This window comes from Gavia stellata, chromosome 6, assembly GCF_030936135.1.
Source record: "Gavia stellata isolate bGavSte3 chromosome 6, bGavSte3.hap2, whole genome shotgun sequence".
NCBI classification, from domain to species: Eukaryota; Metazoa; Chordata; class Aves; order Gaviiformes; family Gaviidae; genus Gavia; species Gavia stellata.
The window spans coordinates 57,676,521-57,747,907 of record NC_082599.1 but is presented as its reverse complement, the minus strand read 5'-3'; the positions used below and the strand labels follow the sequence as shown (position 1 = coordinate 57,747,907).

At 42.4% G+C, this 71,387-nt stretch overlaps 3 protein-coding genes across 3 annotated transcripts; 2 read left to right on the top strand and 1 right to left on the bottom strand.

Annotated features, from left to right (window-relative positions):
* Positions 1 to 32,275: 32,275 nt before the first annotated feature.
* MRPL32 (mitochondrial ribosomal protein L32) lies at positions 32,276 to 34,190 on the bottom strand. The gene is made up of 3 exons (XM_059818800.1): positions 34,067 to 34,190; positions 33,618 to 33,799; positions 32,276 to 33,014 (listed from the first exon to the last, which is right to left on the bottom strand). Exons 1-3 carry the CDS (start codon positions 34,188 to 34,190, stop codon positions 32,760 to 32,762), a joined length of 561 nt encoding a protein of 186 aa, XP_059674783.1. The 3' UTR covers positions 32,276 to 32,759.
* A 403-nt stretch (positions 34,191 to 34,593) lies between these two features.
* On the top strand, positions 34,594 to 42,001 carry PSMA2 (proteasome 20S subunit alpha 2). The gene is made up of 8 exons (XM_059818809.1): positions 34,594 to 34,643; positions 36,978 to 37,054; positions 37,557 to 37,689; positions 38,099 to 38,221; positions 38,610 to 38,691; positions 39,800 to 39,873; positions 40,325 to 40,382; positions 40,465 to 42,001. The coding sequence occupies exons 1-8, from the start codon at positions 34,603 to 34,605 to the stop codon at positions 40,579 to 40,581; spliced, it is 705 nt and encodes a 234-aa protein (XP_059674792.1). The 5' UTR covers positions 34,594 to 34,602; the 3' UTR covers positions 40,582 to 42,001.
* A 2,661-nt stretch (positions 42,002 to 44,662) lies between these two features.
* C6H7orf25 (chromosome 6 C7orf25 homolog) lies at positions 44,663 to 48,676 on the top strand. The gene is made up of 2 exons (XM_059818930.1): positions 44,663 to 44,710; positions 47,101 to 48,676. The coding sequence occupies exon 2, from the start codon at positions 47,117 to 47,119 to the stop codon at positions 48,383 to 48,385; it is 1,269 nt and encodes a 422-aa protein (XP_059674913.1). The 5' UTR covers positions 44,663 to 44,710; positions 47,101 to 47,116; the 3' UTR covers positions 48,386 to 48,676.
* Positions 48,677 to 71,387: the final 22,711 nt, after the last annotated feature.

Below are 71,387 nucleotides of genomic sequence, written 5' to 3'. Positions count from 1 at the left end.
TAGCCCAACAGTTGTGGGAGGAGCAAAAATCAGGCAAACTTCCGAACACCGAAGTCCATGGCCAAGGCCGCCCCGTCAGAGTCCCCAGGGCTGTGAAAATCATGCAGCAGCTCAGGGCTGTGACACACAGACTGCAGTTTTATGGCAATAACAGCAAAATCTAGGAGAGATGGTCCGGAGTGTTGATTTGCATGACCAAGGATCCAGTCATTTCTCTAAAAGCAGTTATAAGTAAAGGACACAGCCTAAGTTGATGGAAGACTTTTGCTTTGGGTACAAGAGCAACAGCCTCTGTAACACCAAATGTTGCATTGGGGGACGGGGGGGAGGCTCTGTTGAAGCAAATAAGGACTTTGCAATGAGTTTAGCAGCTGTGCATAAAACCGATCTACTGAAATGCATCACCTCTCATTAGATTCTCAGACTCTCGCATATGTATTCTATGAAAGCCTCCATCATTTTAATTACTAAGGGTCACATGTCAGAGGACGATTCAGGTGAGAAGAGTATTTCAGGCAGGTGAAAGATGAATTCTCGCAGTTGGGGCTAGGAAGGTGGGCTTAAATACCGCTATGGTTGAAAAAAATGTTAATAAATTGAAAGGTATAAGGTGCCAATTGCCTGCTCCTCTTGCAAGGCTTCATATAAAATGAAGGGAGGAGGAAATGAAATAACATAAACCCACCACGCACCATTAAGGACTGTGCTGCGAACATGGGAAGTGTTACTAACCTGCTAACCAAACATGCGGGCTTTCAAACAAGTGTCTAAGCAGAGGGAAGAAAGTAATTTATCTAATTAAAACCTGAAACTTGACAACTTTTTCCTTTCTTGAAAGTCATGAGCACTCACAGCACTTCATACTCAGTTTCAGTAGCTAAATTGCCTCAGGAAATAAAAAGCTTTTTAAAAGCCACAGGCAGGATAGCTTTGAAATTTCAAGCTGCCCCTGTAAAGTAAGAACAAAGCAGATACAAAGCATCACGGCTTTGCAGCTTTTAATTTATTTTTTCTGTTCAACTGGCCTAACGTTCATCTCTCCTTCTTTGTGCAATCCCCTAAAATCCTGAACTGTATGACATGGAAATTTATGTTTCTTCAGGCCTGTTCTTTTACAAAAAGCTTCTAGCATCGCCCAGTGAGGTTGAGTGACACTTTGCATTATAGGACACAGTTGCTTCTGGCTTTGCCAAACGTTATCCATTTGGAGTAATACCGCCTCTGCTGAATGTTTGCCTCAGGCTGATTATCTTTAATAAAAAATAAAAAAAACAGTCAAAATGGTTTAACTGTTTCTAAATAAAATACTAGAAAAAATACTGGTTTGGACACTAGAGGAATATTATTTTTTTTTCTTTAAAATGCTAAGGTGACTTGCTGTTTTGAAAGAGAAAATTGAAGTTTGGCAGACATGGCTTCTGAGCCAGGCAAAGAAGAGAACGTGGCCAGATCTCAGACATAAAGAAACTAACATTTCAGAAATTCAGACTGCTAAAAATTACACTCCTGACTGAGCACACAGTGCCCCAGCGTACAGCCCAGCTGCCTGAGTGCCATCCTCCCGGCGGATTACCAGGGCAAAGCTGGTCTTTCCCTTAAGCCCACATGGGTGCGGAGGCAAACGGTGGAGCAGAGCCCGGGCACGCCGCCTCTCTCGGGAGCGGGTGGCCGGCGTCCCAGGAGCTGGGAGGAGGGAGCCATCTGCTCCAAATGCGGTTAACAAACCGGCTCAGGTGGGAAGTGGAGGAGTGCACTGAAATAAGGAGTGAAGTGAGGGCTGGGAAAGACAAACCATGGTTCAAAGCACCAGGGAAAACTAGACTGCACAGGCGTAGGCTAGAAAGCGCAGCAGATCCGCGTGGCTGCAGTCGTTTGGCGGAGGGAGGGGAAGGAGGTTGGACCAGAAACGGCACTGAGACTAATGGCTAATGGTAACCAGAATGAGAGATCAGGACTCAAACAAGTTGCTAGGTTTCTGTTGCTCGTAATGTAACTGAGTTTGGATGGATTTTCAGGGACGGTGAAGGATGTGCCACCTCCTGACAAATCTCACTTCCCTGCTCCAGAAGTCAGGTTCGCTGCAGCTGGCCAAAATGCCTGCAGCATCCTCAGAGAGTACGGTTTGGGTTTGGGTTTGCTACATTATCAGCAGGTTTATTGTGACCCTAAAAGAGAACGCTTTGAAAGAACATGAAGACTCTGCAGCTATGTTCCTCCGTTTTCAAGGTCTACCAACCATTTTCTGGTTTATGTTCATGCGGTAAATTACAAGAGGCAAGGGCTGACTTAGATTTTCTGTTGAGAGCTAAATATGAAAAGTCCCACCTTTTGATTTCTAGGTGCTACAGTAATAAAAACTCTTAGGAATGCACCTATTTTTCTTGTCATACTGCTGATTTTAAGGTAAAGGAGTGGCAACAGGGCCACAATGCCAGCTCCTGCTGAACACTGGTTACCATAAAGATATATTGCATCATGAATTGTAGCTCACTTTTTCCACCTTCCAGCACCACTTTCAGGCATGATATGCCCAATATGTGCACTTAGAGATTCCAAATGCCACTTGTATTTTAGTTTGCTTTGCCTTTTTAAGAAGTTTTTCCACCCTGCACTTTAACAGCACAACCACCCACAAAACTTGCATTGCAGAGGTCAATGAATCACTTTTCCCACCCCATATCAACTGTTCTGTAATTACACTTCTCACTCCACAAAACCTTTCTAAATGTTACTTCTTCAACAGACAAATGGTTCATTCACGCATGAGGTCAGCTGAATGCTCTTGATATGATGGTGGAGAAATGTGATTATTTTTGAAACTGTTTCTGCGAACTCCTTCATTTGAGCCACAGCACAAAGTTTTCCTGAAGTCTGGTCAAGCTATTTATTGCAATGACAAGCCCAGCCCATTAAAACTGTTGTTCCTCCATCTCTGAGAATGAGGACCCTTTAATGTTACATTTTTATACGACAGTTTCGCCCCAGCTAATCCACTATATAGCAACTCCATAATTTTTGCAGTGAAAAGAATTCCCCTTCAAGTTATGATGACTACTGAAAAAAAGAGCCAGACAACTCAGTTTTAAAAAACCAAATGTGTGGTCATGCCCACAATCTAAAGTCATATGGTCAATATACATGATTTCTGCCAGGAGCAGCATGTTTTACTGTAGCTTGGTTTCAAGTGCCTTTGATTTCTTCATCCCTAAAAACTCTGATATTTTCATGGGGGAAAAAGCAAAAATCTTATGTTACCTTTAGACACGTTAGAAACCCTGCGAGCACCTAACTTGCAGCTTATTTTGTTCCAAGTCCATTCATACTATGAATTTTTGACACTATTTTGTACTCTCTTTGAACAACTTTACATAATACGACCTTCCTGTCACTGTTTGTTCCCTTCAGAGCATTTGAGGTTTTAATAAAGACATACTTCAACAAAATGCATCAGATAGAAGCTTCAGGGTAGAAATGTTTTAAGGACAGAACAGATTAAAACAAAAACCTCACACTCCATGACTAGTATAGATAGAAATAGGAGTAATATTTCAAATTTTCAGAAAACAGAGCTCGATAGCACAATTCCCAAATATCTTTGGGCAATTTCTCAACTTGAAGAAGACGCTGCTCCCCAACCAAACACTTCCAGGAAGCTAAAATAAAAGAGGCTACTGATTTATTTTTCTACAAGGGCTCATGTAGAATAAATACGATTATGCTCCAATCCGCACAAAGAAGCAGGTGGGCTCAGAGGTCCATCCCTGTGGTTCTCGGCACCATGTGTTACAATGCTCTGCCAAATTTAACACCTTCCACATCCCCATCAGAGAAAGATTATCTTCTAGGTGACAGTCAACAGCCGGCAGGCACCCAGGTTGTGCTGTCAGTATCCATCCTTCATTAACAGCCTCTGAACTGTTGGCCCAGAGGAATATGTATTTCCAAGGCAATTAAATTATTTTTAAAAAAATGTATGAAAAAAGATCAGCATCAGGATAAAGCTGAAAAACCAAAATGAGTGACCTGCTGAAGAGAAAGTACAGCGTGTGCCTGTCCTTCACTCCCGGGGAAGCGAGCGCGGGGCACGGGGGCAACACAGAGGGTACAGATGTCCCCTGGCTCCTGGTGGGGCACAGGGGACAGGGCGGCGTTACTGGGATGGGAGGAGAGGAAAGAGAGAACTTGAAGAGGAAGGCACAGGACTGAAATCCACAGGAATTTGGGCTGCGTGAACTCCACAGCTGGCAGAACTCCTTGTTTTTCAATACAGGCCAATGAAACTTGTCTCTGTGTCTTCCCAAGCAAGTGTAAAATATACCTGGCCTGCAATGAGGTATTCTTGGAAAGATGCGCACCGTACATGAATGTGTGGCTTACAGAGGCACAATCTGTTAGAAATCTCTCTGAGGATCAGAAAACACTTGCTCTGGCTTTGGTACTTGCCTCTCATTAGCAACATTGCGCTAAAAGAACCAGTAGCTTGCCTAAATCCTCATCAATATCTCAAACTAATCTGAAGTAAGAAAAGTCAATCCTTTCAAATCCTCCCGATGCCATTCATAACCAAGAATTCAAGTCCTGAGGAGGGATGCTGTACAAGATAGCCAAAGTCATTTAATAAGATTATCCTGGTGCCTCTTTTATGAACTCCTGTCTTTCGATAGCTTCATTAATATTGTCCTGACTTGTCTCCCTTGTAGACAAGCTATTTTTCAGTAATAAAAGCAGTGGATTATTTATCAACTGGTCTCCAACTTTATTTTTGCCTTTCACTTGTTTTTAAAAGCAGCGCTCCAGCATGTTAATGCAAAGAAAAAAAAAGTATCTCCCTCCCTCCCTCCTTGCCCCATCAAACGTGACCACAACTTTTGGATCTTCTTAGGTCCTTTCTAAAGTCAGGCAATGATGAACTCCAGTCACCAGCTAGGAGAGATGACACAAGCTCCCCAGCCGGGCGCAAGGCTTTCCTTCAGTCGGTTTTACTCTGTAAGAAAAGGTCCACCAGACAGTCACTCCCAACCCCATAAAAATGTCTTAACTGAGCTTTACCTCCTCCTGGCCAAGCACCTGGGTAATTCACACCATCACGATACATAGTCTCCGGTGAAACAAACACTTCTCATTACAAAGATTTTGTTAGGATTTTCTTAAACTGTTTAGAGGTTTTGGTTATAAATATGTACAAGCAGATCAAAGTGACAGTTTGCCAGACCCATGAGTGAGACCACGCATTAGCTCTTTTATTCCTGTGCTACAGTCATCTGGTATAAGGTTTTCAAGAGGGATGTTATTAACTACTACTACCCAAAACCCAAATATTTTGTGGTACTGCAGTGTACATTTATGTTAGGGGCACATACTGTATTTTCATTACGCATAGCTAAATGTGTTATTTGAAACAACCAACTCTCTGCATTACAACCTTCCCCACTGCTGAATAACATGTCAGCAAGGGTAACAACACAGGAGATGTTTGCTTTTGTCTCTCTTAATGCTCTCTGCTTTTCATCACAGTCAAAACATCTCCATTCCCTTATCTATATGGGATTAACCAGAGCATGAGTTATTCCTGCTAAAGCATGGGCGTTTAATCCCACTGATCACCTACCTCCACCTAGCAGTTGTCATTTATTTCTACATAAAACCTGTAAAACAAAATAAATTTCACTGCACATGACATTGTTCCGTTCCATCCACGAGAAAATATTTAGGAGTCCCAAGACAAGTGCACACGGTTTACCCACTTACATAGTCTGTTGAAAATGAAGATATGTAAGTCCAGTAATATCCGTTACATCCTCCTTACCCTTTGGTCCATAGGGGACCAAAGACAGGAGGTAATCATTAAGAGGAAAATTTTCTCTACTTTAGAAACATCAAAGAACGCTACTCCTTTTTTATAATTTTCAGATCATTCCACAAAACCTCTACGACTTTGCAATTGGCACTAACCCAGTAAGTTCATCAACCAATTATCTTAAATCACCAATGATTTTTTTTAATCTTTAATTTTTTTGGCTGACCTTGAATTTCACAGAGTCTTACTCAAATCTGATTGCTACTATGGTGGGACCAATTCAAGTTAGTGATTTAGAAAAAGGAGCACCTCCTCTGCAAAGGCCACCCAGTTCCTGCATTATTTCACATATAGCTTAGTTCCTCTTGCATTATAATTAGTGCATGAGTTGCGGTACAGCGATGAAGGGAGTGAATCAGTTCTCCATGTCTGCAATTCTTCTTTAGAAGATCTTACCTAGACACGACTTTTTGAAAAATCTCTGACCCAATCTCTGTCTACCCGCAGTGCAGACCTACAATGTTAGCAACTCTAGGACCCACCAGTGTAAAACAGTCTCCAGGTTCTGTACCATCCAGTCAGTTATTAAGGACACTGGTTACCAACCATTTTGATTCAATGCCTCCTAAAAATTTTCCAGTGCAAAGAATGACCCTCTGCCGTGAGCTTAAGCAGACTGAGACAGTAGGGTTAAAAAACAGTGAATTACCTTCTGCCAATTCTTTTAACAGTATTCCAGGGGCACGGATTTATTAGCATTGACTTATACCTACTCCAGCCATGATCAGGTAACATGATGATATAGAGTGTTAATGCCAGTGATGCTTCAGCTGCAGAGGGAAATTTATAGAGATGACAAGTGCAAACACATATCGGGAATTACCCTTCTGGATTAGAATAAGATTTTGAAACTTCCATAACTTGACTATTCATGGAGATACTGTGTTTAAATGGGACAACATTTAAATACTGTATTTAAACTGGAAATATGTAAGTCACACTGTATTGTGATCAAGTCAGCTGCAGGAGGCAATTAAAAAGGTAGCAGTGCTGGAAGTAACACCTAGATCACTTTGCTTAAAAAAGCAGTGGGACCAAGGTCTCCTCCTGCTCGGAGCAGAAGTCCTTCTCGCAGCCGGCAAGCTGCAGGCACGCTTTCTGTGAACAGACCATGAATCCTACGGTAGGGAAGATGTACCCAAGTGTGTGAGCTCAGACACGGATGCCAGGCCTTCACGGTATTCATGTCTGTAAATAAAGGGAACATCGCCAGGACAAATACAGCATCGGTAGCGCTGCAACCACACCTCATCCAACAGATGCAAAATGTCACTGCTGGCAGCCACGCGTGTGCAAATTTTACGCTGGCTTGTGTAGATGGTGGTCCATTTCTGGCATCCAAGGAAATGTCCAAATCCCATCTCCATTCCAAAGGGGTCAGTGGGGAAGAGCATTAATTCTGCGTCAGAAAGGGAACGGTTGTGTTAGCTTTGCTGCTGCAGAAAGGAGGGGAACTGCATGATTGCTTCGGCTGTGCTGGGCACGGGCCAGGACCGTGGCTCTTGGCCAGCGTTAGTGCGATCCTGAAAGCGAACACAACATTAGGAAAGCTTCTTTTGGCTCTTGCTGTTCAAACAGGTCGTGCATTCGAGGAGGTCTGTGTCCTGGCAGAGGAAGGGATAGGCCGGCAGCAGAGAAGCAGGGGACCTCCTCCCCACTCCAGGCTAACACACCTCCCTCCTCCAGAGCTGAGGAGAGAACTGCAGGGCCACAAGTGCTTGTGGCATAAATTCAGCTAAAGCACTTAATTCCTTCCCCTTTCCTTCCTCTCCCCTTTCTTCCCCAAATGCTTTAACAGCTATAATTAGGGGAGTGCCAGTGGGAAGTGGAAGGCTTATCCTCTTAATATCATCTTAACATAGGCCAAGTGCTATTACTTTGGTGCCACGAACACATGAAAGAATAGCAGCCCAGGGTTAAAAGAGAGTCACAAGATTAAGTAAACTCTCTAAAACACTGTTCTACAAACTATATAGAATAGCCTAATACTCGCGGAGTTTACACTTCTCTCTTCTCTGGCACAGCCCTGCCATATCAGCTGACTACATCCCTATATCCTTTTAGAGTACGGGCCAGCTGAATTAAAGATATTTTTCAGAAGCACTGATTTACTAGTGTCTCCACTTTTCCAGTGTTCACCTCTCATGCAGCAAGATTTGTGTCATATCTTTTTTAATTATCATTTTGATCATTAAGGTTCCTGAAGGAAAAGTGAAGACAGACATTCATGAAGAGCAGGTTCACAGTAATGTAGTTTATGGAAAAAATTATAACTTTCTTTAACAATACTACTTTCTCCTTCAGCTTTTAATACATATAACTACTTAAAGTAACTAATGAAGTATATAGTATAAAATATAAGTAAAGAATATAAAGTATATAATAAAGTATATAATGAGTATGCACTAAATGCATACCAATGTTAATATTACTGTCTCTGAAATAGAACGTCTGTACTGACTTCTTGTATCTACATCTTCACATGATTTTTCCCCCCTTCTGTTGCTTCCTCCTGGACACCCTGTGATTCCCTGTCCTAGCAGGAATGTAGGGATTGACCTGATACCGCCTCTCCTTCCCCCCCATGCTGGCAGCACCACCCTCTCCCTCAAGCTTGAAATTTTTTAACCCTCTTTCCCTCGTCTCACACAAAAAGGGTCACAATGAGGCAATATAATCCATTTGGCTTTCTTTTCCAGTCACAGAATGACAGAATCACAGAATCACTAAGGTTGGAAAAGCCCTGTAAGATCATCAAGTCCAACCACCAACCCAACCCCACCATGGCCATTAAACCATGTCCCACAGTGCCACGTCCACATGTTCCTTGAACACCTCCAGGGATGGTGACTCCACCACCTCCCTGGGCAGCCTCTTCCAGTGCTTCACCACTCTCTCAGGAAAGACATTTTTCCTAATATCCAGCCTGAACCTCCCCTGGTGCAACTTGAGGCCATTTCCTCTTGTCCTGTCACTCGTCACTTGGGAGAAGAGACCAACACCCACCTCACCACAACCCCCTTTCAGGTAATTGTAGAGAGTCCTGGAACCTAAAGCTTAGTCTAGAAAGCATGTTGTCTATCGTCCACTCAGCATTTGGCCACTGAGCGGACTGAAAACACTGCTATTGTGAGGATCTTCAAAAGCATAGAGTTCACGTGCATCTCCAGAGATGCAGATGGATGAGTTGATTCTTCTGCTCTTATTTTACATATAAATTTGCCCATTTGTAAAAGAGCTGATCGGAGAGCCTCTGGTTCAAACCAGGCCCATTTGCTGAGGGCCAGGAGCATAACTGTGACATCCCCAGATGCCCCGAGGACTGCAGGACACAGATGCTGCCGATCGTTTTCGCAATTTGTCCAAGGAACTCTGTCAGTCACAGCTGAAAAAGCCCATCTCTGCTGTTTGCCGTGCCGAGCGCACAATGGCTGGCCAGCACTGCACGCAACGCAGCGTTTCATTAACGCAGCCAAAAATGAGGTTTGGATTACAGCTTGTGGAGGAGTAGTTTTAACCTTAGTGCCTGACCCTTTTCTTTAGCCACAACAAAATGAACAGAGCTCCCTTAGAAAGAGGATAGAAAATATATCTGTAAGCATAATCATCAGCTCATCCCCCCGCTTCTCCCCCCAGTCCTGCAAACACAGCCTGACTGTGAAGCCTGTCGTGAAATCCGCATGTGCTGCATTCTGGGAAGGGAGTGACAGGAGAACATCCTTTTCATTTCCTAAATTAAAAGCAGCGATTGAATTAGCCCCCCTCGGCATCACCGCTGCCCCGCGTAGCGTGTGACCGAGCTGGGTGCATCTAAACAATAGGCCCATACAGATGATGCACAATAATTCTCTGGCTGAGTTGGGATCTGTCTTCTCGGCACCTGCTGCAGCTGAACCCCCATCTGTGCTCCCCGGAGAGCTACGGCATGTCAGTACTTAATGTGCTTGGTGTCACTGTGCTTCCTGAGCTCTCGTTTTATACGAATGAAAGAGAATTTGGGGAGGAGAGCGTTGGAGGGGGAAGAGGCTCACAAAAGCGTGTGCACACGAAGAGTGTGAGTTTTAATTAGAAAACAGGTCGGGGGGCACCGACACTGTGGGCAAACACTTAGTGCAGTGCAGAAGTAATTAGGTGCACAAATCTCTGCTGTTAACAGACTCTTCAACACCTATTATCCCGAGCACAAAAAATGCAGACCCCCTGCGTGAAAAGGGCTGGAAAGCTCCATTTTCACTTCTCTCTATTCAGGTGGATCGGTGACAAGGAGGGAAGGAGAACCGTGAGGATGCAACTCTGGGCAACCAGAGCATGGGTCCCCCTCCACCCTCCCCGCCCCAACTCCCTCTCTCCACTTACCACACCATCCTCCATTCCAAGTACATTCATCTGCTTCTCCCAAACTATGAGCTTATTTTGTTACAGTCTGTCACATGTTTGGTTCTGTTTTTTTCCCCCACTGCTTTCACTTTACTATTACAAGTTTCATCATTCTCATTTATTACTGCAACTGTATCCCCAGGCTTTGCTGACAGGTAGAAGGATGAAGCTTACGTCTTTATTTAATTTCTCTATATATTCAGCTTACTTGCAAATCTGGCCCAAATGTGAGGTGACCACTATGCACTGGATATGTAAAACAACAGTAAGAATCCCAGAATCAACTCTTCAGCACCTATTATTTCCTGTCACTGTTAAAAAAACTTTCCTAATATTTCCATCTCAGGGACTCTTAACTTCTTTACAAAAGCAGCTGTGAGGGTCATTCTTGTTACATCAAAACTTGCAATTGAGGGTAGCTATGAATATAAAGTATGTGCATTTTAAAACTGCCATGGCACTGAGAAATGGTATAGTGCAAATTAAGTTATCAATTACCAGATGTCACATTCTGTCCCCCTTATTCACACTGAGTAAGCCAAACCGCCAAATTAGGACCTTTCATATACTCTGATGATTCTGCTCTTTATGTTCTGCCAGAATAAATCAGAAGCAAGTCCCCTGAAGATACGAGAGAGTACCAGTTTCCATGAGATAAAACATAGAAGCAAGTCGCATTCTGGATTCACATAATTAAATTCCACATCTCCCCCAGTACTTTAGATAATTTTTCTTTTTTACTAAAAAGTATATAAAATCTCAAAGATTTTTTTCCTTGGATTTAGCTAATGGAAGTTAAGTACCTGCATCTGCAGGTAGGCACAAAAATGAGTGTCCTGCTTTCTGTCTTCAGCTTGCACTTCAGAAATAATGATAAAAAAATCTGACTACTCATCCAAGATCTGCTCCGCCGCCCACTGAAACACGCGGGAACTGTTTCTTTCATATCAGTAAGCCCTGACTCAGCTCCTCTTGGACCTAACTTCAGGTACACAGGTTTGGAAATAATAAGGGGTCCCTAAAAGCCACAGAAATTGTCACTGGACGAGTCAGGAAAAAGATTGTCACTGGACGAGTCAGGAAAAAGACTGAACAGTCTGGTCTTCCAGTTCTTTGTCTCACCGTCGCAGAGCAATAGCTTGGTGTGCATAAGTGTGTGAAACCTCCCATTTACATTGTTCTGCTCTTTGGTTTTAAGTTATTTATTTATTTTGTAAGCAAATTCTCTTTCCTAGGCTAAGAGTGGGGGTCCCATAAAAGAGGTAAGATACCACCTATGTAAGAACTGACAGTAAAAAATGTTTCTCAAACTGTAGAGGTGCTCGCATTGTTGCCGAGGTGAGTTCATATGCAATTGCACAATATGGTACGTTAAGGTATGTAAGTGTTAGACACAATGAGCTTTGCATGGTGATGACCCTGAACACCGCTGTGATAGCCCTGTCCCTTGGTCACATATCGCAATCCTAACACCTGTGCTCACCATCTTCAAACGCAAGCGTGGAAGCCAATAACTCCTGTACACTGCTGGGCTGAGAACTGCTCATGAATACCCTTCCCAACACGGCAAATAGCACAACTAGGATTGAAAGTTTTCACAGAGACTGTTACAATGGGCTGCAGCGGTTGCTTAATGCTGCCCGGGGAGTGCTACACTGCGGTCCGTGGGCTCCTTTGCCTTGTGTGGGGGGTGTTTTCCCAGCAGGAAATATTCCTCCCTGATTCACTTGCAGACTATATTATTTCAGTACTAGAAAAGCTGAGTTCATGCTATCAATTACATTTTCAAAGCCACTTTATGTTATTTGAGAGAAGTGCTAAGCACATAATGCAAAACCACAAAAGTGCTTTTTTGGCATTCTTTAACTTAGGAAGAAATGGCTATACTAATTTAAGGTTGTTGTAACCGTCCTCAGACTGAATTTCATCCCAGGGTAAAGTTATTGTTATGTTCCTTTTGGAAAAAAAAAAAAAAAAAGGGCTTATTTTAAGAAGCTAAGATGACCTTCATCAGAAGTAATAGTCACTGTAACACCATCATTCTACAAATGGCACACACAGAAGGGAGGTGCTTAGGACTAGAAAATAGAAATAGGAAATCTGGACAATTCAGTCAGTTCTTTGCTCTGCTGTTGACTTATTATTTGGCCTCAGTCAAGTCCAGGGAAGTTAGTGGAAGAATTTTCTTTGACTCCGTTGTCTTTGGGTGAGACTCAAACACCCTCTATGCGTGGCCGGTTGACCCCTCTGTAAAACTGAGATACTGAATACTCCCAGAAAGTAATTGATTAATCTTTGCAAAACACTTTCTAATCCTTTGCCAAGACTACTTGACAATTATTGCACACATTAAGTGATATATATGGATATACAGATATCGATATCTATATATAGAGACAGGCATTCTTCTCTCTGAAATATTTCCAGATGAATTATTGATGTTGTTTTTTAATGGCGTATATGCTTTTATTAATAAAAAGGCAAACATTTAAGCATACTTTTATCTACAGGACCACTTTTAAGCTACATGGCGACAACGTAAAAGACGACCATATCATCTCTCAGTGGGTCAGTTCCGTATCCACTTTAAACTGGCTTAATGCAGGCTGCCACCACCAAAAAAAGTAGTTTCATCCTCTCCCCTACATGTTTTCCTGCACACACCCTTGTACCGGCAGTAATGCCTGCGCACTTAGAAATCTCTTTTTGTTTTTTTCCCCTCCCCTGCATGTTTTTTGGCCAGACCTGCTTCTCTGCGTGGTTGCATGGCTGCATGGCAGCAGGAGTGCTTGAAAGGTAAGGCTCCGTGTTGACCCTAAGGCACCCTCTATCGCAGATGGTGGCTTCGGGACTTGCAGACAGGTTGTGACCCAGAGCACAGGGGATCTGGAGTCACCAAAATAACACACCAACCATTTCCTAACCCTCCTCTGCTCACTACCTTCTGAGCAGCACCAGGTCTGCCTGCCAGCTCAGTAGCAGCCCCGTCCGCGTTTCTCTATGGTGCGTGGGAGCTTTCAGCATTACTGTGTGAAATCCGTCTCTGAGTACAAATACCACATGGAGGAACAGCAACATAAGACTAGTGTAAAAGCTGTCTGTGCTGAGAGCCCAAATACACACACAAACCTTAATAATACAGATTTTAAAAGTAAAATAAAAAATGGCTCATTTTGCCAGACAAATGAAGAAGAACAGTTATCCTGGCAGCATGTGTTTTATTTATAGTAACAGGTAATATCTCTGAGGACTGCCAAATACTAAGCAAAACGCAACCGAGAGCAGTGCCACTATTAATAATAAATTTTAACTCTTAGTTGGTCACTTCACTCAGATTCCTTTGCTTCTCCTGTCAAAGCAGCAGAGCAAAGCATGCTGACAGCTTCCATAAATAGCACAGATTTAAATAATTCATCAGCAGGCAAACGGGATGCACATTTATACAGAATGTGAGCATCTCCCTTGCTAGCTCTTAGAGCCCAAGTTAGCTGAACGTATTTCCTTGTAGGCATCAGTCAGCTCCAACATAAAAGAGCAATACAAGAGCACAGAATCAAAGGGAGGAGTTTTGTCTGCAGTTTTACACAAGGGACCAAAACTTTCCTGATTCTTAAAGCTGACTTTGGCAATCACTAAACTTCTTGCTTAAACAGTGCAAATAACTGTATTTCTCACTTGAAGAGCTCTCCTGCATATTGAAAGAATGAATGAAAGGTGTTTAGAAGCAGGAAAACTGGCTTTGGATGCTTAGATACACTGCTGAGATGTCACCAACATTCACAAAGCCACCCCTCAAAGTGACAACTAACCCTGTAGGTGTGTAATGGTATGCTATAGTAATGCCATATGCTATTTATAATGGCTATCTGTAAGTAAGGTAGGCTTGGAAATGGAAGATGCACTGCAAAGCGTGGGGACTCCCAGGCCAATATATGATGCTTCTCCAGAAGGCCAAAAAGAAGCAGAGTGAAATGCCACAGTAACATGTCTAGGCTGCTTCCAAGACCAAGTTAAAGTATTCAGCAATGGCTTGGCTGTCTTCACGTAACACCACTGCTCAAGTCTTTGCACCACAGCATCAGGTCAGTAGGTATCTAGTACATGTCTAGGCCCCATCATGAGCTGCAAAATACTGTGAATCTGCCGATTTCATCTGCCAGGCTCAAACCAGGGGGTGTGCTCTCCATGCACCGATCCCCCTGCGCTGCTAAGAAAGTGTGCAGAGGACACCACCGCTTCCTTCTGCTCAGTGACTTAGGACGTTCACCTGGAAGGCTCCAGGAATTCATGCAGTGTCTTGGGCTTTGGGAGATATAGGTCAAGCTTTTTACACAGAGGAAGGTTTTGAACTGAGGTCTCCTGTATAGGTGAACGCACTAGCGAACAGCCTGTTGGCTACAAGGAGAAGATGCAATGCTGCTTCCTCCTCTGGCCAGCTATTGGGGTGAAGCTTACTCAGAGAGCAGACTCCTGACTTATGCTCAAGTGGAGCTAGTTGTTTACAGTGAACAGAAGAAAACAGATGCTGCAATCCTAGTTTGTACAAGGACCGAAATTTCCTCTCTAATACACAGTCAAGCAGAACTGGCTCCACATAAAAAAACACTTCCAAAAATAAAAAAAGGTCCCTCTTAAGTTAGCGAGCCTAATGTGCAAGGATCCAGCATAGCCCTTGAACATATAAATATCTGTAAGGATCGATGTGGCTTTGCTTGCGCTTAACATTACACAAATGCTTCTCAGGATCAGGGACGAAATTTTCCTCATGCAAACAAATAACACCATGGTAATTAATAGAAACCAAAAAGAAATGTAGGCTACAAGATTGGTCATTTCAACAAAATAACCCTACTATCTGAAAGCGAATGCCTGAATATTCAAGAAAAATGAGTTGAGCTGAATGTGCAATTGCATCGGGAAAATCTATTACTTATTCAGTAGCAAATACATTAAGGATATCATCACAAGCAGTAGCACTGCCAAGTACTATTAAGAAGCTGTGCATTGAGTCAGGCTGTTCCTCATAATTTATTAAATGAATGCCTCTTTCTTCATTCCAGCAAAGACTGGCTTCCGAGATTGTGTTGTTAAGAATGATTGGGTAAATTGTTTTCTGCAGGACAGTTTTCCAAACAGCGATAATTTCTATTTGCTTCGTGCACTGTGGAAACCAGTGCCTGATGTTGATGCAGTCTCCATGGGCCTGGCTGCTGCTCGGCCGGGTGGCCCCAGGCTCCAGCTAGGAGCTGGGGGCATTTGTTCTGTGTTGGGTGCTGCAGGAGCTGTAACCTCCTCCTGAAAAGCCAGCTGACGTGCCGGCGGTCCCCTCACCTGCACTGCTAGAGAGCTGAAGGCTGGGGACTCCCAGGGAGCATCACAGCAAAGCCAGGACTGTTCAGGAGCGCGGCAGAGCCCTAGATCCCCACGCCAAGCCTAGAGAATGTAACAGTGTCTCTCCCAAGCTCACTGCTCGTTTTTTCTGAGTTTTTTCAGGCTATTTGGAACATATGCCATCCAGCAACCCGGCACAGTGCTGGCACAGGAGTCGCTACAGCTGCTGTAACATATACTATAGGAGGATTCCCCTCAGCTGGAGGAGTCCTTAGGCAGCTGCAACCCACCAAATTTACATTTCAGGGAGCCTGTGCAAAACAGCGCCTGGGGATCAGAGAACAGGACCTTCCAAAGATGACTTCCGATTGTTTCCAGTAAGCATGTACATTTTCACAAGTTCTGTTATTCATCTGCACGGGAAAATGCCCCCGGGTCCCCACGGGAGAGGGAGCAAAATCTCAGAACCACAGAATGGTTTGGGTTGGCAGGGACTTTTAAAGAATATCTAGTTCAACCCCCCTGCCATGGGCAGGGACATCTTTCACTAGATCAGGTTGCTGAAAGCCCCGTCCAACCTGACCTTGAACAATTCCAGGAAGGGGGTATCCACAGCTCCTCTGGGCAACCTGTCCCAGTGTCTCACCACCCTCACTGTAAAAAATTTCTTCCTTATGTCCAATCTGCATCTACCCTCTCTCCGTTTAAAACCATTGCCCCTTGTCCTGTCACTACAGGCCTTGGTAAAAAGTCTCCGTCTTTCTTATAAGCCTTTCTTATATATTGAAAGGCCCCAATAAAGTCTCACTGGAGCCTTCTCTTCTCCAGGCTGAGCAATCCCAAATGCAAAGCCCTATGTCGGCAGCTCCCCCTGCCTCTCCCAGCTAACTACAGACTAACCGCTTGGGTTGAATCCTCTGCCGTTCTAGGCCAATCCTTTAAAAAAATGCAAGACCAAGACAAAAATCAGGAGCACTCTGCAAAAATGTGCAAATCTGGAAGCAGGTAACACAGGTCAATTGAGACCTTTTTAGGAGAGCCACGCTTAATAATGCCCTGCTGCTTACGCCCTTTTACAAGACTGTTTTCAGGCAACAGTGAATGCTTCTGGGTCTCAGGAATCACCTGCACTTTTATTACAAATAATGCTATTACAGGAATCTGAAATTATACATGTCCTGGGAAGCCATTCTGTTTAGCCTCAACACAAGTAAACACATCATCTTCAAAACTTTAACATACATAGCTAATTAATTTGGGGTGTTTCGAGTTTGAAGTCTGGCTATAAAAATCCCTTTGAAAAAAAGGTAAGCCCTCTGGATTTCCCATCTAGACTGCCACACCCAGTTTTTGAGCAGTTGTAGAAATTCTATAGGAACTCAAATCTGGGATTTCACCATTTTGGCTTAACCTGGCCCCCTTCCTGTGCAGCAGTCTTGATAAGTAGGTCACTTCTTCGATAAATCTTAATGCTTTGGCTGTTCTATAAACAAACACAAGGCTGTCCTCTTGATGGACACACACAGCTTCCCGAGTTCAGAATGGGATTTCCCTCCATTGCGGCAGCACGCACGCTGCCATCGATCTGTTCGCCTCCCTTGGAACCTACCACAAATGCATCCAGCTGTTTCGGCAAGAAGTCAATCTCTTGAAGGGGGGTAAGGTGCAAAGAAGCAGGGGTCTCCGTTTATTGCCAAGCAGATCTGCTGTTATAACCCAAATTATGCTACCTAGTGCTTCTACTGGCTGCCTCAGTGCAGAGGCTACTGCCTGTGTGGCCTTGAAGATGATCTTCCTTCTCACCCCTCGAGGCACTGCCTCAAACCCAAGTTGAGGACTGTTACCCAGACCGTGAGGGACAAGCCTGCACCACCGCTATATACTTTCCTGGGATACATGGGAAATGGCAGTACTGACAACCTCGTATAAATCCCATAATTAGCAGATATGTACGCATTATTCTGTTTTTCCTTCTAGAAAAATTTTTGCTTTCCCAACACAAAACACAGCACAATAAATTATTAAACCAGAGACTCAGACAACCACATTATTTCCATGTCTTTGCACATCTGAAAATCTGACAACAAAACTTTCTAAGAGCAAAGATGTCTTTTTCTTTTTTTGTCCCCCAGCTTCTCCCCCCCAACCCCTTCATCCTTCTTCCAAAGAAGGTCAATTTTTCATGCAAGTTGTACAAGTAACTGGCTCAGTTGTTTTGGTTTTGCGTTTCTGAGTTTTCATGATGCTGGCACCTGTGGGAAAAGTTCACTGAATCTGGATAAGAGATAAGAGATCTACCTTGGTGTATTGAAGAGGGCTGGCTGGAAGCTACATTTTGTTTTTCCTTTTTTCCATTTTTTTAAAAATAGAACGAAGCCTCAGTGGAGACGTAAGACTTGAAAATATTACTGCAAGAATGGGGGGAGCAGAGATGAAGGGATATGTTCTATATTCTCTCTCATCATACATCTTCATTGGGCAGGGTAAGAGAAGAGGGAGAAGAGGCAAATGTTTTCTTTGGGATTATTTCCTCTAGGAAAATAAAGCTTGGGTTTAAATGAATATTTTTGGAAGCACACACAAAATGGACGCAGCAGAATGACAACCCTGGATATCTGAAATCAAATGAAAAGAGTCTGCTTTCTTTCCTCATTCAAAGAGAGAATAATTTTAAAGTAGATGTTATTATCTTTGTCATGAGCAACTGGTTTCTAGTAGGTGTGAAAGTCACACTGGCTGTGGGATCTGTTTGTGTTTCTTTTTTTCCCCTGGGGGAGTGAGAGAGTATCCCCAAACTCTCAGACATTAGTTTGTAGCTTCAAGTTAAAAGTACCCGCTTATCTAAACACGCTTTCTTGTTTGTTTTCTAATAGGATGGACCTCTCTCAAGACTGTGGGGGCCAGTCAAGGGACTTCTCTTGCATCTGAGGCGGTCATCCACGCCACATCTTACACGCTCCATGGTCTGCAGAATGCAAAAGCAGCACTGAGGAGACACTGGGAGAGGTGGAGACAAAAGCTGGCATCAAGCAGTATAACCTACAAAATCACATACAGTTATTATTACCTTTTTCTACCCAAAGGACAATTGGGCTAAAAGACTAAGGACAACCAAAGCTGAAAACCTAGCAAGTGTCTGCATAAGTGTCTGCAAGAAGAGAAGGCAGCTGGAGGCCTGCTGGCAGACTTTGCGATAGACAGAGCTCTCCATCTTAGAGGCACAGCACAAGAGATCAGAAGAGGTGCAATGTGATCTGGAGCTGTGACTGTGGGATTGTTGCAACCTGGATAAAAGGAAAAAGTTCTGAAGCTTTTCTCGTTACAGCTGGCAACGGTTTCATCAACGGTTCAGCAACTGGGAAGCCTGGTGTGCCAGACCGTATCTTTCCATCCCAAATTAGCATGCTGACAAAAGCTCAGTGGGAGACGTGCTGCTGGTGTGATGATGGGCCTCTGTGGAGAACAGCACCTCTCCCTTCTGCCGAGTTCGACTCTCAGTGGGAGCTGCTGCTTCTTGTAATATCTCCCTCAAAATGCTGCAGGTCTCCTGCGAAATCTGCCAGTGCGCAGTTTGGCAACCATGCTTGAGGTGCCTGCATCCCAGCCTCGACGACAGTAGAAGGGAACCTTCCCAGCCTTCACCGTCACACACCAGGAAGGCTGCTGGATGTGAGTTCGGCTCAGTGGCAAGAGACTTGGGTCTATCGGTATCTGCCTTCAGGTCCTCTGTGTTCATTCTCCCCGTTTCGTTCAGCATCCTTTTTTGGCTTACCCATTCTTCATGATTCAACACAGTTTTCTTATTCCCAGTGCTTGCTTTCCTCACAAGTCTGGCAGCCTTTGTGACCTGCAATATATTTGGCAGCTGGTTCAGAACAGACTCATATAGGATTTTACTGAAGAAGTTTAGTCTAATCTAGTTTTAAGGGGAAGGTCAGCAGCACAGTAACTAGCTGAAATAGAACAAAGTACAGTGCCCTGTGTAAATGCAGCTTGCCTCTGCTTTGTCTCAAGCTGGAGAGGTAAAGACCATCAGCTCATCACAAAAGATGCAGGGAGGAGACTTTTGGAAGAGAGAGAGTTGAGGAAATCATATAGTTTATTTGGGAAACCTCTATAATTGCCTGAAGCACTGAGAGTATTTGCTTTCAAGACTTCTGTGGGTCAGATTTCCTCTGCAGAGGCAATTTTAGCTCCACCAATTGCTCAGAAATGACCTAAGGAATCTCATATGAGTTTAACTTTTCCACTTTATTCTCTGTTTAAAGAAGTTCCCAGAACCCTTGCTAGCATAGACAATATGAAGTTTGTCTTTATATACCTTGGGTGGGGGGGAAGCTTATGTCACCTGTCCCATTCCCTACCAACTCACACAATCACAAAATAAAATAAATATTTCACCTGCCTTTTAACTGTCTCTGGCAACACTTGTTTTTTCGTTATCAAACTGTATTACTGACATATCTCAGGCCATAGGATAATTGCTCAATAAATTAACTTCACCACTTTCCCAAGAGGATCTGGACTAGACATAAACAATCTGTTGGATGCTCAGTAAACTGTTCACAAAAGTTAAGTCAGAACAAACAAAAAACCAAAATAGGCAACTGGAGATTATAAGTGAAATTTTCAAAGCAGCCTATGCCTATGAAGATACATTCCTGTTTATTTTAATGTGCTTAGACTGTATTTTTTAAAAAATTCCAAAGTATTTTATTTCATTAAGTTCTCTCATCTTCTCCACACCTTTTCACTTCTCCCTTCCTCCCATGACTACAGGTTTCCCCAGGAGTTCTGCCCAACATAGGGGTTTCTTTGGCTATTAAATAAAACTAGGAGATAGACTGTGACTTGGACCAGCCACACTATGATACCGGATCAAATGCTACTTGGACTCTGCTTCAATCACACTGGCAGAGAGAAGGCTGCTTCTGTACTGGAGCAAGGGGAGGCAGAACCAATGGTCCTCGTTCTGCTTCTCTGACCCAATGTTTTGGGAAGGGAAGGTTATGCCAACAGTACCTTATTAATACAATCTTTCTGCCTCTCCAGAGGAAAAAAGATGGCAAAACCAAAAAGATCCAACAAAAACCAGATAAGCAGCAAAATATGATGTAGGGGGAAAAAAAAATAGTAATTCCCTGGGAAATGCCATCTCCTGTTAACTATAGTCATAAATTCAAATTTAAGGAGGCAAAGCACGAAAAGATGCATTTTTTACTTTAAGGTTTTGTCCCATAGGAACCGGAATAACTTGAACGACAGAGACACTCATCACAAGGTCGTCACAACATAGCTCTCAGCTGTGGAATGATTAAACCCCAGAATTAAAGCAAGCATTTGCAAGACTAAATAAAATCCTGTCAAACCTGATTTCCACAGCTGGATTATGCCTTCTTAGGCTACAGCAATACAGTCAACATTAGCCAAAGTCTTTCAAAAAGGAAGCCCACCTAAAATAACCTTTGCTTCGTTATCAGGTCTAATCTTACCAAGCTGAATTATATCTTTGTCACAACTAAAGTCACAACCCTGAAGAGCTCTGCTACACATACGACAAAATTGTGAGCTCCTTATCTCTACCTTAGAGGAACTCCAGGCAGCCAGGAAGCAGTTTCACTGTCTATATTAATCTTTTCAGTACAGAGGCTGCTAAATTTTTGCATACAATAGCTCAATATTTACCCAGAGCTGTATGTGGGGGCATGACCTTGCCTTTAAACAGGAGCTCACCACTGCTACTACAGAAGATAAAGTGGAAGAGGAGAGCTTTTTTTTCCCCTGTAGTGTCAGAAGTTGTTCACCTTCCAAACAGCTGGGTGGTTTTGCTGAAGACTCACTACCCATATTCACAACTACTGCGCTGGTGCATCAGCTATTTAACGGAGGGAGTGGGAGCAGGTTCTAGGTAGTAACTGAATTTGGCTGTGACATTTCATTTCAGAGTGAAACAGATATTTTTTTTTTTGCTAAGAAAATGCTCACATGCTCCCCTCAACTCTTGCCAGTTTAATTACACCTTCAATAATACAGTCAGTAGTTGCTCAATCTTCCTAGTTAAATTATTAAGTAGAAGAGTGCAAAAACCTGCAACCGAGCATGTGAGACAGAGCACTCTAGGAATGCAGCTAGGATTGGGCACACGCAACATCTGGGAAAGTGAGTCCTGGAGCGATTCTCCATCGGAGCCTAATCTCACATCTCTGAACACACAGGATTTCCCTGCTTCCCTCCCTCTCCGCCTTCGTGTTTTTACTTCTTATCAACACTTCCCATCACCTTTCCTGAACAAAGCTTTTGGGTGTCCTTTTTGGCTTCCCCGGTAAACTGACTGTCTTTTTACATGCTGAATGGAAATGTCAGGTCCCAAACACACTTCAAGGAGAGACCTCAGAACAAGGAAAGGTTTGTTTTCGGGAGCTAGGGAAGAGCATAGGTATCTTGAACTTCAGGGGGGGTAAAGATAAGGGCTTTGTACAATAGATAAAGATGAAAAAGAGAAATCCTTAGAAGAAAATATAGGAAGAAGGAATATCTAACAGATGGGTCAGAGATGTGGGAATAGTGAAACAAAGCTGATAGCTTCACTGAGACAAAGGAACGTGGAAAGCAAGAGGGAGAATGGATTTGGGATCATACATGAAATGGCAGAAAGAAATTAAAATGGCACTTTTTAACAATATCACTAACTATCCTTACTGAAGCTTTCTTTCAGCTGCTAAATTTGCATATATGCTTCCCACATTGATCCACATTTCTGGTTATTAACTTGCAACAAGGTCATCCACTTGAAAAGAACTTCTGAACAAGGCAATGAAGTAATTAATTTCGCTGTTAGAGAACTTGTTTAGCCAATAACAGTTCTTAATATTTTAAGACAATTTTCCCCTACTTAGAAGAATATATGGAATATGTGTGAATAAGCAGTAGAAAAAAACCTTACCCCTCAAGGAAAGTAGTGAGCTAATTAAAGCACTTCTCGTATGCTGACACAATATTAAAAAACTAATTAATTACAAAATGTGGCTTTCTGCTGGCTTTGAGAAAACCAGTGCATAAATTAATTGAAGGTATTGCAGCCAGATAAATGGCAAGCGAATCAAAAGCATGCTGGTGATTATGGGATATAAAATCCACAACTGATGGTGGTCCACAACTAACAATCCATGTTCTCTTTGCACGACCCTATGAGATCAACACGCTTACGACGAGATCTCGGCACTTACGATGAGATCTCTGCTTTCCCTATAGAGTACCAGCACTGAGTACTCTCCAGCTGTTCATTCCCCTTCCCCCTCCATACACATTTCCATACTGCTGCTTTTCTGATAATCCCCCATGGCCTCGGGACTTCCTCGGTAGCTAAAATAAGATATAAAGCCATATTAGTCTCAGCATAATGAGCGATGCATCAGACCTCTACTTCTGTATGCTGCCACTGTCTTTCTAGCTGATCAGAAACAGAAAAAATTGGATACACGTATCTCTGGGTGAGCAAATGGAGGATCCTCCTCAGCACGAGCTCTTCATTGTTATTAGTGTTACGTATTGCTGCCGCTGGAGCTGTGCAGACACAAAGCATTCTTTTGTAGGAGCTGAATTTCACAAAAGCACAATGTCCTTTTATTTAAAGGAAAATACAAACTGGAAAGAAGTCAACAAGGTACAGAGAGTCCTCCATGTTTATTGACTATCTTGGGGACTGAATGCTGAAAGCAATTTGCACCAAGTTGTTCACCAGTTCTTGAGCTTTGGCTCAGTATTTTGCTTTACTGGAAAATGACCAAGGAAGAGAGCAGGAATTGTGCCAGTCCAGGATTTCAAATGTAAAATGGAGGAAGCCTGAGAATACTGCTTAACTTCTGCCCTGCATGAATTCATTTATCACAAAATCCAGAGGGACTAATGCAGAGCCGAGCAGTAGGTTGGCTGGAAGTACAGAACCATGCTTAGCCCCATGTACACTGCTTAGATCAATAGTTTACCAAAGGTGAAATTAGCTCCAAGGCCATACGCAGAAAATAGGAGGGTACTAGGAAAATTGGGCTGTATAAAATGTAAGATCTTCTTTTAAGGAAGGTGTCCCAACAGTGTTTTCTTAAAATTTCAAATGGGGAAAATAAGGGATTAGGTTGGGAAATCACAAGACATGCCAAAGCAACGCATATTTCGGCAGTGGGGTAAGCAGCACAAGGAAGACCACCGTGGTCAAATTATAATGCAGGGACTGCAGCAAGAATGGCCTCGTGGATGGAGTCCAGGAAAGCAGAGCACCAAGCAGTCCATGGAAAACGATAGCTGGCAGTTCCTGCAGCAGGAACAAGAGTAAAAGTTGGTGCCTGGCCTGTCACACGTTCCCCATACTTCTGTCTATTTCATTGATGGAAGAACTATGGTATGCTTCAAATACCTTCAATTTAAAAATCTCAGCTCCTTATTCTCTCCAGTAAGGACAGCAAGAGTGGGTGAGGGAGAATTTCTTCCTGCTGCACTCCGTCCTGATCTCGGCACAGATCCAAGAATCTTTATGCCATGTGTAATCCAAGCCCGCTGTGGATGGCGGTCGTTGATGGGTGGAAAAGAGGCGCTGCAAGGTTCAGCTGCCCTCGGCTAGGCACTGCCTCCACTCCCTCCTGCCTCCTCAGGACCTGAGAAGGTCAGATAGTCCATGTTTCCTTTGACCACCAGGTATGGCAGAATCTGTCCCTTACCATTTATGGGCCACAGCGCATGGCACAGTCAGGAAAACACACAGACCACACACAGGCACAAGCCTGCTGCAGCTGGCTACGTACAACCAAACCAAGATGTGGTTTCTGCCGTCTCCATGAGGCTTTGTACTTGCTTGTTGTTCCCCAGCAATCAGCGAGAATGATTATTTTCCACAACTACTCCTCTGAGACTGTCAATGCAGAGCTGCTGTTAGTGCTTCTGCGCAGGCCAGCGATGCTGTGTCGTGTAGTCTAGAGAGCGGGAAGAGATGCTTTTCTGTAATGGGCACACCGCATCTAGTGGCACGAGTGTGAAGAGCCTGAGAAATGGGCTATAAGCATGGTTACTTCTATACAGTGAACCCCTCCAGCCTTTCTCAGAAGCTGAAGTGGGCACCAGTGCCCAGTGGCCAACATTTTGAACACAGGCTTTGCAAGCAATACCCAGTCCACCAGTAAGCCAGACTTCTGCGGGCACCTGGTTTTTCTGTTGAATACGCTCGTGTCAGCATTCTGGTGATCTTCAGAACGTAGATGACTTAGGAAAAAAGATCCCTGAGAGAGCTCCATGGGAATGTCATGAAATTAGTATTATCCCCACTTTGTAGACAGAAAAGAGAGGCACAGAGAGAGGGGGACAATTTTCTCCAGTTATTGGCAACATACCCACTAAGGACCATGGCTTACAGTAACCACTTAAGGGAAGATGCTCAGTGGTGAAATTTTATGTTACTTGACCAAAGTAACTATGGATTTTACTGTTGAAGTAGGGGCCTTGTAACTCACATTTTTCTTACGGCTTTTTCTGCTGCTTGCTCTATTAATGAGATCTACTTGTGGTCATTATTAACACCAACTGCAGACGTGTAAGAGGAGTTCTGTTGGGACGTGGCTACAGTGTGCACAAAAAGTAGCCTGCCTGACAATGCTCTCTACAGCTTTGAATTCAGCAAGGAACTTTCATCTTCTTATTTTTTACCTCAATAGACTCGGAAAACTCAGTGAAACATATTTATCACTGGTCATCACTTTTTCATTTCAGCTTCATCTTTGGAAAGAAAGGAATCTTGCTTAAAGTCTCAGATTCTCCTTCATATTTCTCAGGCCCAAATGTGGCTATAAGATCTGCCAAAGAAGGATATGGAGTCCTTTTTTTTGCTCCTTCAAGTGCTATGTTCCTGATACAGATAGCATTCTAGAAAATCATATTAACAAAGCCAATGTCTATGCTCTTGGGAAGATACAGTCATTGCAATCAGGGTCATTATAACATCAATAAACTGAAAGGAACTAAATTACTTTTCATCAAGACTACCTATTCTCAATCGGTTGCCTGTTGAATCTGACAGTCATATAACCTAAGCAACAGATGCAGGGATCCCAGCATCTACCAAATCAGCAGGATGAGGAAGATACACTCTGGTGGCTTGAAAGCAAAGTACATCTCTCTGATTGGAAAGAAAAGGGAAAACATGATCACGAATTCTCTTCCTCTGTATTTTTCACCATGAATTGTCTCAGAGGAAAAATGTTTTCTTTGAGAAGTGATCTAAACCAATTCTTTGCACATTGGTACTGCTGGCTTTGCTGGTGAATGATCTCTGGATCTTATGTCCTTGGGTTTTATTCAAACATTTAATTGCTTGTATTGTTTCGGTTGGGTTTTTTTCCTATTAGACAGAATGTCATGTATATAGCAGATAAAGAAAGCACCTTATTCCTGGACCAAAGGAATCTAATCTGTGGAAGAGAAATCTTTTACTTCTAGGACTACACTAAATTTTAGATTCATACATTAAAAAATTCCTGGGGACAGATTCTGCCATTGTTATCCAGCTGAGTCACACTCTTATAAATAACCCCACTGCACAGAATGGCTTTTCTTTTAGGGTAAGACACTGTTCTGCAGATGAGAGGTGATTGAGTCTGGTCCTTGGAAGCTTCCTGCAAAACACACACAGTTTTTCCTCCTGTTTTCAAGTGAAAGGAGAAAAAAAGAAGGTGTCATTTAGTAATAAACCAGATTTCAAGCTTATCTGAAGAGCTCTGGATAAAGTCCCTCATGGGCCTATGTCCTAACAAATGTTAGATACGTCGTATCTTTACAACAGTTTACTTGATCAAAACACAAACCTAGCTGGATTAATGGCCACCGCAAGTGCTAACTGTTATTATTCCCTAACCTGTGACATAGCAGAGAATACAACAGGCTGATAATCTGCAAATAGCTGCAGTTCCTTCCTCTGCCACTGACTGAGGGAGCAATTTTGAGGAATTCACTTGCTCTTTCGGCACCTCAGTTTGCCACCTGTCAAGTAGGAATCGTGCTATTTATCTTCCAATACAAATTGCTAACATGAAAGTGATGCACGATGGAGCAGTATTTGCTATGCCATCCGTTTCTGCAGTGCCACACACAAGCGCTTTGCAGTTATTCACTCAGCTGCACAACGTAGGTTATGTTTCTTGCAGTAACTCCTATTGTACTCCTCGTATTACAAACACAGCAACAGGATGCCTCTTACTTCTACATACTTGCCAGTGACTGTACCTTCTTGGTCTTTAACCCTTCCTCCATTCCTTTTTCATACTAACCTTGTGGTAATCTACTCTGTGCTGGACAAAAGTATCTGAGAAGGATTCATTTGGGGTAAGAGAAATTCAAATGTCTCAGCATTCTCCTGAACTCCTAACAGATTACATTCTTTGTTCATAAACGACCTGATCCAAAGGACTATGGCAGAGCTGGACCCATGAGCTCAAGTGATGTATCATGATGAGTGTTGGCAACGGACAGGCTTAATTTTTATTTCCTTGATTTCAACAAAAAATGCTTTCATGACCTCATTAAGCGACTTTGTAACACAACAGCTTGATGCTTTACAGCCTGCCTCTCAGTCACTTGGAATTACAATTTCCTTTAAAAGAAATCCTACTGAAATCAATGGCTTCTTGAAGATCAAGGTATCATTTATCCAGTTTAAGAGTGAAAGAATTATAGAAGATATCTGTAATTGGACCGAATCCTGATGTTATTCTTCAAAACACCTTAGATGCTTTGCTTGATCTGATCATGACTGAGTAGGAACAGTCAAAAGATGAATGAGTAGGAACTTCTGAACCCAATATATTTAGAACAAACCTTTCCTACAGGACTGGTCTGTCAATTTTGAGCCTTAAAGCTATTCAGTAGAGCCCCTTTAAAACCACTATTCTTTGTATTTAATATTAATCCCAGATTATAAAATGAAACATACATCTTGCCAATAGCCTCTTCAAAATCCTTAGTTCCATTGGAAGTATTTCACATAATGTGCTCTAGAGCTATACCATAATGGAAAATAGAGCTGTAAGCCATATTGCTAGACAAACCGATGAGCCCGTGTGATGAGGCTGGGAATAGGAACAGCATTAGTATACCTTGGGAATGGATGTAAAAGCTGTGTCAGCTGTGTAAGTAGGGACTGATTGTCCTTCCTACACCATGCCACACACTGCATTTAACGTGCCTATTCCTCATGAGCCTCATGAGCTGGTCCCACATTTAGGACACGTAAAGATTAATCAAGCTTATACCCAGGACATGTCAGACAGAACATTTCTATATGCTTGTGTAGTGAGAACAACTCCGTAAGAACCGCCTTGTATAGAGAAGAGTCTTGTGCCCTTTCAAGAAACCAAGGGAAACAGTCAGCTACTTGTGTATTTCGATAACCAGAATACACTAAGTATATCCCAAATTTTCAAAATCATAGGATTGGTTTAAAAGGTACAACACTTAAGAAAATAATAATATAGAATTGGTTTTCTGCCTAGTGATTTTCCAAATCTTTGCTTCTTCATCTTTGACCCACCATCTTAGAACCAGGAAATTGGCTTTATTTAAAAAAAAAAAATTAAAAAAAATCACATGATCCAGGAATGAGGCTTTGGAGAAATCCCTGCCAAATATTGTACTTTGACAACTCCACAAAAGCTTTTGGTTTGGGTCTTCTGCTCCAGAGCAGTTTCAGCTTTGCTTGTCATACGTTTACCCAGCACATTCAATATCAAATGAATCCTATACCCTTTATTCTAAATATGTTTATTGTCCTCAACCAGGGGAAACTGAAATACAGGATGTTTGAAAGAAATTCAAATATCAACTGATGAGACTCAATTTACTATATCCATGAAAAGCAATCCTAATTTTCAGCTGTAAACCCAGTCCTGTTGGTACCCAACAGTAGTTTCACAGGTCTATGCTTTGCATTAAAAATATATATACTTGCATACATCCCTATGTCTAGGGTTTCAGTACATTGGACCAAATTCTGCCTTGAATTACACTCCACTGACTTCAACAGAATTTCCTAGGAATAGAGTAGGCAAAACTAGATCCATCAGTGTTGCATAGCCTACTTCCTTCTCATTCCTTTCATTGATTTTCCTCCCATTTGGCCCCATTCTTAAAGTCTTAGGTAGGCTAAGAGGTTAAGAGTTAGGCAAATTACTTGGAAACAACTTGTATTTACTGATCCTCATTCACTGTATAAATTACATACTGCAGAAATGTGAGGTAAAAGAAGGATTTTGGCTAATATCTTATTTAAATACTAATTAACAAGTAAGTTCTAAAGATACAGGCACCTTTATCACTCATGTGCTTCCAAAACATTTTAAAAATGTGATGGAGCACACAATCTTCTATTCCCTTCTGAGCAACTAATATTCATTTAAACACCACATTGGTTTTCTTTTCTTTCCACTTCGTACCTGCTGTTTGCACATTGATCCTTTTAACTCTACAAATTCAAGGCAGTTATACCTTGAAATTCACTGCAATGCTGCCAGACCTATTATTTGCAGGACTTTCCAGCTGCATAAATAAAATGTCAACTAACTGAATATACTAGGCACACAAAGCAGCATAGAAAGCCATCTGTAATTAAGAGGCATAAAAAGAGCTCCACTATCTTGTTAGGGAAAAATGATAGATACAACTACAATTTCAAATAATTCACCCAGCAAAGAGCAGAAGTGCATAAATACAGACAAAAGCCAGCGCATTAGTTCTCTGTAGAGATCTAATTAAATTTAGTCGGAACAATGAATTACAGTAGATTAGTTTATGTCTCATAACAACTATTGTATTTTTCCTCGTACTTAGCAAATTTAGTCTTTTTGCAGATCTTTTGCTTACACAGGTGCAAATTCCTTGAACCTGACACTGTTTCCTATCACACTAGTGATCTTGAGCTTTTATTTTGCTCCTACCAGAAAGCCACACTCCTCTGCCACCTAGTGCTTTAAAGAAGTATATCTTATATCAACTGTCAGCTCTTGCTGCATAGTGTGTTCAACAGAATAGATGAGGACTGTGCAGAAACCTCTCAGTAAAATTTCCTTGCTAAATAGGAGATTAGAGAGGAAATGGGTTTGTCACCCTCTATGGTATCATAATTGATCACTGACAGAGATCACCTCTATCTCTGCAGATCTTCGTATGACACAAGATCGTTTAGCAACTTGCATCCTTGTATTTTAGGACATTACATCACCTTCCTGGTTCTTTCTAAAATGTAAAATAAAATAATTTTTACATAAATTCCTGATAGAATAAAACCATAATTAAACATAACATGTATTTAATCATGTGAAATTTTCAGACAAAAAAGAATGTCTTTTTCAACTACTAGCGGGTTCCCAATGTATCAAAGTGAAATCCCCCTGAGGCATATAATTTTGTTTTTAAATGGCTTCTGGAGTACAGCATTTGTAACAACCAGCTCGCTTTTTGTTAGTTTCAATTTACAGTGTTTCAAAAAGTGTTTGTTTCCATATTGGCACTATTGCAATTTATATTTCTCTCAAAATGACATATAAACAGGGTTTATTTCAAGTAACAGACTACAGCACATGTTTTAGAGGAATTCTGGAAATTATTATTTTATTTTTTTGAAAAAAGTAATGGACCTTTTATTGTCAGTGTTAATAAAAGGAAGCTATGAAAGTGAGCTTTCCTTTACTTTTTGTTTGAAAGAAAAGTCATTCAAACTAAACTGTTCTGACTCTCACTGAAGATGATTCCTTTTTCAGAAAATTAACTGGTACTGTATCAACTGCATATATGAATCTTCAATATTTGTCAGTTGTTTCTAATTTTTCTTTGAAAGACCACGAATACCAGATATTTTAATGATTTCCCACCACCACATTACTCAGAAACCACTATGAAACATTATGAAGCATCTCCTCTTGTCTGGATCGCACAATAAGCAGTATGGCTGCGAAATGAATCATTACCTAACCGTGACCTGGCGAGTATCTTAAAACCTCTAGTGTTGACACAGCATAACTTCACTCAGTTTTCGTAAGAACTCTATTTGTAAAGTATCTTCATTGCGTCACTGATACGATGATTCAATAAACTAATGCAATATAGTGCAAATTACAATTATTACTCCATTAGCAGAAACGACATGTCCTCTCTCATGTTTAGAGAAAAATAGTCTTTTTTTTTTTTAAATAATATCTCTGTGTTTCTGAGATATTAATCCATGACTCTCAACATCTCAGGCTAATTTAGCTTATTTCTCTATAGAACCTTTGTCAAAAATGTAATTCTGTAAAAAGCAACTAAGACAGGAAGGTGTACTATGTGGACAAACAGAAAAACCCTACTCCTCCCTAAAATATATACACACCTTTCCCTTGGGACAATGTATCTGCCTTATTGCTTGGCTAATCTCACCTCCAATATGTCCGTCTCATCCCATGCAGCTCTGTCAAAAGTAAGCCTTCCACTCTGCATCCTGCTTACCACCTTTTACTGGCTTCAGTTCTGAATAAGTGAAAAACAGATACAACTGGAATAAATCCTGATTGGACAAATCGAAAAGAACTTACGTTGTTTGCCCAGATACTGTCAACTAAATGGCATCAATATACAGTTATCAGCTTTCATTATTCCCTTAGACTATGAAGGAAATGTAACATCTCTGCTAACATCTGTTCCTACCAGTTACATTTCAGAACATGGAATCCAGAGCGAGGAAAGCAGAAGTGAAGCGTTACAGCACACACAAGCCCACTCCTTCAGCAGGCATGATTGGCTCAGCCACGTACAAATGAAGGCTATTCTGCAAAGCGTGGTCCTGCATCCTCCGCTTTCATATTTCTACTGTCCACATTGCCACTTTTCTGACCCTGACACGAGTCAAGCTACAGGGAGGTACTCACTAAAAACCAAGCTGTAGAAAGCCGGGGAACAGTTCTCTGTCAGCATAGCTCCCTCAACCAGGACAGCACAGGAGCTGATACACTCAAGGGCCCAAGGAAACACAGGGGGAGTCTAGTCAGGGTTAGGGGCGGGCTTGCATTTTTTGGTAGCAAATAGCTATTAGACTGGCTGAGCCATAATATCAAACAGTACTGCTGTTTGCATATTGAAATCCCAACCTAAAAATGAAAACAGCCTTAATCTTAAATGCAGTGGTGCTACTGTGTGGCTAAAACCAAGGTGAAAATCCACAGCTAGGTGCTGTAACTGCACCGCTGAAGAGTACCCATGGACAGTAGAAGACAGAGCTGCTCCCTCACTGCAGTAGACTCAGGACAGGAAGGCACCACTGTCCCCTTTGCGGTTTTCCAAGCACATACTGACCACCCAGACTGCTTAACGGCAATGGCTGCGAAGAATCAGCTTTGACCCTTGCAAATTTACAAATGTCCGGTCATTACATTTGAATTTGTTATTTCACTCAAGAAATCAAGTGCACTTTGAGGGGGAAAAAAAAAAAAGGCTTTCCATATCCCTTTAAGACAGAAAATTGTTTTGTATACTGACAACAGCAAGAAACACTTAACCTTCAGCCTGGTACTGAAAAAGTGCAAATACTACATGGCAACCACTGTTTTGCTCAAAAACAGGAATATCACCCAGTATTTCAAACAGCAGCATTGTGGAGAGATCCAGGCAGATTCTGTTAAAAGCCACAGAAATAACCAGATAACTGTATCTTTCCTTGTAAATATCCTTTGTATCTAATCAACATTGGTTTTGAATTTTTTTTTTTCCCCTCCGAAAGAGCAGCAGCCAAAAACAGAAAGCAGATTTCCCTGGGAAACTTAACATACTTTATTTTACATCTGTGAATGTTTTCCCTTTGTTAAAAAAATGCTATTTACAAAACCAGAATAGACCATTAGCATACAAATTATTCAGTGTACTGTACGCAGATGTCCAAACCCAAGGTAGATCCTGATTTCTCTTTAATTGTTGACTGCTATGGTGTATCACTGTGAAGCATTTCCCACTGCATACTATAGAAACAACACCCGACTGCAAAATCATATGGCATGACATGCATTTTAAGCAGACTTCCCAAAAGTTCATAGGTTTTCTGTATCAACATCGAGTGAACAAAATGAGGAAAACATTCTTGAAAATCATGATCTTTCTTGCTGTAGCAACTGTTTTTGTTAGCATTAGTTCTATAGCATCAATTTTGAACAAACCAAGATGGACGCTTCCTGGCTCTTTCAATGATCCGCTTGCCTTCATCTTTTTCTGTGGGCTTTTCTCCATCATAAAGGACAACAGTCTCTACAGTTGGAGCATTAAATGGTCCTCCTTCCTTTTTACGTATTTCCATCCGTATCAGTCGAGTTTCTGCTTTGACCTTTGCATAACAATAGCCACAAAGGACGTGTTTCTGTTTTAAGTTTCCACACTCAGGACAAACATCTATGTTCCTCTAAAAAAGTGGAAAAGAAGAAATTTTGTAATTTGAACAACAGCAACAAAAGAAACAGGGTACAATCACAAACTACTAAAAATGTTAAAGGAAACACCAGAGAAATTCAATCGCCTTTTCAAAATTCACTCTTCTACGTAAGGTAACTTTTCTGTAATCTATTGCTACGGCAAATGCTTACTACTAAAAATAGCCTATGAAGTCAATACCTAAATCATTACGCCTATTGATGTTTGGAAGACTAAAGACTCAATTAGATGCACAGAAAGTATAGACCTCTTCCATTTATACTAGCTGTTTAGCTAAAATTCACATTTTGTTGGCTTGCACCTGAACTGTCACTGTTCATTTAACCACAGACTACTGCCACACACGATGAATGTACCTGTCACAAAGTATTTTGAAGATTACAATGTATTTTAAGCTTATTTATAAACAAATTCCAGAAAGCTTTTTCAGTCAGTATTGACCACTATAATGACCCTCTAAAATAAGTGAGAGAAAAAACGGCTGGCGTAAATCTTACTCCAGCATACTTGTTTGCCATTAACAAAATTACTTGCAGTGAATAAGGTGGCAAGCCCGTGGAAATCTGGTGATTACCTTTACTTTTATAAGCTTATTGGGATTTCTTCGCCTGCAGCGGTTCACTTCAATGGTGCGCCTTTTCTTTGGTGCCGCCATCCACAAGATGCTATCTAAGAGGCTTGGCGCCTCACTACTTTCACTAGTGTCGTTTACCGGTTGTGGAAGAAAAGCTGGAGCTTGGACAGCTAGTGCTGGTGCTGAAAGAAAAAGAAAAGGTAATTCATTCCATCCAACCCCCTTTTTCACGTGCAGCCGAAGAAATACGAGACAGGTGCTACTGACAGACCCAAAGCGAGGAGGTAAGAGCAGCCAGCGGCGCCTCCCGCCCCCTTCCCTCACTGTCCCCAGGGCTGCGAGCTCTCCTGCTCCAGCGCCCTCCCTCAGCCGCTCAACGGTAAAAATGAGTCCCGCAGCTCCGATGCCGCCCTCTCCTTCAGCCGAGAGGAGAACAGGCCGCTACCTACCCCAGGGCGGGCTCTGGCTCCCGGAGAAACCCGGCAAGAGGCCGCGCTCCAGCCGCCCCCAGCAGCGCTGAAGGAGACCGCGAAGCCGCGGCAGCGGAGAGAAGAGCACCACCAGAGCCGCCATATCCCCACACAGCCCCGCCAAGGCCTCAGAGGAGGGGAAGGCGGTCGCTCGCCCGAGGGCGCACTGGGCATGCGCACATGTCGCTGAGCCTTCTGGGAAACCGAGTGCCCCGAGCCCCTCACGGCATAACAGGGACGGAGACCAGGACTTCAAGTCCCAGCATTCCTCTCGCTACCGGCAGGGTGGGGCGGCTAGAGGGGAGCTCGGGGACTTCAACTCCCAGCATGCCTCACCGCGTGCCTCTTCGCCAATCGCGTCCCTCGCGGGCCCGGCGCTGCTTCCCGGCATGCTCCGCTATTCTCCGCCTCCTCGCCAATCAGCGCGCTAGCTGTGTCCTCGTGCAGGAAGCGGGAGGAGTGACTGCGCCTGCGCAGAGGGAGCTGGTGAGGGGAGTGGAGTGGTTTGTTCCAAAATGGCGGAGCGCGGCTACAGCTTCTCCCTCACTACGTTCAGGTACTCGGGGGCAGAGGGCTGCAGGCCTGGGCTCTCGGCGGGCAGGCCGGCGGGCGAGGGGGAGGGCGGTGCAGAGCCTACGCGGAATGGTCTTCCGGCGGCGGGGCAGGAGGGAGTGGGGACTTTGCAGAGTCATCGCGTCCCCGGCGGGTCCGCGGAGCCGGGCCTGAGAGCGCTGGGGGGCGGCGGTGGCTGGACCCGGGCAGAAGGCGCGGGCGTGGGGAAAGCGACGGGGATCAGGCGGCTTCGCCTTCGCCTGAGCGGGGCACGTAGGTGCCAGGAGTCTTTGTGAGCTGAACGGCTGCAGGCGCAGCCGGGGATAGAGATGGGGGCTGCGGTGAGAGTCCCGGGTCCCACCTGATCTCTGTCGCTGACCTCGGGCCCAGGTGCCGTCGCTGCTTGTATATTCTGTCGTTGCTGTCAGTCAGAGTCACTGTGGGGCCAACCTAAGGTCTGTCTCGTCGCTGGGAGTGCCTTATAGTGAGTGCTTGGTCAAGCGGTTCAGCAGACTTCGGGTACGCACACACACACATGCTTTAGGCAGGGTAGTAATTCTGTAATTCTGAGCTAATTGGAAATGCGTGATGATAACTGAGCTATGGTATCTCGAGACCTTGCTTCAGAACAAACTTTGCAGACGTGGGAATGAAAGAAGCCTTCAGATGAGTTTTAAATAGTTTTTTTAATCTTTCCTGCTGCACTTCGCAAGCAGTGTTCTCCTTGCACTTTGTGTTGTGCCCAGCCTAGATGTGGGATGATTGCAGGCACAGAACGAATATGTTATTGCAGCAGTATCGATTGCAGTGTTGCAGTAATACATACACTTAAGATTAAGATAAAAGGAAATTACTTTCCATTCTTTTTCTGATTAAACTATTAAGCTATCCAGAATTATATTATACATATAAAAAGAAAAATTAAGTGCAAGAATCTTTGTACTGCTTTTGGTAAAGTGCCCCCTTAATCTCAGAGGAGAGTAATGCTGTGTAATTGCAAAGTAGGTTACTAAAGGCTTGTTGCAGTTAAGCAATTGAAGCAGTTCACAATCTAAAACTAGGAAAAGAATCTTCTTAATGGGTGGATGCAGCCAAACATACCTGCTTTACTCAAGTGGGTTGAATTCTTTATTAGCTCTTGGAAATGGTTTCCTAAGGGAGTTACAAACTGTTTGTACTGTATAGAAGCACTACATGCTCTGAAACTTGAAGCCATTTGATTTTATACTCACATGGAACAGAATACACCTATTTACAATTTTCCTCCTTTATCTGTTCCTTGTACTGAGAATTATTGATTTTAGTTTGTGCTTACTTTTAAAATATTTTGATAATGTTCTGTGTATTTTAATGGCTGGCATAGGAACTATTGTTCTGGTTTGTTATCATTTTGTAGTAGAGAAGCAAGAATTATTACTTTGTCACCTTTATATACTGCTTACTCAATGTATAAATAACTACACTAATTGATTATTGCTTGCTTTGTTTTTTCTAACTCCTCTAAGCACTGAGTTACATAATTTTTTATTTTATTGCTGCATCTATTAAAAGAGCAGCGTCTGAAATACAGCCCAGAGAATAGATCCCACTTGCAAAATCCTCGTCCAGTGAGTGACTGGCTCCTTTTCCCTGGGGATCAAGAGTGGAGCCCTCGATCCCCCTCATTCTGGATGAGTTCCTTTGTCAGCCTGACACCTGCTGCTCTGTTCTGACGATTCTGCATCCATTACCAGAACAACATGGATCATTAAAACAAAATGCAGGAGTACCTGGGGATGGAATGGGAGCTGTTTCTGTCTTGTGCCATTGACCTGATGTGTGCTTATCACTCAAAAACAGCAGCAGCGTTTTGCTCGTACCTTTCAGCAGTGAACATCAGTGTCTTGAAAACTTTTACAAACCACACATATAACGCCATTTCAGTAGAAAGTCGTGATGCACTCTGAAGATTTTTTTTCCCACTGAGTGGAAAACCTGTTTAAAATAGTATAAAGTTGGAGAACGAACTTGTCCTCATTTAACCTGCATCCCAGTCACTGCTCCCTATCCCAGACACATTAGCTTTCATCAGGGTTGTAGGCAGGTGCTGGGTGAGTATCCCAGTAGCATTGGGCAGCAGTGAGTTCTCTGCTGAACCGGTCCAGTTCTTTTAGAAGCTGTTACGAATCTTCAGACTTGTGATTTTTTGTTTGTTTGTTTTGTTTTTAAAATTCTGATTAGAATATGCTGATGCTAGGTGTAAAGAGGCATAAAAAAGCAAGTTAGCATCAGATTGGTGTAGGAAAGATTTGAGCATATCAGAATTATGTTAGGCTTACTTTTGCATTTTCCTTTTCAGTCCTTCTGGAAAGCTTGTTCAGATTGAATATGCTTTGGCTGCAGTGGCTGCAGGAGCTCCGTCAGTTGGGATTAAAGGTATGTTCAGAAAATAACTAGTGAAGGATTCGGGATTCTGAGTATCATTTAAGAGAACTAAAATAGTTTGGGCTATGTACTGAGTCTTTCTCCATCTTGCCTTCTATTACGTATTTTGTTTTGGGTGATTTTGGAGACACTCAGCTGGTAGAAGTAGACATTTTTTTTTTTTTCTTTTGAGTATTCCTGGCTCTTAAGTAAACAACTCTAGCTGGGTGCCCATATATGTAGAAATTACACGAAAAGTTACTGGAACTGCTCAGTTATTATGTGTTTCAGAATCTTTAGAATGGGATTATGGGAGCTGTAGGATTATTTAAAATGAGAAACGATGTTTTGGGTAGATTCATCGAAGTATCTCTGTTTAATGTGCTTGTAAACTGGAAGCGTTTTTAAAAAAGGGAGGAGCAAAATTCTTTACAGTCTGATAAACTTGTTCTGTGTTTTGACTGCTTTCCGTAATTTTAGTTGAATATTAAAAAAAAATCTTGTTCGTTTCCAGCTGCAAATGGAGTGGTGTTGGCAACTGAGAAGAAGCAGAAATCCATTCTTTACGATGAAAGGAGTGTCCACAAAGTAGAACCAATTACCAAACATATAGGTTTAGTGTACAGCGGTATGGGTCCAGATTACAGGTATTAAAAAATTTTGTTTGGTCACGATTTAGATGCATTTTCATACAAGAAATATAAGAAACAGAAAAAGATAGCAATTAGCTGTTTCTTTCTAAGAGTATGGCATAATGTTGTATTATGCTGTATATGAAATTCACTTTAAGTTTTTCTTAATATATTCAATATCTTGTCAAATAACATTCTATCTAAAGAATGAGTAGGAAATGAACAGCAGCGTAATTCAACCTTAGTTTCAGTTTAAGTATTTCAGAGATTACTTAGTTGATAAAGATAATCCGGCACAGTCTATGTTTTCTTACATCGGTGTTATGCCAGATGTAGAACTCCTTAGCATACTGTTTATTTTCCATTCTAGTTATAACAACTAGTTGGAATTTCTTTGACATACTAATTTTGTCTTTGTTTTTAGAGTACTTGTGCACAGAGCTCGGAAGCTGGCCCAGCAATATTACTTGGTTTATCATGAGCCCATTCCAACAGCTCAGTTAGTACAGAGAATTGCTTCTGTGATGCAGGAATACACGCAATCTGGGTATGTCGTTTTCTGAATTTTGAAGTTGCTTAGAAAGATTATGTTGTTTACATGTAAGGAATAACAACTACCTGGTGATTCAGTTTTTTGTGTCAAAAAGGCAGTTAGTTTTTCAATGGAGAATGTCCACAGAAAGTGGGCCAGCGGGAGGAGCACTAACTGGCAGCGGGTGAGATAGGGTCTTCGTATCTTGCAAACAAACCTGTCAGACGAGGCAGCGTACTTTTGTTTTTGTACTGTTGGTTGACTGGTCATTCCCGCTCACGGCTCTGGGCTGGTGGGAAGGTTAACACATCCAAAATAATTTAGTCACCTTTGGTTTTCACTGAATAAATTTCACTGTCAACTGTGATTTTTTTAGTTTGGTTTGGTTTTTTTTTGCCTGTAGTGGTGTTCGTCCATTTGGTGTATCACTGCTAATATGTGGCTGGAATGAAGGGCGGCCCTATTTATTTCAGTCGGATCCATCTGTAAGTATCTTAGGTTTGTAAATTCTACTGCTTTTATAAAACATCTCAAACTTTATATGTGCTCATGAAATACTTTCTGTGATGAGAAGAAGAATGCAGAGCTAGAACAAAAGATCCCTTAACATAACTTCAGAAATCAGAATGAGCCATTTCAGTAGGTGCTTGGAGCAAGCCTGGATCATTCTGTGCCTACATGTTCCTGTACTGCTTGAGGGGTGGCAGCTCTTTTTGAGGGAGCTCACTATCCCTTTTCATGCCTTCCCACCTAGTTGGCAGCGCCAGCAAGGCATTCTGCAGCACGTACCAGCAAAAAAAATATTTTGACTGCTTGTGCAGCTCAAATAGTTGTTCCCTAAACTAGATGGAAGTTAGGCCAAAATCTGTGGCATTGTGAAGTGTCATGCTTATGCTTTAGTATTTAATGACAGTGGTTAATTTAAGTGAGTTTATTTGCTGTGTTTGCACAGCACTTCTGAAAAACTACCCTTTGGTGCATGTGTGAGTTGTGGTGCTTTACATCAAACAAAAAACATGGTTGCTGTAGTGATCATTGATAAGCTTCAGAAATTTGAATGCTGATGCTCAAATGTAAAAAGCAAAATGCGGAGGAGGCCTTGTGTAAGGCAGCTTGATTGAGGCATAGAACTGCTGATGGTCGTCACGCTGGAGGAGAGAGTAGAAGTGATGGCTAAATATCCTATTAGTAGCTAAGATAAATCAGATGGCTGATTTGCAACAAGTTGTTTACATTACTTAGTCTTAAAAAAGAAGAATGTATGGAGTGAACCTCAGGAAAGATCTGATTATATTCATTCTCAAGGGCAACCATACTATTTCGGTTTAAGGAATCCCAAATCAAAACTGTGCTAATGACTTACTAAATTCATCTTTCAAAGTAGTGGGAGGATGAAAATAGGTGGGGGCCTCTACAAATGTTTTGTACATTTTCATAGCATGTGCTTCCATATCAAATTAGTCTGAATGTGATCCAAAATCGTCTCCTATATTCTCAGAACATTCAGTATTTTCATAATTGCTTCTGTACTTTTTACCCCGTAATGTTTGACTAAGTTACACAAAACAATTCAATAGACTGTTGCTTTTACAGGGAGCTTACTTTGCGTGGAAAGCAACAGCAATGGGAAAAAATTACGTCAATGGGAAAACATTCCTTGAGAAAAGGTAATGTATTTGATATTTGTCTGAAAGGATACTATCTGTTTTGTTCAGGTTCCGTGTAAAACAGCCAGATAAAAACCGCACACTTTCAGATTATCAGAACAAAGTTTTAAAATACTTAAGATATGATGCTTCCAGTTTACGTATTTACACATGTGCAGGAAATCTGCTTTATTTAAATTCCAACTTTTGTGTTTGTGGAGAATTACTTCAGTGCAATAAACATATTCAGTATATTTGCAGAAGTATTGTTCTATACAGTGTCAGTAGGAAAAGTAGTGAAATTTTTTTTTAACAAATAATAACTTTGACTATTAATATCACAGTGCTTACAAATAATATTTGTATGAGAAATAGGAACATTTTAGTAGTGTTTGGGTTTAGAGACTCCAGGATTATTAGGATTTGGAAAGATCTTTGTCCCATGCTGAAATATATGAACTTCTGTTTATAGATACAATGAAGATTTGGAGCTTGAAGATGCCATTCATACAGCTATCTTAACACTAAAGGTTAGCAAAATATTTAAGAAATAAGTTTCTTACTGTTACGACACCATTGATATGATTCACTGAACTGTATTTTCGTTAATAGGAGAGCTTTGAAGGGCAAATGACAGAAGACAACATTGAAGTTGGCATCTGTAATGAAGCTGGTTTTAGGAGGCTCACTCCAACAGAGGTTAAGGACTACTTGGCTGCAATAGCCTAGTAGAAACCGAGTGAGACTGTGTGATTCACACAAAGGTCTTTTTAATTTTGGCTACTTAAATGTTTTTGTTTGCAGTTTTTGCATACTTATTTCTACATGGTTTGTCTGAGAGATTTTTTAAATATCATGGGTGCAAATGCAACAGTCCTAATATTGTAATACATGGAATCTTATTACAGATAATTCTTTCCCTTGATACATGGAATCTTTGTACACAAAATACTGTACAAAATATAAAGTTATAATGACAGCTTGAAAAAGGCTAAAGAATAAAAATTGAAGGCCGCTGTTTTGGGGGAAGGTGTCTGTGTCTTTTTAATCGTAGCTTGCTTATCTGCATAAAGCTGGGATTTCAGTATCTATTGTTGAGGAAAGAGAATTTTCCACATACATATCAGCCACGATGAACTCGCGTTAGACCTTCCTTTAAAGAATTTAAATTTTGAGTGGACAGGATAATTTTTTTCACTTTGGAATGTTGTTTAAATGTTAAGTAACTTCCACAAATGGTTTTATCTGGTGTAAAAGATCTGGTACTTTCACCAAGGGGCAGAACTGTCTTCCATTTCAGGTGTGAACTGTGATCTACTTGAGCATCTCTGTTGTTGACCCGGTTGGTCTTTGTGTCTCAAGAACTTGTTTTCTATTGCTTGGGTTATTTTCGTGGCCCTAGAAATTGCACTTCTTCAACCCTGAAATATTGTTAGAAACAATGGAAGTAATAGCTTACTGAAAACTAAATGCCTTTATCACCATCAATAAAAATCAACAGGATTTACAAAGCAAAATGAGAATATGTAATGTAATTACTTCATCCCTTCAGTTGTGCTTAAGTATTTTCAAACTTGCAAGATAACTCTAAAGGTGCAGTAATGAAAAGAGCACTTAATTTATGCATCACAACTGCCACAGGTGCAGAACTAGATGCTTGAATATTACTGTGTGTGGGTGTATGTATTGATACATTTGTTACATGTGTAGAGTTGTTCTGGTTATATAGAAACACAAAATTTACCGCAAAAGAAATAGGATAAATATATGTACTTTTTTTTCAGCAGAAGTAATCTGGGCTGCAGCTATTTAAGTTACTGTTTGCAGATTTTTATCTTTTTTTAAGCAGTCTGATTGTTGAAGTGTTCATAATGAGCCGGGAGCAATAGCTGGATCACTCAGCTTGTACTTAAGGCTCAGCATATATGGGAGCAACCTGACAGATTACATGTTAGCCAGCCATAAATAATGAACAAAATATAAAGTATGAATTAGTCTGCAGAAAGTAGCGTATCAACTAATTGATCTGTCCTTTCCAATGTCTGTCTTCTGATGCTTTATGTTATCATTAGGTAAATAAGAATTTCTGAAGCATGCCATAAATGAAGTTTTATTTCCTAATGTCAGAAATAAAAGCTGTGTCCAAATGGTTCACTAAGACTTACTCCAGATCACTTTTTGAGTATTTTACTCTGAAAACCAATCCATGCTCTGATTCTTCTAGAGAAAATGAACAATTAGGACATGAAACTGGAGACTTTATACTGCTACATCTTCAGTTCAGAATATTTATACATGTTCACTCAGTTTTTTATTGCTATATAAATATTTAAAGGAGTTTTCTATACGAAAAAATGCAGGTAGGTACTTCAGAAAATGGTTAGCATGAACTGCAGTAGCTTGTTGCCTCCTCTACTAGAAACAGTTGATTAGGAAAGAACACCCTGTGATGGGTAGTTGGAACCAAAGCAAGGTTTTAAGGTTTGGGGGTGTGGTTTGTTTTTTTGTTTTGTTTTTTTAAAAATAATTGAACAGCTTCCATCTGTAGAATTTTATAGGTGGTGAAGGAACATGAAAAAAACAGTATCTGCCATCTTTTCCTGTGGTTTAATAATTTAAATGTAATAACTGTTCTGTGCATTGTACAGAGGCTGTTGTGCTCTGAGTAAGGAGTGTGCTCTCCTTCAGATCCCAGATAATGGGTATAAATGTGGAGGGGGTTTTTGTCCACTTCCCCCCACCCCATTGGGAGGACAGACAACCATTACCACATTGGGGTATTTTTACTAAGTGTATACTTCAGAAGTGGTGTTGGTTTTACTTCACAGTGGTACGGACCAGCGTTGTAAATGGGTGGCGATGTGAAGTGAGTACGTTTTGTCAGATGTTCTGAATATCATTCTGTACGAGGTTGCCTCAGTCAGTGCTTTTAGGAATATAAACTGTTTGAATTGGTAAAATGTGTGATTTGATTATTATTAAATGGTGGCACCTTTTGAGAACAAATACAAGTGTGTCTTGAGAAAGACGAGAATGCTGTCACGAGGCTATCATAGCACCATATGTTAGTACATAGTCTCCTTTTACAACAAAAAGCTTCAAAATGATGATAGGTTGTTACTTTCCTTTGAGAGTGCTTTCTTCAGGCTCTCTCCCTGAGGGATGGTTTCATAGCCCCTGTCATCGTTTCTGTGGCAATATTTAATTGCTCCATGCTTTCTGTGAAACGAGAAGGGTCGGTCTATACCATAGTCTAATGGTTTATGGTCAGTTATTCATTTTGATGAGCCACCAAGTTGGTAGTTGAGAAAGACGGTTTTTACACCATTAAGAACTGAGTCCTAAAGCTCCCCGACACACTTAAGCCCTACAGAGAATCAAAGTTCATGGGACTTGGTGTAATTTGGAAAGAATATACATGATATTTTGAACTCAGGCTTTATTTAGAGTATTAGATAATTTTCTTAGTGGTAGGCAGATAGACCTTGGTATTACGCTATTCTAATGGGAAGGTGGTGTGATCTGGAGTGTGGGGTTTTTTTTTAAACTGTTTAATCTTGTACAGAAGAAAATCATTGCCATACTCAGACGGCTGCACATCTAGAATCGTAACTAAATTTTATCTAGTATTTAAAGGGAAACTTTAAACTGCAAGGAACAAATTTACATCTTTTTCCATTCAAAATTCTTGGAATTTAAGGAAACTAATTTTGAAATGTATTTCTCGAATAATAAAGTCAGTTCAGGAGTGAGAGATATTAGTGCAATGGAGTAACAAATTATATAGTGGTTGTGGTTGTTTTCAAAAAGGGCAATTTTTTTAGTTATATAATACTAGCTTTGTTTATATTTTGTAAAACAACTTGCTGCATAAAGTGGGGTCCAAGGGGGAATAAAGTGGACAAACACTGTTCATTTGTGAGAAAGGGCAAATTATAAGCTTGATCACTTAAGCTGACCATGAAGTATGACTTTGCTGCATTTATCTTGTTCCTCATGCAGTCATCTGAAAGAAGTAAGAGATAACTGGTCACTGAAAGTAGGTAATGTTCTCGATTTGCATGTCCTGGAAGATGATCTGCTCTGAGGAACTCGGGATAGTGTGACACCTATGAGAACAGCGGATTTCCTTGGGCTTTCTTTAAGTAGTAGGATCTGGATCTGAGAACAGTATCACTATTTCATGAGGTTATGACTTTAAGTAGGTTCCAATGTGACAGAAGATATAGGTGCAGTAAACCCCTTACAACTTGGTGTGGCTTACTATTGCTTTGCAGAATCTTGTGAAACCATGTAAGACAACTAAAGACAATTCCTCACCGCAGGAACCGGCTGTCAGTAGTAGGTGGAGAGAAGGCAAGTCTCTCCCGTGCTGTTAGGGAGCATTGCTGCAGCATGGAGAGAGGCTAGAGGCCACGGAGATGTCTACTTGCAGCCACTCAGGGCAGGCGAGGAGGACAGTTGCTCACATTTTGCACCGCAGGGTTCAGTAAGGCCCGTTTTTGTTACCTCAACTTCATGGACCCGACGTGCGTTGAGCCCTGGTTGCGTCTTCCCCGCTGAAGGTCGAGCCCAAGGCTGACGCGTCTCCCGCCTTTCTGACCTCATGTAATGGTTTTGCTCCTTAATAAGGGCTTTTCGAGGTGAAACACGTACTTACTTGAGGCCCGCCGGGACTCGGACCGCAGGGGAGCACAGCCGGGCCGCGGGGCCCGGGGCCGGCGGCGCGGCGAGGCGGGTGCGGCGGCTGTCCCCGCCCGGCGGCCCCGGGGGAGGTGCTGGGCCGGGCCGAGCCGCGCCACGCCGGCCCGGGCCGCCTCCTGCCGCTGCCCGGGGCGAAGGCTGTTGCCGCCGGATTGTGAGTACGGGCTGCGGGCGCCGGGGGAAGCCGGCGGCGGGGGGGCGAGCGGGGCCCGGGAGCGACCGGAGAGGCGAGGCGGGACCGGGCTTGCCGCGCCCCGATGGAGACTGGGGGGCAAGGGCGGCAGGGGCCCGCGTCCCGCAGCCACCCCAGTCCCGCCGCCACCCTGCCGGGGAAGGTGCGTCGGGTGAGGGCGAGGCAGGGGGCCGCGGCCGGGGCCGGCCGCCGGGGCTGCCCGGGGTCCGCCGGCGCCGCCGAGGGTGGCTGGGGGCAAGCGCCGAGGGCGCCCTGCCCTCACCCAAGATGGCGCCGCGACCTCCCCGACGCCGCTCTCACGTAATCGCGGAGCGGCGCGAAGGAGGGGGCGGCGGGCGGACAGGGCCGGGGCTGGGGCGGGAGAGGCGGGCGTTTCCGCCGCTCCCCGGCGAGGGTGGATGCGGGCCCTGAAGGGAAGGAAGCGGGGTAAAGCGGCTGCTGCGGGGCGGCGGGCTGCGGGGCGTGCCCGGAGGGGCGCCCTCAAATGGCGGGCACGGGGGGCAGCCGTCCCCGCCGGGCCGGTCTGCGCATGCGCGGCGGGCTGAGGGCGCGCTGGGGAGAGGTGCGCCCGCCTCAGCCAGCGGCCTCTTGAGGCTCCTTGTGAGAGCAAAGGGCTGTGTCAAGGGCTTTATTTTTTTCCCTACCTCATTTTAAGGAGTAGTTCTTCTTCTGAGGCCTTTTGCTTGATAGTGAGGCTGCCTCGCAGTTGTGCTGAAAAAAATAGTTGTGTTTGTGGGCCTGCTTTCACTGGAAAACTTGAAGTAAGCTTAGTCTTGAAGGTTTTTTATGTTTGTAGAAGTTGAAGCTGCTGTGGGGAGAGGTGCCAAAGTAGTAACTGTGGGGCTTCAGTCGTTGATTTATGTATAAGAATGAACTTGTGGCAGTGGTGAGGCTCCGGGGGGGAAGGACCGATTTCACTCGCCTACTCTGACCCTGAAGAGAATCAGTAGGTCATGTTGGAAGACAGTAGGCTTTCTGGTTGAGAAGAAGGGGGAGATTTTGGTGATAATGCATAGTGACTGGGCCAGTAGCCATTAATTCTGCCTATATTTGAACTTCTGCATAATGAAAGGGTGATTTCCGCTGCTTGAAGCCAGGCTCCACAGTTGCACTGGCAGAGGCTGGTGTAGGACCCAGGCCGTATCCTGTTGCTCATTCTCAGCTGAAGCTGAAATCTTGCCCTTTAATACCAGTTTGCTTCAACGTGCAGCTTAGGTAACAATTCACAGAATCATTAAGGCTGGAAGAGCCCTGTAAGATCATCAAGTCCAACCATCACCCCAACCCCACCATGCCCACTAAACCATGTCCCGCAGTGCCACGTCCACACGTTCCTTGAACACCTCCAGGGATGGTGACTCCACCACCTCCCCGGGCAGCCTGTTACAGGAGCATGTGTTTATACTTATAGTTGGGAGTCAAAATTGATTAATTTCACTATTCATAGTCGCTATTTACAGCCTGTCAGAAAAACCAGTATTGTTTGCTGTGGTTTTGAATCCTACATTTTTCAAAGCCAGCCCACATTCAGTTAAATAATTCCTATCATACTTTCCTCAGGGAGACATACTAAAGTAATATGGATGTGAAGGAATAGACTTCCCAGATGCAACACAGCAACTCTAGTAGAACTAGAAAACAGAGCGATTGCTAGATCTTCCTGGCTCTAGAATTATGAATCATAGTCTGTTATGGTGCTGTGTAATGTTGAAACTTTGCCAGGAGGTTGTTAGGGGCTCATTCACTGAGTTGTGCAGTGTAAGTTGGAAGCTGGAGAGGACAGAGCTGTGCAACCCATAATTGTAAAATACAACGGGCTTCCTCTATGCTGTGTTAAAATACTCGCTGGGAGCCAGGCTTCACAGTTTTTATGTATGTCTGTAAGCATGGTGAGTAGTTCTTATATTTTAATGGTAAGAGGTGAGAGGGAGAGGCAAGATTTGCTTACGGCATTAACAGGATTTCTAACTTCGCTCTGGCTGGTAACTTTTGCAAATGAGCTGTGAGAGTTGAGATCTTTCTAAGCGACTAGCTCAGTGAAGGGCTCACATGCCGGGGGGGGGGAAACAGCAAACCTGCAAGGTGTGTGTGGAGACTTGAATGCTGCTGTTCTCCCTTGCTGAGAATTGAGATCTTCAGAGTCTGTAGGTTGGATCCCCAGAAGTGAAGGAAAGGAACTGAACTCTTTGGTACAACTTGTGCTGAGGTTCCTGATGCTTGTGCTTTACAATACTGGTAGCTGTTGCACTAAATCTGCAAAGCTGCAGTGTATACTGATGCAAAGACCTCTTTTGAATGTCTGTCTTCTTGGCCGTGCAATAACAATCTTCTCTTTTGCTTTCATTTAATAGGAATAATGTTTCCAACATGTCTGTGCAGTCGCTGCTTTGTGAAAGAATTGCTGTTGCCAAAGAATTGATCAAGAGAGCGGAAGCCCTTTCCAAGTCCCAGAAAAGGAGAATAGAAGGTGGGGCAAAACTATGTGGCAAACTGAAGGCTGAGCTAAACTTCTTACACAAGGTAGAGGCAGGAAAGGTGGCCATTAAAGAATCCCATCTGCAGAGTACAAACCTTACCCATCTCCAAGCCATTATTCAGTCAGCAGAGAACCTGGAGGATGTTGTTAGCGTCCTCCATGTCTTTGCTTATGAGGACAGGTTTGGAGACAAACAGACACTGGTGGTAGATGTTGTTGCAAACGGAGGTCACACGTGGGTGAAGGCCATAGGACGGAAGGCTGAGGCCCTGCATAACATCTGGCTGGGGAGAGGCCAGTATGGTGACAAAAGCGTCATTGAGCAGGCAGAGGACTTCCTGCAAGCAAGCCGTCAGCAGCCAGTGGAGTACAGCAACCCCCACATAATCTTTGCATTCTACAACGGCGTGTCCAGTCCTATGGCAGAGAGACTCAAGGAGATGGGAATATCTGTGCGAGGAGACGTTGTTGCTGTGAACTCGCTGGCGGAGCCATCTGCAGAAAACAAGCACCTTAGCGCCAGTGAATCAGATGAAGAAGGCCCTGAACTGCTGCAGGTGACCAGAGTAGACCGCGAGAATTTAGTGGCCAGAATTGCTTTTCCTACCCAGATCAAAGTAAACGTGTGCAATAGGGTTAACTTGGACATCACTACCTTAATAACCTATGTCTCTGCTCTGAGCTATGGTGGCTGCTACTTCATCTTCAAAGAAAAAGTGCTAACAGAGCAAGCGGCTCAAGAAAGGAGGGAGAGAGTCCTGCCTCAGCTGGAGGAGTTCATGGAGGGGAAAGAGCTCTTTGCCTGTGAATCTGCTGTCAGAGATTTTCAGTCCATCTTGGAAACGCTGGGAGGACCTGGGGAGAAAGAGCGAGCTGCATTGCTTGTTAAAAGAATTAATGTGGTGCCAGATCAGCCGTCTGACCGTGCCTTAGGACTAGTGGCTAGTTCAAAAATCAACAGCCGTTCTCTAACCATTTTTGGGACGGGAGACACTTTAAAAGCCATCACCATGACCGCAAATAGTGGTTTTGTGAGGGCAGCGGCTAACCAAGGTGTCAAGTTCAGTGTTTTTGTCCATCAGCCACGAGCGTTGACAGAAAGCAAAGAATCTGTTGCCACACCTTTACCAAAGAGCTGCCCACCTGATAATGGACTATAAGTCATTAAATGATTTAGTCATTGAAATATTGCACGTGCTGCATTGGAGGCATTTGGAGAAACAGAAGAATCATAACAATACATTTTTGGGTGTGTATTAGTGAAAACAGTAACTGTAGCAGTGGAAGGGCTCCTCAAGGATTTTGCAATATCTTTACTCAATCCTTGGGGTTTTTTTGTTCAGCTGACCATTAATTTATTCACTAAGGTCGTAAGATTTCAGTGAAAATTGTTACCTGGCTTACAGTATATTAATTGTATCCCTATTAAAAAGTTAAGTTAAAGCCCTGTTGCTGTTGTGCCCTAGTCATTTTTGTCCTCTTCAGAGAGATTAAATTCAGCACCTTAGACGCACTTCAGACTTGACTTATGTGGAACTTAGATCTTTCTTTCACCTGTCCTATTAGACTGAATTCTTTGTTGATTTGGAGGTACCTTCTGTGCCTTTTTGGGTATATGCCGTTTTGTGAAAACGTGACTGGTAGCCATGAACAGCAATCAGCTTAAACCTTCCTTTTTTTACTGAAAGGAACCTGTGTATCTATACCATGTTAGACTGAACTGGGCAACAGCTTTAAGATTCTTGGAAAAATCAGTTCAAATTGGAGTTTATTGGCACTGATATGTTGTGACTTTTGGGCCAAACTGGACAGCCAGTGGTAGCGGACCAAGGAGGCAAATCTGCTTCTCTTTTCTCTTAGCCTTTGCCCAAGTGCAGAGTCTTGCTGGGTGCAAAACCCAGCTTGAGGCTTTGGAGAACAGAATCCTCTTAAACTGAGCCTGCACCCAGGCAGTTTTTGATACTAGCAAGCTCTCTGCTGAGGACTCGTGGTGAACTTGAATTTGGCTCTGTTGCTTGTGGATTACCTGAAACAAAGCCTCACTGAGGTCCTTTAGTGTTGGCGTGGTGGAGGAGGAGCTTTGTGGGGTACGTTGTCAATTGCTAGTTTGCCCTATAGAGAGAAGCTATTTTACTGGTGTTGTAATTGCTGCTTTTGTTCAAAGTGTAGAATAAACAACAATTTCTTCTTTTTTTCTTTTTTTTTTTTTTCAGGAGAGAGTTGGTGTTTTAGAAGTCTTTCTAATGTTTTTCTGTGTGCTGTAATGACAGCACGTGCTGTTCAGTTTTAATTTGCATCAGGTTCCTAGTGGAAAATTTTGAGATGTCAGAGTGAACCTCTTGGCCCTGAGCTATACAATTTATCAGGTCAGTGAAAGAGATACCCACTGAATATTTTATAGACTATTGTTCCACAAGATAGCATTATTATGCAGCTTATAGTTGAGGCAAAGAACGTTTCCTTGCCTCTTGCTACTCCACTCTAAATGTCTTCCTACAGTGCAAAGTAGCTGCAGTGCTGCCCTTAGCCGTAGTCTCTACCTATTTCTTTGTCTCCAGTACTCTGGTATACTCCAGCACTGGTGTAAAGATACTGGCATGCCAACAAAACCACCCTGCATGCCTCTTACAACTGAGTAAGCTTATCTCCAAGGAGAAAAAGCGTACTTTTTGTTGGTACGACTGTTGCTCTGCTCTGTTCTTACTATGCCAGTACGTAACCTGTTAGGATTTGTCACCAGTATCCACATGCTGCATATCTTTACCTGTAACTTTTAACAATGCAGAGGGCAGCCTGCTCTTCACCTGCCCCTTGTTTCCACTGGTCACTGAGGTAGTTCATGGGGTGTAGTTAAGATGGGTGGAACTGGGTTTTGGTTTTTGCTGCTTCAGCATCCAGTCTTCTACCTCCCAGTTTCACAGGTCTCCCTTGGCAAGTTGTTCTAACAAAACATCTAGCTTGTTCCTACAGTCTTAACACTGTGTAATGAAATCTCATGGCAGGATACATCCCCCACTCTATCCATTAATTTTCCTGAAAGTTCTTCTGAAGGGAAGGGAGGACCAATGCAATGAAATGGTACAAATAATGTTGGCTGTGCTGCAGAAATGCAAGTCTGCTGTAGTAGTTAGCAGCGCAAGCTTCATCATACAGGAGCTCAGGGAGATAGTGCTTTATCATGGTATGATGGATTTACCAGGGCAGTACCTCAGATGTGGGTGAAATGTTACAGTGCTATAAACAGCTGGAAGGAAAGGTGCCTTGCATTTCTGCCATGAGAGCTCTCACTCTGAACACCTGTCTGATGTCCTTTGCAGTAGGTGTGGGAGTAGAGGTGGGAGAGGCCATCTGTGGAGAATAAGAACTGTGTGTCTCAAAACTGTATTTCTGTTTGGTATCAGAAGTCCTGAAAGAAGGTGCAAGAAACCTCCTAGTGAATAATTTATGAACAAACAACCTGGGAGAGAGGGGTTCTTTTTGTTTGCAACTCAGAGCTTTAAAAGCTGAGGTCCCAACAGACAACTTAATATTTATCACTGATTAATCTGCTTTACAATCTTAAGGATATACTTAAAGTAAAGTGCATGCTAACAGTGCACTTATGCGTGGTAATTCATTGTGGCCTTTTAAGAACTAATCCTTTGTATTTAAGTTACTTTTAATTTGCTTGCAGCCTTTCTACCCTGATGAGGGTTTTGAATGAGTAAATGGGAGAAAGCTGCTTCATTCCACTTCTTGCTGTGACTCTAAGAAGTTGGTTTCCATAATTTTCCTTGTTGTAGCCCATTCAGTACTCTTGACCATCCTCCTGGGCACCTTCTAAAGAGATTTCTCCAAACCACAGATGAGAGGGCGGTGACCTGCATTCTTACATGGTAGGTGACCCAGAGAAAGTAGTGAAAAGCAAGTAACCTCTGTATTGCCTAGATTAGAAGTCAGTGAGCTATGTTTGCTGTATTTCTTCACTCCTGCTGCTGTAGAGCTAGCTGACTTGTTTTGTGGTGGTAGTTTTGTATGAACATAAAATGCAACTCCATTTAAAAGCCTCTGCATCTGGAGCCATCATGTGGTGATTTTCTTCATTACCAGTCATTTTTTGCCCAACACAGTATTTGTTACTGAATCCATTTTTTTTCTCTTACCAATCATATGAGCAATATTTTAGGAATATGAAACTCTAGAAATTGTCTGTGTGCCACTGTGCAATGTGGGATTTTTATTGTTATTTTGTGTCTCCCTGTTGTGTGGTACAATAAAAAGCTCAGAATGGGGGTGTTCTGGGGTTGCTTTGTTTTGTTTTTTTTAAAGCTATTTTTGCCTTCAGTGTTTTTCTGGCTTATGGTTCAAACCGAAGTGCAACGCTGGCAGACTATAAGAATTGATTTATAAGATGAAACATGAAACTGAATGCTGGCTTGGAACCAAAATGTGTTTTGACTGTAGTATTTGGTGGCTTTTGTGTTGCCTTCCAAGATATTCGTGATCTACGTATATAAACCAGTGTTCTGGTTTAGTGTGTTCAGACAGCTTCTACTTAATTGTACAAATGGGGGCTTAGATGTTGGACTTCCCTTATTTATGACTTTACAAATGAGAAATCAGAAGATACCAAATTATGTTTGAAATTACGTTGAAAAAAAATGGAAATCCAAGGCTGCTTATCCTTTCTTCCAATATCACGCAACTGCTTTGTCTGCACTACACCAGGCACTTGAGGATATGGAGACATCTCCCTTGCTGCAATCGTTGGTTTGTTTGGTTCTTTTTTTCATGAAATTTTTCAGCATTAAGTTCCTTGGCAAAGATGGATTCCTAAACTGTTTTGGAGAACCTTCTTCTTCTGGCATTTTTAATTTGTTTTACATTATCTCTGTATGGTTCCATAGTCTCTGAGGAGAGCCAGCATCTCTGTTCTGTGCAGCACTCAGCCTGCTCTCTTTGGTCCAACAGTAAGAATACCAAACAAGGACTGCTGCAATTGATGCCAGGCAGTAGAAAGCACTTGGATATTGTATGAGAAATAAATAGGTAAATTAAGTTGTTAATACAATCGTGTTTCTAATTTGTCTTCTACAGTTTTGTCAAAAGCAGACTCATTTTTGGACAAAGCTGTGTATGTTCTTTACTTAGTGTTGTTCTGGCTGACAAAATTTGCAGATAAACTTGTTTGTCATTGTACCTGCAAGCTATGAAAATACTCGGAGGTAGTTTTGCATGTTGCAGCCACAGCTGTGTAAATGTGTTATTCTTTGGGAGGTTAATGGGCTAAATAGTCGTTTATGTCTCAAACTGTCCCCCTCTGATGATGATGCCTTCAGTGGACTTAAAGCAGTCTGCTGAAGTCTTCTGGAGCCTGTCTGAGAATACTTGCACAACCCTGTTCCCAGTTCCTGAAAACTGAATGTAAGCTTGGTCACAACAGTAATAAAACAAGAAAACACAAACATCAGTTGTTTGAAATAAGTTTGAGAGGAGACCTAGAAAAAAAATACCCTAAAATCTTTTTTGTTAAAGTTGAGCAAGGAAAGGATTTACAATAATGACAAAGCATGTAGTTGCAATGACATTCTTTATTTCAGGTTATTATGCAAGCAAAACAGCACAGGTTACCTGTTATCTAATTAACCTGGTAAAGTAAGCAAGAATGAGGTGGGGTTCTTGAACTGAAGGCCATAGTTACAGTTTCCTGCAAGCTGTAGTTTTAGGAACTGCTCCGCCATCCAGCTTGCTGCAGGCACTGCGTGTGTGTTCTTTCGTGGTGAAATCAACTCTGTAGGTACGTGTGGCTGTTGCTTTTCCATCCAGATTTAATGTTGTAGTTTATTCTAGAGTACAAACAAAGAGTGTGAATGTAAAACTACCACACTGAGTGACAGAACTGCTTGGAATTGTGACTATGGGGCTTTGCAAATTGGTTGCTCTGAACACCATGGAAATTAAGATTATTGTAAGAACAAGCAAACAAAAACTCCTCAAGCCTTCATTGTTTGGAAGATCCTTCTGTCCATTTAAAAGATCCTCACTTACAATGTCTTTTATATAAGACATTCCTCTCTTTTAAAGAAGAGTAGTGTAGGTACCAAAATCCAGGGGCTAGAGGGGTGGGTAGCATGAGTGCTTGATAGTGGCTTTTTGCTGAGTTTCATCACATCCGTTTACTGAAGCATTTGAGGTCTCAACACTGCCCTGGTAGTAACAGTAGTGAAGGTGATTGGTAGTTTACTGCGAGCTCAAGACATTCTACTGTAGTGCTTCCTTGTTATGTTGGTGGTAGTAGCGCTGACTAATTTCAGGGATTGCTCCATTTTCTGAAACCACACTGGACATGATACTATAATTTCCAGTTTTCCTAGCACAGACATAGTCAAATGCCATTGAAGTAAGTGGGAGAAACAAAGCAAAAACATTTCAAAGGAAATGTTTTCAAGGGAAAACACTCAAAAGCTGAGGCAGCTGATATGAATGAGAGTAAAGGAATATGGAAGGTTAAGTCACTGTCAGATGGTCTTGCTAGCCATATTAGAAGCATGGTGGGAATTGGTGAAGATGGGGGAAAAGTAATTCTTTGTATCCCCTTCCATGCTCTGTGCCCTGCTGTGAGCTCTGGAGAAGTTGCTGACAGCTCTAAGGGACAAAGGGTAGAGCCTTCAAATGTAATACTGTTCAAGACGAGATCTTTGGGTGATGTATCACACCACCTCCTTGCAGGTGAGAGCTCCATATGGATAGATGATACGACAGACCCTTTGCTGGTTTGCAGTCACTGAATTTCTGACTCCTCTTCAGGTTTTTCTTCTGTAGGGGATAATTTAGATCATCTTTACAGAGATGAGGTTCACCAGAGTGAAATGTCACTCAGGCAGACCATAGGCCTTCATAACAATGTAACTCCACCAGATAAATCTGGTTTTGTTTTTGTTTTTGTTTTCTCACATTAAGAATGCGCATTATAAGCCAGCATTAACTAAATCCACAAAAGAAACCTCTTTCATGGAGAGAAGAGGTGTAACCTCCTCACTTCACATACAGCTGTAAAATGAACTCATCCATAACAACACAATTTGTCTTAAGGAGTCTCACTTTTGTCTCCGTTACTAGCAATTTATTTATGTTTTTGGAAGGAGGAGAGGAGCAGAAGGTGGCAAGATCTCTGGCATGACAGACACCCAGCCAGAAACAGACTACAAGGAAAAGCAGTATTTCTTAAGTCTTGCCCAATTAATGCAGGAAAGGTAGGAGTGCTGGAGTAACAAAATCGAGATAACAATAACATGGACAATCAAAGATAAAATGGGTCTTACCAGATATTTCAGTGGTTGACTCCTGGGTTGGTTCTTTGCTTGGCTCTGCACTTGGCTTAGGGGTAGATTCAGTACTTGGCTCTCCGCTCAGCTCCCAAGTGGCCTGATCGCCTTCTTGCACGCCGGTGTTCCCAACTTGTTCCGTGCCTTCCTCCTTGTACGGGTCTCTGCTGTAGTCCAGGGGGAGCTCTGTGCTTGGTTGCTTGCTGGGATCTCCGCTTTGCTCCACACTCGTTGCCTCAAGCACAGGGCTGACAGGGGTACCTACAAACAAAATGAAAGGAATTTACATGGATGAGGAGGGTGGTTTGAAAAGCCAAGTTACAACACATAGTTGCTTTTATGGATCAGAGAGCTGAAGCAGGAGTTTGAGTAGAGGAAAAAAAAATAATCTGGGAATAAGTACACTCTGGAACTTGAATCTTATTTCAAATTGACAAAGATTGATTTGCCGATATGTTTTTGACTCACCTTGTGCCTTTAGCAGATTGACCAGAATCAGAGCCAGCAGTGCTGAAAGGATTGTCATCTTTTTCAGCATGGTTACCCAAATGCCACCTTAAGCACGAGTGTTTGGAGTGAAACTTGAAGTACGTAGCGGACAGAAAGCCCTGGGTATTTAAAGGCAAGCTGATACCTCTGCGCACTTTGGCATCTTCCTGAAAATAACAGGTTGCAAAACCAACATCCAAATTACATTCTCAGAATGAATTTAGGACCTGTCATGGACTGTAATCAGTCAGTTCCTGCCCCTTGCTACAGGGTGAGATAACCTTTACTGCAAGCGGTAAAGGACTTTGGGGGCAGAGAGGTGGGGCAGTGGTGGCCCCAGACTGCAGTAGCACTGACAGTGGTGTCACTGTGTGCCTCTGACAATGCTGGTTCTCCAGGCAATTGATCCTGTTGGTTTTGAATAAGGATCTTCAAAAATCCTTTGATATGACACTTGACAAATTGAACGTGCCTCATGGTAACAGGTGAAAGGTGAGATGTAACTAAAAAATGCGCAGCTGGCTTCTGTGTTGTAAGGAAATAATAACAGTGTGAAAGAACTGTGATGTTTTGGTTACGGCTGGATGAGCATTTCATTGGGAACCCTTCCTTTTTCATTGTTGAAAACTTGTGTGTTTGTGCATGTGTGTATCTAGCCTGTGATATCTCGGGCAGTATCTCAGCCCCAAAGTGATGCATTTGAAAGGTTTGGACAGAACCAGACAAATCTCCAGAGAGGAGCCAGCTCCTTTGTGTGGTTTAATCAGTAAACCACGATCGTTGTTCCAAGGGCCATTTCTAATATAGAAAAGATGCTCTGTTTGCATGGATGCAGTTCCTCATGACCTTCTCCATCACCACTCATCACTAACCAGGGAAGTGGGTCATGGCAACACACTCGGAGGTTGTCGCAAATGTAACTACGTTGGTTATGTTTCAGGATCTGCCACAGGAGCAGTGGACCTCGGGTCTGTGTGTTCAACTCTGTGATGTAGATAGAGAACTGTGGGCCTGGTTCTGTATATTACATTCATATGAGTGAATGGTGTAATTGCTACAACTAGCAATTCTGCAATAATTAGCAAAATTAGGTTAATGTCAGAGCAATGTAAAGGAATTCAGAATCTGGCTCTCTAAGATCTACCCCCCCCTCCCCCCCCGTTTTCCTGATTTCACTTGTTTAATATTGCATCAACTTAGTTTTCAGCACAGTGTTCCTTTCAAGTTGCTTCTACCTCTAGGGTTTGCCTGAGGCATTATTCTTCTAATCAAGCTCTTTATGGTGCAACAGAAGGATTTTATTTTTTTTTTCTTGAAGTGAAAAAGAAAAGCCGATGCCCCTGAACACCTACAGATACATGGCTGCTGCAGTAGATTTCTCCTGTATTACTAGTTTCAGTTGAAGGTTGATGTGTAACATCATCTTTTTTTCAAATGTGAACGGAAGAATTTGTCACTGACTCACCTATAAGAGGTAACAGCATGATGCACAGGTCAGAAATCTGCAGATAACTATCTGCAATGAGCAAGATTCCTCACTATAGACTAAGAACTCTTGTTTTCCATTCTTGACAATGTTTTTCTAAAACACACTTGTTTTCATGAGGTGGTGGACCTGCTATTTGTGAAGGAAGAACAAACAAATATGCTGCAGATTCTGTTACTCCTGAGTTATTACTGTGCAAGGAAAGAGAAATTGTCATGTTACTCCCTCAGTGGATCTCGAATTTGTTTCTAACGTATTTATCTTCCCTTCGCACGAGGCTCACTGAGCAGGGTTGCCCATCTTGCTCTTCCCAGATCTCTTCTGCTTGTTTTGTTGTTACAGTTTCTAACACATTGGAAGCGATGAATTTAAGCATTTTAAGGCAGGGTTGCAGGTTAGTTGTTTGTCTGGAGACAAAGTTAGATTCACTGGTTTTTCACTGCTGCCAGTCATATTGCTAAGGAGAAATCTCAAGAAGTAGTAATCAAGGGATAAATTTTGAGTAGCCGTTCTTACTGTTTGGGGGTTGGGGTTTGTTTGGGTTTTTTAAGGATTAGTACAGAGCCTGTCACTGTTCAACATCTTCAGTGATCTGAAAGTAAATACAGTTAACACTGCTGAAAGAATCAGCAAATGAGATGAGATTCCTGAAGAATAAATAAAGGTGAGGACAGAGGTGTGTTACAGGTTTATTGCATTTAGCTACTTTTTTTTTTTTTCAACAGGCCCCAGCCAACAAGGCAAGTTGCATGTATAAGGATAAAGGAATAAAAGCCATACTTAAGCAATGGAGGCTGTATCCTGGAAAACAGTCTGTCTCCAACTGTTTCCTTCCCCAAATTCCTGAACGTGGCCCTCAGTCCAAATATTTACATCCATTATAGAATATAACCAAGTTAGAGAGGTTAAAGAAATAAACCATAAATCTTTATTGTTGGAAAAAATCCCTCCCTATGAAGGGAGAAATCCTTTCAGATGCCCAATCAGTTTATTTTATCAAAAAGAAGGATGCAGGAGTGACTTATGGTTTGTAGTTTCATGGTGGGGGAAATACTGGGTCCTAACAGTCATTAATGGCATGGACAGAGGCATAACCAGAGACTGTGGCTTGATGCCAAAACAAAATGAATGATTTAGGTGCTAATCACTGGACTTACTATGAGGGAACTGAGTGGTATTTAAAAAGCTAATGGATTAAAAAAAAACCTAGGTATGATTATCCAGTGGTTCCTCTTAGCCTTGTGGTCTCTTGAGTGTCAATTGTCCAGATTATGTATTGATATTGCACTCCTAGGGAGAAGCAAATATGACTTTAATACTCTGGAGATGGATCACCACCTTCCTCTGTGGGGTGGTGGAAGATGTTTGGTGTCACTGTTAAAACACAGACAGTTACAGCATACCAGGCACATCTGTACAAACTGTTGATGCACTATGTTTGGCTCACTCATGTGCAGAAGATGGAAAGCTGTGCTTTTATCCACAGAGCATCTTTAGTCAGGAGAATAAAAGTGAACTCTGCCTTAACTGAATTAGAGTTTTGAAGGATACCTGATAGTGACTGAAACTGTTTGCTAATCCCTGGAGCAGGACAGGTTGTGATGATACTGTCTTATACCATCTGTGGAGGGACAACTTCACTCATTCTCTGTACCCACTGGGTCCAGGTGCCTGGACTGAGACTGGCAGCTGGAGCTCCAGCAGGTGTGAGACCAGCAATTCTTCCTTCTTACACTTCTGTGTCTGTGCAATGGCTGGAGGTGAAAACTTATTCTGCATTTTAACAATCCAATGCAAGTATTCCAAAGGTGTGCTGTGCAGGCAGGCACAGTGCTAAGAAGTTTTGACAGCCAGTAATGGTAACTGAAGCAAGTTGTGATATGTAGCCTCCTTTCCCCCTCCCCTCCAAATCGGGAAATGCAGTGCAGGGTATTTATTAAAAGGGTTTTCATGTGCTAAAAATATTGTGAATAAATGACACTAAAATAATTTTTTAAATGTATTTCTTTTCTTCCCCCGCTGATGTTTTTTATATTTCTTTCACCTGAAAACAACCCAGGGCCCTGAAATGAAGCTCAGTGGAGCTAGGATCAAAGCAAAGGACATGGTTTGTCAGATGGTGGAGGAACTAGTTGTCAGAAGTTCATAGAATCACAGAATCTTCATAGAATCATAGAATTTTACACAGGCTCACGAGAAGACTGCATATAAAAGTAAAACTGAGGGTAACTGAATACATAGAAGCAACATCCAGCCCAAGAGGTCCTCAGATGAAAAACAGGATCATAGGATAATTCAGCTTGAAAGGTATCTCAGGAGGTCTCTAGTCCAATATCCTGCTGAAAGCAGGGTCACCTACCTCATACCAGTTTACCCAGAGGTTTATTCAGTCTGGTTTTGAAAGCCTCCAAGGACAGAGCCTGCACAACCTCTCTGGGCAACCTGCTCCAGTGCTTGACAGTCCTCATGGTGAAAAAGTGTTTCTTTATAGTCAGCCCGATCTTCCCTTGTTTCAACTTATGTCTGTTGTCTCTCGTCCTCCCCTGGGGTACCACTGTCAAGCCTGGCTTTTGATAACCTTCATTAATAGCTGGGAAGTGAGAGAGTATTAGTTGGAGGCTTACGTATTACATGTGTTTATGTGCGGATAATATAAAGGCTTCTTCTAAATTCTTATTTTTCTCTGAGCATCAGCTTATGGCCACCTTTGCAAACAGGGCACTAGGCTAGGTGGATCCTTGGTCGGACTGGGTTATGTTAAAAACATTGACTAGTATCCTTTGTTGGACTAGTGTAGGAGGGAAAGATGTTGATCCTAATTTGGGTATCTGAAGGAGCTGCAGAACATTTAAAACCAAATGTAGCTGGTTATTTTCATTGCTGTTTGAACAATAGGCAAATTCTTATACTGTTTTGGTGTTTTTTTTTAAGGTGTTGCAGAATACTTTTTAGACAGAATAATTTTTAGTTTTGCGATCTTACCAAAGGAGGTAATTTGGGAAATTGTTTAATTTACAGAAGTAGACTCAGTGCTAAAGACCTGTGAGATTTGATTGCACAATATGAGACAGAAACTACTCTTTTAAAAACAAGCTATTTTTTTTGTTAGCAGCAAGGACCAGATTTTCTGGAAAGGTGAAGGATGCTAAGACTATTTCATTCTTTTCATGTGAGCTGAGGGTTATAAGTGCCCTAGGGCATCTTGTGTCAGATATAACTATTCATGTTTTGGGAAAAGGATCTGTGGTAGTGTCCCTTCAGGTACTTTGTTTGTGTTTTGCAAAGAGTTTTCTTCTTTTTCATGGAGATTAGCTTGGGAGAAAAGGAAAGACAAAGATTCTGTTTCTTCAGAGTCAAATTCCACAGGAAGAAGAGGTTTTTGTGGACTGTACTTCGTGCTTGATGTTCCAGCAAGCTTCCCAGAGCGAATTTGTTTTGTCAATAAGGCAAATCTTGGCGTTTTTTGGAGAATCTGGGAAAAAATACAAAGTCAGGATCTTTTGCATATAGATAAGGATAGTCTGAGTTACATATCAGAAGCTCTAAATACAACTGTTTGAAATAATGTTTTGTGATTCAGGCCAGACTTTCAGCACTACTTGGGACTCAGCCACTTTTTTCCCCAGAAGTCCAATGTAATTTATAAAGGTGAATAAGTTTTTATCACTTCACAGCTGGGGCTACTGAGGCATAGACAAGTCTGCAAGACTGAATGAATGACAACCTACTGCCTCTCAGGGATGTCTCAAAATAAAGTATTTATCTCAATTTTTTCAGAGATGGGGGGGGAGCCATGAAGAAGAGGTAAAGGAGGTCATGAGAGGAAGATGTTATGAAAAGTTAAGACACCGGTGGTAGGTCAGAAGGAATTGGTGTTTTGGGGGTGTGTTCTTTGGAGGCCATGTCTACAGTTCAATGTAGAATAACTCGGGAATGATAAAGTTGAAACAGGTCTTGCTGTCCTCACTTGAGCCCTGCGCAAAGTTGAGGTCCACTTTTATCAGAGGGAGAGTAAAGAAGCCATGTAGTAAGCTGTTATTGGACAATTTGCCCATAGAAAGCCCTTCTTTCTAGCTGTCATTAATGAGGTGTTTGGGAAGGCCCAAATCCCATGTTTCTTTCTGATCGTTGTAGATGTTATTTGGGTTGTCTCACTCTCTCCAATAGCATTAAGTGATTTTGGAATCCTGTTACATTTTGGGCCCTATTAAAATCTGATGACAGTGATTTCCATGAGGTAATGATGGAAAAGTGAATGCAATGGTTGAGAAATTAACCCATGATGCACAGCTAATAGCAAGGCAGAGAGTTGATCTTTGCAGAAAAGCTGCCAGAAGTCACCTGGTTTATGTGTCTTCATTTCTAAAGACATTTCAGAGCTGGCTTTGATGTTTGACTGCCTAAATCAACCCAGAGGTCCGCTGTGTAAGGAGAATACCCAGCTGCTCAAGTAAGGCAGCTTTAAGCCACTTCAGTGTGTAGAAGAGAATGATCTGATTCTGTTTTACTTAAATGGTCATCTCCTAGGATTGATTCATGCAACTTCCAAAGAGAATTGTGTGCTATCTATTTAACAACCAGGTACTGGAACACCTAGTCATTAGGTAATGTAACCTAATGTAATGTTATTAGGTAATGTAACCTAATGTAATGTTATTAGGTGAATGTAATGACAATACTGTAGATAAATAAAAGGCAGCTCCTCTAAAGCTGTAAGGACAGAGAAGATGGTTTAGACCTTGCCTTTTCTGCTCAGTCTTTCAGTCTATAAGAACATGGTAAGCTGGGAGCAATATGAAGCTGTGGAGCCCTTGATTCCTCTGTAGAAAGCTTCCACATTGCTTAAGCACTTTCACTTTTACTTCCTGTTAATTGTACCAACTGAAGGAGTGAAGAAAAGTAAAAGACCGAGCATGTGATTCTTTACTTTTCCTGCCCTTTATTGGGGGGTCCTCTTATTTTGGCTATGTAAATTTGGATGTAAATTTGAATTCTTACATCTGAACTGGTATAAAACCCTTTACAGACGCTCCTATTTAATTTTGAGAGGTGTAATTTGATACAATTTAAATCAGATTGGGTTGTGACTTCCATGGACTGAACTTGGGTAAAATAATAAAAGATCATTCAACCAGCTTAACTAACAAAACAGAGATGCCACCCAAAAAGACAGTCTTGATTCCCTCTCCCCCTTCTGCTCTGTGCCCCCGTGCTTTCTTTTCTGTTACCAGTGGTGCTTAACTGCCTCCTGGGGAGCTGATTCAATTTGCTGATATGGCAGAAAACTCTTTTCCTGCTAGACTGGAGAATTAAAACACCTCAGTAGAGGTCAGATGAGCACTGGAGCTGACGTAGGGAAGCAGTGGGAGCACATGGCCAAGAACAGAGTCATGTCAGTGGCAGTGAGCTGCTTGGTCACCTCAGTTGATCTCATCTGGTTGCTCCCTAACTCACTGGAAAGAAAGACATAAATTGAAATGGTGGGTTGTAGTTACTCTTTTCTTTATTCGTGTAAGGACAAATTGGCAGTAATTAGTCCAAATGGAGCTGATGGTGGTGGTTTAGGCCAGACACAATAATGCTGTCTCAGAAGAGCCCCTGTGCAGGTTCTGGCACTAGTGGGCTTGGCAGCACCAGACAGCGCTCTGGATTGCAGGTTTACAGCTCAGAAGTGCACTCGGGGCGTCCCTCTAAGCCTCATTGTTTTAGTGGAAGCTCTCATGCCTTCTCAGCCTTGTCCATAGTTACCGACAGTGCCGGGAACTGGCATTTGAGAGCAGGCAGGAAAGTATGGGCCAGCAAAGCAGATGTGCAGTTTGCAGTGGTATTCTGCTGGGATAAGACAGACAAATGGGATTAGCTGATGCATCAATTTGGTAATGTGTTTAGTAGCAGATGCAGGCTTGGGTATTTTTCCTGCTTTCATCAAGACAATCATTTCCATGCTCTACTTTGTATTCTTGTTCCATGACTTTTCATGTCCCAACAGCATCGTGTCCTTTCTGCCTTTCCCTTCTGTGTCTGTTTCTCCTGTCACTGTTTTCTAAATGCATGTTTGTCACTGTTTCATAAGACAGCTTTAGTCTCCCTTCCACAGAGAGTCATCTGAAAGAGGTCAGGAGGGAAGGAGCTCACCTGAACTTTGCCAGGATGGCGTGGATACAAGTATTTTCTTATCTGTAAAACTTCAGGCTCTCAGCTGTCTGCCAGAGGGCAAAAATGCTTACTCAGAGATAATGTGACCCTACTCAGTCGTTGAGCTTACCAAGCAGCATATTTGACCCCAAAATGTCGTGGCTTCCCACTGCCTTTGGGAGCTTTTCTGAAATGGAGGGGTTCACGTAGGGAAGGATCTATGGAAAAACAAGTGCCATAGTTGCACAGATACCAGGGCTCACCTGCTCTGTAAAGGATGTTCACTGTAGTATCCTAATTCCAAAAGGTTCTGAGAAAATGGGAGAGTGCTTAGCAGAGGCACCTCAGCTCTTCTGCAGGAGCCATGGAGAACACATCTCAGTCCAGTGTGGAAGACGCAATGCAAAATGATTTTATTATTTTCTTCTGTCACTTTTTCAAAATGTTTCAAGGTTCTGTAGCTCTCTTAATCATTTTAAGCTTTTGAATGACACACCAAGCGCTGGCAATATTAGTACAGCACAGCAACATTGCCTGCAAGAATTACCACTTCCGCTCATGAGAGGAACAAACAGAAATGTTGCTCAGCAATAACACTGTATGCTTAAAAATGGTTTGTGAGTAGCATAATACAGTCATAGATTTCATGTACAGGAGGACCTTTCTTGTACCAGGGAAGTGCGCTCTATTATGAATTGTTTTCCCCTTTTTTTTTCTTTTATGAATCAGTATTACTAAAGCTAGTGGAAGCCGTGTTATCAACTTCAATAAGAGCAGCTGTGAGGAGTGCCAGAGCTCCTATTTTCTGCCTTTTTTAATCTTATGTGCGCAAAGAAGTCATCTTCCTCCCCTTCCAGAATGCTCCTCTTGAGGTAAATATCACACCAGTAAATTGGGTTCATCCAGCATTTTTGGTTCTCCATGAATACCTTTTTGGTATGTGCCTTTGCTCCAACTTCATAACTTCATCGTTGGTATTGATAAGTTTTCCATATCAACAGCCCTTGAGCACAGCAGCTGTTGGATCAACAAGAGCTTTCTCTAGCATCTTGATTATTCTCTTAGATGTGGGCTTGGATATCCATGGATCCTACTCAGTTTGCAGTTACGGTATGTGCTGATTATCTTTGTGAATGCAGAACTGGATGGGTATGAAGGATGTTTAACCAGTCAAAGGGATAGCTTGCACATATTCGACGTGTTTTGTGAAAACTTGTTAATCCATAGTGAGCCCGTTGGAAGAATAGGGTTACTTTAAACCATTACCACTATCAGCACGAGTGGGAGACCTTCTTATCAGAGTGTTCTTGTAAGATCCATCTTCAAATCACTGCCCTGATTTGTACTGTATTTCAAGAAAGATTTTTTTATTTGGGGAGAGGAGGGATGTTTCAGAAAAGAAGTCAGTGATCATCTCTTTTGGGATGTTTACCAAAAAGGCCATGCTAAGGCAGTAATAGGTTCTGTACAGTGCTGAGATCTATCTGTTTCACTCTGGCTTTGGTCTGAGTAGTCATGAGGTTTTCAGGGGGATTGCTGTTGCTTGTTCCTGCCTTAAATGTAGGTATTGGTTGTGTCAGTCTTGATTCTTTAAATGCTTCTGTTACTATTTGCCTACCATCAGTAGAGAGGTGGGTTGTAGAGCTCAAATTTCGCTCCCTCTTACCTGACTTCCCTTAGGGATTAAGACGTTTTCAAATTTTTGCGGAGCCAGTTGAATTTTTTGGGTGGAATACTTTCCTGAAAACATTCAACACTGCTGTGTTACTGTGTGAAAATGTTTGATGGCAACCAGGGAGAGAGACTGGGCAGCTCGTGTGGTTTCCTGCCAGCCTGCACACCGTTGGCTCCCTGGAAAAGCCTTTCTGCCTAAGCACTCGGATAACCCGCTGCTGACTTACAGCCTCCCCAGACCAGCTCCCTCAGTTCCTGATTGTAAATCAGGGGGCTGAAGAGTCTGTTTGTGAGAAGGGACTAGGAGAGGTTGGCTTGTTCAGCCTAACAAATACAGGGCAGGAGGTGACCCGTTTTGCCAGTCGTGAAGGCAGGAGGGTAAACGCCGCAGTTGAAGAGCTGTTTTAGGTGTTGGCACAGGGACAAGAAGCTTTACGTACATTTAGACTGGAAAAGGGAAGAGGACAATTTTGCAAGAGCCTTCAGAGGGTAATAGTGAACCAAAAGATAAAATGTTTTTTAAGGTGAGACATGATAAGTGTATGAAAGGGATTATGTGATCTGATAGGGATAACTGGGGACTGGATGCAGTGATCCAAAATACCTCTTCTGACTTTCCTCCCACCCACCTGCTCCGGACACAAAGCAAGCTGGGCAAAAATCCGTATTTCAGAATGTCTTCCTCTTGTAATTTTTACTACTTAAGTCCTGTCTTCAGTTGATTTCCCTTTCTCCACATTCTGCCCACAGAGGAAGAGAAATGGAGTTTTCACAGAGGCAGGATTACATTTTACAGCCTGATCTAAGCTCCAGTGACACTGAGAAGTCTCTCTCTAGGCCTTTCTTGTTCTCCTTTGTTTCCTTACGTCCAGTTTCCCTATTTAACAGTACGAGACCAGGAATGAAAATAATGGGCAGATTTGCACCGCAGCACAACCTCTAGGTGGTTCATACTCCTAGGTAATGTATATTCCTCCACGTCCCAACTTCCTTTAGGCTCTTGGAGTTTGATATCGAAGCTTCTTTTATACCTGTGTTTTAGTCTGCGGTTATCCAATTACTTTTAAAATCCAACATAAACTCACAATGCTGCGAATAGGTCTCCAGCACATCCCTGCGCCTGACTTCTTCCCACCCTCTTAACTTTTGCCTCTGTGACATTTGTCTGGCTATGCAGTTGGACAAGCCAGGGAACTATCTTGCTGAAAAAGGACTCAAAACAGAAAGGTTGATTTCTGCTGGGTTTGTTTCCCGTCCTGGCTCATTGTGCAGCTGTGTGAACGCCCAAATGGAAAGGATAGTAATGACTGTAGGAAGGCAGAGGTGTGGAGGATCAACTAGACTGTTCAGCAGCGATCTGGGTTTATCTTGTGACCTTAAAAGCAACCGAGTTGCAATGAAGATCGAGGCGCACGAAGCGGAAGGGGTGCCAGAAATGGAGGCAGAGCTTGCCTTTCCCTTGTCAACAAAGGAGCTATTTGTAACGCAAGATGCTGACTCCCGCGGGGGAGATGGAAAATTCTGGCCTGACGCAGTGTGCCTGCTACTTAGTAGGTGAAGCTGTTGTGATTTGTGGCTAACCAGAAAAGCACTGTTAGCACAGCGATCGGGATTTCTGTTGAGAAAAAGCATTAAGGGACTATACTGAGGAAGAAATATTCTTTGACTTAAAAGGAGGTGTCAGATGATCAGCTCAGAGAGCTGTGGTTATCTGCTTCTTTTCCTGGGACTAGAAACTGAACCCCTGTAATGCAACGTTTGTCTAATGCAGGTATAAGTACTTTATAAGAAAATCCCGATGGATTCTGCTGTTTGTGTGGTACTGAAAGAGTTAAGAGGAAACTCTTCCTCTCTGCTCAGCCTAGCAGCATCCAGCTCAAAAGATAAAAGCAACCCTCAGCATGAACAGGCTGTGAAATGTATTTGAAAATAAATTCTTTAATGCCAATTGTCATTACAAATTTATTTTCAAATACGTTTTGCAGTTTGCTCGTGCTGAGAGGTCCTTTTATCTTTGTAACTTCCAGACTGTGGGGCTGAACAAAATAGGTAGCTTTCCTTTTAAATAAAGTGGAAAATATTGGAGCAAGATTGTATCTGTCGCAGATTATAATATTTATATGTATTTCTCATCAAACCCAAATTCCCTAGGGACTCTCAGATTTGCATGAGGTCTCAGAGTCCTGGATTTTGCGTCTGGGTATGTGATTGCTTTAATGGAAGACCGTGCTGTTTGCATTTGCTCTACTGACACTCCGTTACGCTCAGTCACGTGTAAATAAAAGACAGTCTAAAGCTGTTTATAAGGATGATACTTTAGGTAACACGATGAGTCAGTGTGTCGTGGCTCAGCCCTGACACTTAGCTTCAAACTTGGCAGTCCTGGCTACATCTGTTATGATTTGTTAGCAACCTCTTGATTAGGAGCTAAGTACCGTAGCTAGCTGTAGCTTGCACTCAGAGGTGGAGTGCAGTTTGTGTTTTTCCCTGACTTCTACCATTTTTTTGGACAGCATCAATTACTTTACATGCTTAAAATCCTGTGCATCCTGTCTATGCTGGAAAATTATGAATCCCTTTTTTCTTCCTCAGAAGTACCAGGGGAAACGTAAAACTCCAGACATTTTCAACAAATTTATAGAACAAATGAATAGTAAAGCAAAAATTGTGCACAGCGTTGGCTTCTGGAGGGTCCCAGCCTAGCAGCTTTGCCTGCTTTGCTGACAATGGTGGGAGATCTGGAGTTCCCCATGAAGTCAGGTTTGTCACACAAATGTTTCATCAGCTAAACTCTTAGATACATTTTTTTTTTCTTGTAGCTATTTTTTTTTCCTTGTAGCTCTACAGGAAGACTTTCTTGTCTATATTCGGACCTCTTCTTTTGGGGCCAACACATAGATACTATTTTAGTTTTACTGAATCCTTCCCTAACACGGCTAGAGGGAAACTTGTTACATAATTTGGTGCAATTATGCTCAAACAAAATTCTTGGAACTTGAAAAATTCATTGTGAAATATCCCTGAATGTGAACAAAACAAAGGGGAATAAGGGCTTCAGGATCTGACTCCTTGACAGGTCCTGGTTATGTTTTAATGGCACCAGTATTTTAACAGAAAAGGACATTTAAGTCGGGCAAACAGGACAGTATAGGCACTATTAATTTGTGACTATGAACAAATGCTTTACAGATGTCACTTCCTCTACCATATCATGCAGTGGGAATTATGACACCATCCCTTCAATCTTTTTCATATTACATTAAAAAAAGCTATGTATTTTTTTCTGTGAAAATTTACCAACAATAAGGTTGTTTTAGCATTTCTGAGTGAAGTCCACTGCATACACAGAAGAGTCAAACAAGGATTTTTTTTTCTTATTTCTGATACTGTGCTGACCTCTAGAGAGGCTAAGCTTGGTAACCATTTAGGAAGTGGAACTGAAGATTTGGACGTAGGACTTCTTGGGGGGTTTTAATCACAGTTTGCATTCTAGTAGAGCTCTAAAAGCCCCATTTTAAATCTCCATAAAATACAGTTTGAAATAATCCTGCATTATTGGTTTCACAAAATATATCCCAAGCACTCAGGCACTGTAATGGAACTCAGGGTTTGGGCTGATAGCATGTTTGCAAGCAGATAGAAGAAGAAGGTGCTCCCACCCTCTTATCTGATTTGTAAGCATCTGATTTATCCAAAGCAGTGGAGACTTTCTGTCCTTCCCCTTTCAGGTTTATTAGGCTTGGACTGTGTTTTTTTTGGTCTCCAGTTCATTCCCTCTTCGTCTTTCCAGAAGGTGCCCAAATCCCAGGCTTCACCCTTGCTGTCGCTCTCCTTTTGAAAGACCATCTCATGGCTATGTGGGCAGAACTAAGCAACATGAATCAGTTGAACTTTACTCTGTTCTCAAGTCAGAGATTCACTTGATATGCCTTTTGTATCCATCTTTTGAGCTCACCTGCTGGAGGTCCAGGGAAGTGAACTGAGAGCAATTGGCTGAGGATTTGGAGAACTTTGAATCAGAACTGGGAAAAATGTCAAAGAAAAGGATATGGATTAGCAAAGAAAAGCCCTCCTCGCCCAGAAAAATAATTTGTGTCCCCATCTCAGAAAGGACTGAGACAGGGACAGGTTGGAGGTAACCCTGTGGAACAGCCGAACTGGACAAGTGGGAGACCTCAGGTAGGAGGTCTGTGAACTCTTGGATTAGCACCCAGCACAGAACCCAGAACTCCTACCTTTGACTTTTGGAAATGCTGAGAAACTCACATTCTCATCCTCCTGTAGCACTAGCAGGAGGTGATTCCTTACCGCTGCTCTCTCCCTTGGGTAGCTCAAGTGAGAGTGGCTTGTGGGGCATCTGAACTTCATGCTCTTATAGGCACTGGTATGATGCTGCATAAGGAAGCTTTGGCATTTTTGGCTTGCTCGTTTTGTACAGAAAACTGTGTTCATAGAACATTAATATGTTTGCAAAGTCAAAAGTTATGAGATGTCAGAATTTATCCTTGCAACTTTACTTTGACTCCTGATTGTAATGCTATCATTTAAATACACAATACATGTTATTTTTACTGTGGGATGTCAACCTCATTTGTTGCATGATGAGAAGGGGAGGGGGACGAATAATAATTTTGTTGTTTGCAAGGTGTATGAAATTTGTTTACTTTGTTGCAGTACTTGGCAGGAACATGAGGAGGACAAAGATTTGGTGTGATGACTATGCAGCTGCATCTGTCTCAAAAGCTAAGGTTCTTTCCTTGCCTCTGCCAAAAGTACCGTTGAGAGCTGATCCGCAGAAAGTCCTCAAATGCACGGAAAGCGCGTTTAAAGAAGCGCTTGAATTGAAAGGGGTCTGTGCTTTGTATCCAGTACTCACAACTCCGGATCTCTGTGATTACTTGTACATTTTCAACACCTCCCTATTTCTCGTCTGTGGAGCTGAGAGATGAACACGCATGTTGCAAGTGTTTTAGGTAAAGTTCATGATGTGCTGGAGGACTCCCACAAAGGTGTGATGAGTACCGTAGAAAAGCCTGTTAGGATTCATAATTCTGTGCTTAAATCAGCAGGGGGAAAGGAGTGCTTTTAATACCACAAACTGAATAATAATGGTAAACCAAATAGCCATTCTTTAGTTCAGCAGTCCATCATGGGCTCTGGATGAAGCAGGAGACTTATGTTATATAGTTGTGTGGCTCAGAGGTCCTATATAAACATCGCACAGGAAAATCATAGATCTGCCACTTCCTAAATACAGAGTAGTTGACTATGCTATGTCCACAATAATATGTGAATGTAATTTTATGTGTATGAGAGACGTAATGATAGATGTCCAGATGTATGACAGATGTCCAGAAGCATTCCCACAAACTGGTTTTAAAGCTGAAAGGCACAAAACACAGAAATGATTAAAAAAATGGAAGTTGGAGAGGTTTTCTGCTTTGTTATTTACTATACCATGTACTGTTGAAGTGACTTTCTCATTTCATCCATTAGGAAAAAAGCTTTCTATTGAAACGAGTAGATAACTGCCTACAGGGGAAATAAAAGAGAGGGTAAAAAGTTAGTATCTCTGTTCTAAGTGCTAAGTCATACTCCCACCTCAAAGCCTGACTCTGTGAGGTGACCAGGGATATTGAAACATAGCTCAGAGGAGATGGCCTGGCCTGGGTGTCCAAAGGGCTTTCAGCAGGGTGGCAGAAAGCAGCAGAGTGGCTAGGAACAGTTTCAGGGACTGAATCTCGAGATTTGCGTGGCTAGTAGCATCGATGCAGGCCACCTTAAGAGAATTAAGGGTGACTACAGGCGATTAATGTGCTGGCGAACCATCTCCATTTCACACCTTGCCTAGGAAATTTTGCTTTCTCTCTGTTACAAAGGGAATTAAAGTGTAGCACCACCAGGAAAGGCTTGAAAACAGTAAGTCCAGTCTTATTAGCTACTATAGAGCATGCTGAGGTCCCTGGCTGAACTCATTCCTAATGTACACAAATATGAGCAAAGGGCAGCTCCCTAAGGGAAACTTCTCATAGCCAGTGAGAGAGGCTAGGCACCTCTTCTGGGATCAGGTCTGGTGTTGGATGCTGCACTCATCCATTAGTCAACCATACCAATGCATCAACTGTAAGAAAGAAAGAGAGAGCACGCATTTTTTGGGGAAACTAGTTCAATTGCTGCAAGCAGCAGAAGGGTTTTGCAAAGCCAAGATCACAGCAGGGATGAAAGAGCTAGCCCTTCTCTCCAGAATTAAGAGATACTCCTCCGAGGGAAATGAAAGCACATTTCCATGTTCTACCCTGCTGTTGAGATTTCTGCTCAGTGCTTTCTAATACGGATGTCCGAAATGGAAAATGCATGTGTCTCCAAAATGTTATGTTTTGTGACTCTGGATACTTCTCCTGTGCCTGGGTTTTGTCCATGGACTGAATGCGCATTCTTTGTTTTAAGTTTCTAAAACCATGAGCTGAAGAATCTCTCTTAGGAATCTTAACAAATCTCGTTGTGTTTTTGTGTGCCTTTATTTCCCCCCTCCTGGAGATCATACAATAGTCCATGGCTTTTTGTCTTTCAATTTTCTTTGCTGTGTTGGAGGCGAATTGCTAAGTGAGTTCTGTGTTGGCTGAGGTCCAGCGAAAGCCAGTGGGGAAAGTCATGTTGATGCTGACCTACTACTCCCTCCATCACAAAGGAATCTGTTAACTAAAACCAATCCTATTTTCATGATACCTTGTAACATGTGGATACCTGATCTAGTGAGGATGGTATGTGTAGTACCTGACTGTAGGACTACTAATTTTCTGTGTCCAGAGATTGTAACTCAGACCTTCAAAAATCCCAAGATGTAGTATAACACATGTTTTGCCTTGTTTTTAATTTTGGGTTGGTTTTTTATAGGGGTGGATGCTCTCAGAGTTACACGCAAGCCTCATATACACTTTCTAACATGCAGCTGTTGTGCTGGCTGCTTACTGTTTCCACCTCCCACCCCATTTGATTCCCATATCCCCATTAAATTGGCCTCCTGTTCCCCAGTGTCCTGATATCCCTGCACTCTACCATTTTGCAGGGTCAGGG

Bases quoted from the DNA above. Each gene is read 5' to 3' on its own strand.
- MRPL32 (XM_059818800.1), bottom strand. From the start codon at position 34,190: ATGGCGGCTCTGGTGGTGCTCTTCTCTCCGCTGCCGCGGCTTCGCGGT. The intron at 33,800-34,066 runs GTAGGTAGCGGC...TTTTTCTTTCAG, and splicing joins GAGCCAGAGCCCGCCCTGGG to CACCAGCACTAGCTGTCCAA. The intron at 33,015-33,617 runs GTAATCACCAGA...CCACTTTTTTAG, and splicing joins ATAAGCTTATAAAAGTAAAG to AGGAACATAGATGTTTGTCC.
- PSMA2 (XM_059818809.1), top strand. From the start codon at position 34,603: ATGGCGGAGCGCGGCTACAGCTTCTCCCTCACTACGTTCAG. The intron at 37,055-37,556 runs GTATGTTCAGAA...GTTCGTTTCCAG, and splicing joins TCCGTCAGTTGGGATTAAAG to CTGCAAATGGAGTGGTGTTG. The intron at 39,874-40,324 runs GTAATGTATTTG...TTCTGTTTATAG, and splicing joins AAAACATTCCTTGAGAAAAG to ATACAATGAAGATTTGGAGC.
- C6H7orf25 (XM_059818930.1), top strand. From the start codon at position 47,117: ATGTCTGTGCAGTCGCTGCTTTGTGAAAGAATTGCTGTTGCCAAAGAA.